A 71,247-nucleotide genomic window follows, 5' to 3' on the forward strand; every position below is an offset into this window, starting at 1 on the left:
TAGGAAAGATTACCAAATTCCTGATGACGTCCATCTGACGTTGGCCAAAAAAGATGTTATTCCTTGGGATAATGAAGGCTTCGTCCCTTTTACCCTTCAATCCATAATAGAAACCGGACTACGGTTTCCTGTCCAACCGTTGATCTGCGAATTTCTTAGGCAGACTAGGTTATGCCCCACCCAACTGTCCACCAATACATACCGCATTATTATGGGAATAGCCGCACTAAACCATCAAACCGGACTAAACCTTGGTCTGGCCGAAATTTTCCACCAATACTCCATCGGCTCAAAAGATGCTGGGTGGGTTTATTACCTTAGGATTCGCCGCCGCCGAGAGAAGATAGTTAAACACACACCGGACAAAGACCTTAATGATGATGATTTTTTCTGGGTCTCTGGGAACTTTGAGGATTTTCAAGCCCAAATTCCTGGTCGGCCTATAAATTGGAAAAAGGGAGAGCCCGGTAATACGACTTCGGTCCTCTTCCTTGTATTTTATTTCGGTTTGTTTGTCAATTAACCGAACTAACAGTTCTCTTTTTGCAGATTTCGCCCACCTCCGTTCCCTATATAGCTATCCCAACCTTGCAATTTTGCGAGCCGCACTACGGTGTCAAGAAAGGAGTTGGGCTAAGCTTCTAAACTTTGAGCCGACCTATCGGTATAGCGGTCGCCGAAAAGCAAGAGTAATCGATTTCCTTCTTGAGGAAGCACCAGAACCGGACCCAACCTTGCCCGAAATACGACTTGTCCCATTAACTGCTGAAGAGGAGATGGCAAAGAAAAGCAGAGTTAGGGCCCTTCTGACCGCAACAACCAGAGCCGAAGTACCACCAACTATTGAGGCGCAGCCTGCCGTTGTGGCCCTCCCCTCTCAACGGCCTTCTTCATCTCGCCCTTCCAAGCGCGCCCGATCTACATCGACCGAACAGCAACTTGTCGATGAGGTTGAATTCATCCCCCAAAGTCCTCAACCTTCCCCCCAACCGGAGCAAACTGACCGAGCCGAATCTCCGAAGTGGGCTCCGCCGCTGACCTTTAACGACCGAGACATCAAAGCTACTGACTCGGTCGTGGCTGAAAAAGATCACCAATTGGCCTTTAACCTGGCCAAAAGTGTGTGCCTCCCCAAGGACATGGAGCACCATTTAAAGCAATTGAACACCGAAATGAAGTCAATTCGGTCTGCATCCAAGTCCATGATTTTGGTAAGTAGCCCTGTCCGTTTCCTTTGTCTAATTTCCAACTTTTACTTCGGCTTAAGAGAAGTTTTTGTTTTGTCAGGCCTTACAAAAGAACAACATCACATACAAGAAAGTCCAAGAGCTTAGAAAAACCACAAGGCAGGCCATGGCGGAAGCCGAAGCAAGGGCGGCCGAGCTAGAAGAAGCGGAAAAGAAAATGGCCGAGATGCAAGCTGAGAACGGCCGGCTTGCCGATCTGGTTAATTCGGCTGAAGCGGAGAAGCAGAAAGCAGCCATCGTTATGAAGGACAAGTATCTGCGGGAGTTGTTGAAGCTTGAGAAGAGAAAAGACACCGAAATAAGCGAACTAAAAAAGAGCGTGGAGGCGGCCGAAAAGGAGGGGTACAAGCGAGGTTACAAGGAGGCAGGAGACGCCTATGTCAAACAATGCGACGCCGCCAAGGAGCTTTTCTTCAAGTGCGGCTGGAGGGCGGCTGTGGAGAAGCTCGGTTATGATCAACAGACCGAGGTCTTCGACCCTCCAGCTTACTTTATACCGAAGTCCCTTGCGGCGTATGCAGACGCCTTGCAACAAGAGTTTCTAGAGGACTCAGACACTGATGACTCCTCTGCTCCTGAAGACATTCCGGTTGTTGGTGCAGACCCATCACTTCGGTTAGAACCCATGGTGGAGGACCTTCCTATCGAACAGCCAAATGAAAACGTGGTTCCAACCGAAGGAATCCTGGCAGCCGAGAGTGAGCTTCCTCTTGAAACCGGTCTTCAAGTTGGTGGTGATGCGGCTTTTGATGCTGAAATTGATGAACTTTTTTCCTGATTTTTTCTCTTTTTTTTTTTGTTTTTTTGTTACCTTGTCTTTGTAACCAGGCTGTGCCCTTCTGTAATGACTTTGTAATGAATGAAAAATTTGCTTCAACTCTTATTCCGGTTCTGATATGTATGCCTGTACTTTGTAATGCCTTTTATTACACCAACTTCTATTTCGGTTTTGGATGGTTAAACTATACTTGCCAGCCAACCACTCCTTAGCCGATATGCTTACTTCGGCTGAGGAGTACAAAGTGTTGGTTTATTCCAGCCAACCACTCTTCAGCCATGCACCTACTTCGGCTGAAGAGTAACAAGAGTTGGTTTATTCCAGCCAACCACTCTTCAGCCATGCACTTACTTCGGCTGAAGAGTATCAAGTTTTGGTTTATTCCAGCCAACCACTCTTCAGCCTTGCACTTACTTCGGCTGAAGAGTAACAAGTGTTGGTGTATTCCAGCCAACCACTCTTCAGCCTTGCACTTACTTCGGCTGAAGAGTAACAAGTGTTGGTTTATTCCAGCCAACCACTCTTCAGCCTTGCACTTACTTCGGCTGAAGAGTAACAAGTGTTGGTTTATTCCAGCCAACCACTCTTCAGCCTTGCACTTACTTCGGCTGAAGAGTAACAAGTGTTGGTTTATTCCAGCCAACCACTCTCCAGCCTTGTACTTATTTCGGCTGAAGAGTAACAAGTGTTGGTTTATTCCAGCCAACCTCTATGTTAGTTTTTCCAGCTAACTTATAGTATTTGGTTATTCCGACCAAATGTCCTGCAGCCTGGTTCCTTATCCTGGGCTTAGGAAGGGTGTTGGTTTATTCCAGCCAACAACTCTTCAGCCATACCCTTACTTCGGCTGAAGAGTAACAAGTGTTGGTTTATTCCAGCCAACCACTCTTCAGCCTTGCACTTACTTCGGCTGAAGAGTAACAAGTGTTGGTTTATTCCGGCCAACCTCTAAGTTAGTTTTTCCGGCTAACTTATAGTATTTGGTTATTCCGACCAAATGTCCTGCAGCCTGGATCCTTATCCTGGGCTTAGGAAGGGTGTTGGTTTAATCCAGCCAACCTCTAAGTTAGTTTTCCCAGCTAACTTAAAATAGAATGCTTGCAATATACATAATCTTTACTAAAGCTAACTTTTACAAGGAATAATTTCTGCTAAAAAGAATTCTTCATTTTATTGAAGGAAGAAAGAATTACATATGTTTGAAGAAAGAAAAGCTAAAAGTAAAATAACTTGAGACTGGCCGTATTCCATGGCCTAGGGATTGCCTTGCCATCCTTGTCTTCTAGGTGGTATGCCCCTTTGCCTGCTAACCCAACCACCTTATAAGGACCTTCCCAATTTGGGCCTAACTTGCCGTCTCCTGGGATCAAGGTGTTTCCCATTACTTTGCGCAGTACCCAATCTCCAATCTTGAATTGTCTTGGATGGACCTTTTTGCTATATTTTCTGATTAACTCTCGTTGGTATGAGGCGATGTGGACTAGTGCTCTTTCTCTTCTTTCTTCTGCAAGGTCGAGTTCTAAGGCTATGGCTTCTCCATTTAAGTCTGGATCAAAATTTTCGCTTCGAATTGTGGGGAAGCCAACTTCCAGTGGGATCACTGCCTCCATTCCATAGGCTAAGGAGAATGGCGTTTCTCCAGTTGATCGCCGAGGTGTGGTGCGGTAAGCCCATAAGACGTGAGGAAGTTCATCTGCCCACTTGCCTTTTGCTTTCTCTAGCCTTTTCTTTAGTCCATCCAAGACGACTTTATTTGATGCTTCAGCTTGCCCATTTGCTTGAGGATATGCTGGTGTAGAATTGTAGAACTCTATCTTGTACTCTTCACAAAAGCTTCTGAAGATTCTGCCGTCGAATTGAGTACCATTGTCTGAGATCAGTGCTTTTGGTATGCCAAACCGAGTGATGATATTCTGCCAAACAAACTTCTTCACGTCTTTCTCTTTGATTGATGCCAACGCTTCTGCTTCCACCCACTTTGTGAAGTAGTCTGTTGCTGCGAGAAAGAACTTCCTGCCGCCAGGCGCTGTTGGAAGTGGTCCTACTATGTCCAAGCCCCACATTGCGAAAGGCCACGGGCTTGTCAGTGGTAGGAGTTCTCTTGCTGGTTGATGTATTTGGTGCGCGAATTTTTGGCATTTCTCACACTTCTTCACATATTTTTTTGAGTCTGCTTGCATATATGGCCACCAATATCCTTGCGAAATAGCCCTGTAAGCGAGCGACCTTCCCCCTTGATGACTTCCACACACCCCTTCGTGTATTTCGAACAGGAATGCTTCTACTTTGCTGGGATGAACGCACTTGAGGTAAGGCCCAGAAAATGACTTCTTGTATAATGCCAAAGATGGAGATAGCCAAAATCGCTGCGACTTTGCCCTTATTCTGTTGGCTTCTTTTTTCTCTTCCGGTAGGATGCCGTCCTTTAGGAATAGGATGATGGGATCCATCCAAGAAGGGCCTAATTCTGTGCAACATACTTCTTCTACGTCGGGGTCTTCTATGCTTGGTCTTGGTAAGAAGTCGACGAGTAATGGATGAGGGATTGATGTATCTGCCATTGAGGCAAGGCCTGCTAGTTCGTCCGCTCGGCTGTTTTCCTCCCTGCCAATTTGTTCTATCCTTACTACATCAAATTTCTTGATCTCTGTTCTGACTAACTCTTGGTACTTGGCCATTCTGTCGTCCTTTGCTTCGTATTCGCCAGAAATTTGGTTTACCACTAGCAAAGAGTCACTGTATACCATTAGTTCGGTGGCCTTCATGTAGTATGCCGACTTGAGTCCTGCGAGAAGCGCCTCATACTCCGCTTCATTGTTGGATGCTGGGAAGCCAAGGTTGATTGCTTGCTCTACAACCAGGCCGTCTGGAGAGATGAGGACTATGCCAAGCCCTGCACCATGTCGGTTGGATGCTCCATCGACAAAGAGCTTCCACATCTCTCCAACGAATAACTTCCAGCAAGTGGAAGGATCAGATGATGTCCTGGGGTCTAGAATGGTGTTTTCTTCAAGGTCCATGTTGGCTGTCTGCCCTTCGTCCTCTGTTTGAACTGTTGGTGAGCCTTTGTTTGTCTCTTCCTTGTTGTCCTTAGTATGGTCTACCCTGGTGCTTGATTGACTACCTTCTACTAGGGGTTGCGCTATTCCGGCGTCAACTTCTGTCCTTAGTTCGGTTGTGTTAGTTAAGTCGACTGGGCAGATATGATGACTTCCAGGAGTAAACTCTGCGACGAAGTCTGCCAAAGATTGGGCTTTTATTGCGGTCTTGGGTTGGAACTTGATGTCGAATTGTCCCAACTCTACTGCCCACTTCAAAATTCGCCCACTAAAGTTCGCCCTTTCAAACAGAGCTTTTAATGGAAAGGCTGTGAGGACGACTATGGTGTGGGCGTGAAAGTAGTGCGCCAATTTTCTGGATGCCATCATTAATGCTAGTGCTAGTTTCTCCAAGGGCAAGTACCTTGTTTCGGCTCCCAACAATGTCTTGCTGACATAAAAGATGGGCAAGTGTTGTATTCCTTCTACGCGAACCAACACTGCGCTGACTGCGTGTTGAGAGACTGCCAGGTACAAAAAGAGTTCTTCACCAGGTACTGGAGTAACAAGTAGTGGTGGGGAAGACATGTACTCCTTCAAGCTTTCCAGAGCTCGGTCGCATTCTTCATCCCACTCAAATTTGGCCTTTAAAGCTTGGAAGAATGGTCGTAGTCTGTCTGATGACCTGCTTATGAACCGGTTGAGCGCAGCTGCCATACCGGTGAGATGCTGTACTTCTTTGACTGAGTTTGGTCTCTCCAACTCCTGGATTGCTTTAATCTGAGAGGGGTCTGCTTCTATACCTCGGTTGGTCACCAGGAAGCCCAAGAATTTGCCAGATCCAACTCCAAATGCGCATTTGGACGCATTGAGGCGCAACTTGTGTTTCTTCAGGATCTGGAACATCTCGCCTAGATCTTTAAGATGGTCATTCTCATCCTTGCTTTTGACCACCATGTCGTCGATGTAGGCCTCCATTGTTCTGCCTAACAATGGTTCAAACATCTTGGTGACCATCCGTTGGAATGTCGCCCCTGCGTTCTTTAGGCCAAAGGGCATGACCCTGTAGCAATATAATCCCCTTGGTGTCGTGAAGGATGTGACCTCCTGGTCTGGTTCATGCATGGCGATCTGGTGGTAGCCTCTGTATGCATCCAGGAAGCTAAGTCGGTTATGCCCTGCCGTTAGGTCCACCAGTTGATCTATCCTTGGTAGAGGAAAGCTATCTTTTGGGCACGCCTTGTTGACTGTTTTGTAGTCGACGCAGACACGCCATTTACCATTCTTTTTTGGCACTACGACTGTGTTGGAGATCCATCTTGGGTAGTGCACTTCTCTTATTGCTCCTGCCTCCAGCAGGTTGCCTACCTCTTCTGCCACTATTTCGGCGTGGTGGAGTGCCGATCTGCGTGTGCGTTGGATGACTGGTCTGGCGGATGGGTGGACATTGAGTTGGTGACTGATGAAGTTTGGATCAATGCCTGGCATGTCGTAGGGCGTCCAGGCAAACACTTCGATGTTAGAGGTCAAGAAATCCAAGACCTCTAATCTCTCAGCGCTGGATAACGATGAGCCAAGCAAGAAGAACTTATCCGGGTTCTTCTCATCTATTTTTACCTCCACCAATTCCTCCACCGCTTTCTGATCAGCCTCTTTACCGACGTCCGCGAATAGTTCATTACTTTCTGGTTCTTCCACCGAATGAACATATCCTTTGGTAGCGCGGCTGCCATTCACCGTGGCGAAACATTGTTTTGACATGATCTGATCTCCATAGACTTCTTCGATTATACCGGTGTCGTTGGGGAACCTCATTACCTAATGGTAGGATGACGCTACCGAACGCATGGCATGCAGCCATGTTCTGCCCAAGATGATGTTGTAAATGGAGGGGACCTTCAATACCCAGAACTCCACTTGTTTTGTTACGCTTCCCGCTCTGACCGGAAGAATTATTTTGCCGACGGGCCATTCTGGCATGGAGTTGAATCCAATTAGGGGAGAAACTGCAGGCGCTAAGTCTTTGTCTTGTAGCTTCAACTGTTTGAATGTTTCGTAGTACATGATCTCACATGAACTACCCTGGTCAATCAGAATCCGCTTGACGTCAAAATCTTTGACTCGAAGAGTGACAACCAGAGCATCATTGTGAGGACAGTATATTCGATCCAGGTCTTTATCCGAAAAAGACATAACGTTTGTTGCCTCTGTCTTCCCTTTCTTGGTGGCTGGTTGGGCACCTAGCACTTCTCTAAAGTGCTCAGCCTTTTTAATTGATCCTCTGAGCTCGCATACGTGCTCAGGTTCAAAAACTCCATGTATGACATTGATAATACCTTGAGGCGGTGCGTCGATTGGCATTCTGTTGGGATGGTTATTATGGTCTTGGGGGGGTGGTTGCGTCCCTCCTTCAATGTACTTGTCCAAGTGGCCTGCTGCCACTAATTCTTCCAAGTGCTGTCTCAGTGGCGTGCAATTCTCAGTTCGGTGCCCCTTTTCTTTGTGGAAGGTGCACCGTGATCTGTCGTCGTAATTTTTCTGAGCTTCCCCTAGCTTGGCTGGCCACTTGACAAAAGGCTCGTCTTTTATTTCGCTCAGAATCCGATATATTGGTTTTTTGAACACCGTTGTTATGGCAGTGCGGATTCTCAACCATCTTTTGTCTGGGTCTTCTCTGTTATCTTGTCTGCCACGCCCGTTTTTATTCTGCCGATCTACTGTATTGACCTTTGCTGAGGTCCTTTTTTCTGGTACCGCGGTTGCGCTAGATTTTACTTTGGCACGTGCGCCATCCTCTTCTACCCTGATGTGCTGATGCACTCTCTCCATCAGGGCTTCCATGGTAAGGGGTGGCGTCATAGTGATCGAGTCCCTTAGTCTGTTTCCGACTGGAAGGCCTCTTTTATACTGCGCAATGGCTAGATTGGTGGGGCAGTCTCCAATCTGGTTGAATGTCTCCCAGTAGCGACTGTTGTAAGATCTGAGGGTCTCTTTTCACCCATGTCGATGGAGAGTAACTGGTCTATCTCCACCGGTGTTTTAGTGTTTGTTCGAAACCTTGTTACGAACGCTTCTGCCAATTGGGCCCAGGAGGCTATGCTGCCCTCTGGGAGCTTTTCGAACCAAGTCAAGCCTAGGTCGCCAAGGCTTGACGGGAAGAGTATACACATTAAGGCCTCGTTTCGCCTGTACACAGCCATGACTTGGCGAAAATGGCTCAAGTGTGAATACGGGTCCGTCTTCCCTTCATATGTAGTGAATTTCGGCTGAAGGAAGCCTGATGGTAGGGTTGCGTTTTCAATTGCGGGAACAAACGGCGAAGTCTGTAGTCTTGCTAAGGCTTTGTTCGTTGGTTCATATGCTGGGTGCGGTATTGGCATTCCAACCTCGATCGCTTCTCTAGCCAAGGATTTTGTTTCATTAAATCAAGAACTCCAAGATTTTTATCTGCGCATGAGCTGTCACGCACAGTTTACTTAACCGTTTTCTCTGCGCGTTGTTTTTTCATTGGTTCGTACCTGACATGCGCTATTAGGTCGTGTCGTTTCTGCGCACACCGTCTGACAGACACGTAGTCCAAGGCAAAGCATTATGGTTTGCCGCCTTTTCACAAATTTGACAAAACTTCTTCATCTCTCTCCGTCTCTTCACTTTTGAGTATTTCAATTTGTAACTAATTTTCTCTCTCTAATGCTTCTCTCCCAAATCCTCCATTTTCGTGCCTCGAAGCCCCTGCAATTGCTTCAATCATCTCCTCCGGCAAGCATTTCATCATCTGGTTCTGATTATTCATGCCGTTTGACTCCAGTGATCTTTATTTCGGCGTCATTTTCTTTGGCTCTAATCGGTAAGTCCCCGATTTCTTTTCGTACCTCTGTTCATTCTTTCGAATAACTTGTGCTGTTCTTAGCCATATGGTTTTTAATTATGTCTGTTCAACTGCCTCACATGTTGCCATTGAATCTATTTTCAGTTTTTTGTCTTATGAGTTATTTCTGGCTTCTTGAATCTTCGCTTGTGCTCTGAATTTCAACATTTAAGGTATCAAACATGCTTGTTTGTGACTTTCTGTTTATTCAATCTGTCTCTGTGTCTATATACACACATATGCACTGTTCATATACTTGATGCTTTAGCAGTTTGTTACTGCTCTTGACTTTTACACATCTGCACACACTTACTCAGTGTTCTTGAAAAATGTTACTTTCTTGACTCTGCATCATGTTTTTTTTCTTTTCTATTTTGACTTGTTTCTAGATTCTTGCCCTTGATTCTTGTTTCCGTATAGTTTTAGGTTTGGGGTTTGATAGAAATCACATTCCTTAGGAAAATTGAAACAAATTCCTCTTAGATCTCCAAAAACCCTTGCCCCGGTTCCAACTTGGGTTTTAGCCGAGGTTTTTGAACTCATATCAACCACTATTTTCTAAAATTTTGCCCCAATCTTCACTAGCCGACATCATGGGTATGTTCAGGTGGAGAGTAAATACCCCAGAAAAAATAGAGTATTTCCGTCGAGAGTTCTCCATTCCAGCCAATGTTCAACTTAGGTCGGCTGGGGAGGAAGACTCTATTATACCTGATGGGGATTCCATGCCTTTTCCAGTAGTGGCCTTTATAGAGTGTGGACTTCGGTTCCCCTTAGACATTCTCTTTAGGGAGGTCCTTCATTACTATAAGCTCAACCTTATGCAGCTAGCCATAAACTCGTATAGGGTTATCAACGGCATAATCGAACTAGCACACCGAGAAAAAGCTAGGATCACTTTAGCCGATATCCAATTCTGCTATACCATGTGTGGTCTTAAGTCTGAAAAAGGCTACATATACTACCTTAAGCTCAGATCCACCGCCTTTAAACTAATAGCTGACCTCCCAGACTTCAAGAAGGGTGCTGGAGATGGTTACTTAATCATCTCGGCAACTGGGAGTTTTCATTTAATGACGACCTCCATCTCTATGCTCTGAGCCGGACAGTTTTTAAAAAGGGTAATGGTAAGACTTAGTCATTCGTACTGAAATTCCATTTTGGTTAAGGCTTGCTAGTTTGTTCATCTCTTCTAATGTTTGCTCTTTGTTTTTTGCAGTTCTTCCTCAGTCGGCGAAGGGATTTCGACAATCATTCATTCCTAGGCGAGATCTAAAGAAGCTCTTAGATCTCCCTGTGCAGAAGCGCAAGGCGCCTCTTCTACTAAACTACCTACCAACATACAAGTCAGCCTTGCCCGACATTCCACACCGAAGTAAGATCCCTCATTCTGCCACAACTCCACCAACAACTTCATCTCCAAGGCTTGATCAGGCCTCCACCTCTAACCCAGCTGAGCAACCATCTACTTCTGCCCCTCAACTTATTCCTCCATCCTAATGACAACGCCGACGCCGAGCTCCAATCTCTGCGCCTGCCGGTAGAACTCGTAACCGTAAACGCCAATATTCTGAGGCATCGACTTACGACCTAGCCAATCCCCCAACCGCCCTTCCAGCAATACACTTCGGCACCAAAGTAACAGTTGCTTCCACTGCCGACGAAATAGGCCGTAAACCAGCCATCATTAAGGATCGCCTTGCCAATATCCTCGGGGTTGTGACAGTGCAATCCTCGTATTCTCCATCTCGATCAAAGCCAAAGCTGAAAAGAGTAAAGAAGGCCAAGGCTAAGGCCACAGTGACTCAGATTGACTCTGAGGACACTGTGCCAATTTCAAAACTAGTCGAGGTCGAGAAAAACCAAACTACCATCGAGAAAAGGCCAGCCGAAGCCGATGCATCAGATTCCCAACCATCTAAAAAGCCGAGGTCTTACCAACCTGAGGGTCGCAGCTTTCCGCGCAATATGACCTGGGCTCTCGAAGTCATGGTGGGGGACAGACCCTTGACAGCGGGCGACAGTGCAATTAATGACGTCGATGTCAGTGTCGCCCTGTCAACGGTCATGCTCTTACTCGAGGATATGAATCACATGACCGACCTCCATGTATATGAAAACTTTGGCCTCATGATGCAACACTCAGTCTTGGTAATCCTCTTTACTTACTCTTTTACAGTCTTTCTTATACTTAGTCAAATTTCACTAATTTGTTTTACTTTTTGCAGGCTATCCAGCATGCTCATTCATACGCAGTCAAGACTAAGATGACAAGGAAGGAGTTGGCAAAGAAAACTAAGGAAGCTGCCAAACTCCTCACCTTATTCAATCAAGCTGAAGCCAATAATCGAGCCCTGTTGGATCAAGCCAAGGCTTCCAAAGATGCTCAGGACTTGGCTGAGGAAAAAACCAAAATAGCCGATGCTAAAGTTGAGGTCGCCAGAGTCGATCTTGAGGTTGCCAAGGCCAAGACAACTGACTTAGAGGTTAAGCTTCAAGAGGCCCTTGACTCCAAGGACGCCGAGGTCAAGGCGGCCAATGAAAAGGCTTACGAAGATAGGTAGGCCGCCGTCCGTGACCAGTACAAACAACAAGTCAACCTGGCTTGCAATCGAGGTTATTACCTTGGTTAGATGGCGGCGCTCAACAAGTTATCTGTTCCAATGGACTCCGACCTCTGAGACATCAATCAACTTCAAGTGCTTTTCCCTCCAGAGCCCAAGGACTCTAGCGAAGAAGCCAATGAGGATGATGCCGAGGATGGTGATGCTGATGAAGTGAAAGAGGAGGCTGCCACTGATGCCAAGTCCCCCACCCTAAATGAGCAAGTCTTAGACTTGACTCAAGACAAGGAGGATGACTTGGCTTCCAAGGGTGTCTCTCCCAAACCAACCACTTCTGAGGCCGAGGTCCATGTGCCGAAAAGAGTCTGGATCAAACTTTGCTTGAAATAGATGCCGAGATAGCAGCAGAGAAGAATGCGACGCTACCAGTCGAGGTTGAGCAATCACAGACCAATCCTAGTACTTAGGATATTTCATCTTTACTTTGTACTCTTTCTTTTTTCAGTTGTATTTTGTTTGGACAACTTTTGACTTTTCTAATTTAGCTGATGTGCCCCTTTTGTCTTTGTAGATGAACAAACAATCTCTTATGCAAGGTCGAAGTGCCTTTTTGTATCTAAACAAAAGTTTTTTTTTCTGAATGCAAGTCTGATTTCTTTTTCCATGCGTTATATGCCTTCTTTTCTTCTATGTATGTTTACCACTTCCATACTTAGAATAATTTTGCATTTCTTCAAAATATACCTTAGCTGTATAATGACTCCGGGACATAATACCTCAGATATAAACGTTGGATGTTTTCCTCGGCCAACCATTAGCATACCTTGGCTAACACTTCAAAAATATCAAAAAAAATTTACAAGTGTTATTCAGTATTGCTTTTTTACCTTCATATGTTACCTTCTATCAAGACTTCACCCTTTCCAGGTTTTATCAACCTGGTTGATCACCTCGGGTAATATGTGTCTCAGATACTTTATTTGTAGTTACCTTGGCTAACTCCAATTTATAAATTTCTGAGAAATTTCAACAAGTGTTAAGCCCATTCTAACTTGTAAATTTTTCCAAAAATTTCAAAAAGTCCCAAGCTCTTGCTCTCAAGTTTATTTTATCACTCCTACCTCCTGCCCTTTAATGTGAACCTAAGTTTCACTTAAGTTCACATTAAGCATGTATAGCCTTTTGCCGAAGTCAGATTCGAACAAAAACTAGCCGAGGTGTTCAACCTGGGTTTCTATGTTAATCCAACTAAAATGCACTTAGTTCCATTCTGAGTTTGACTCTGCCGACATGGCAAGTCCAGGTTATTTCAACTTAGTTCAACTCTATTATATGCAAGTATAATTCAACTCTGCTATATAACGAGTCTAAGTTATTCGTTATGTTTTATTCAGAAACATCGCCAACTTAGTTCAAATCTATTATATGCAAGTATAATTCAACTCTGCCATATAATAAGTCTAAGTTATTTGTCATGTTTCATTCAGAAACATCGCCAACTTAGTTCAACTCTATTATATGCAAGTACAATTAAACTCTGCCATATAATAAGTCTAAGTTACTCGTCATGTTTTATTTAGAAACATCGCCATGGGACTGGTCAGTCTTATCACACAAATTTCAAACCAAACTAAAATTTTATTATTACTTCAGTTAATAAAATTATGACATAAACTTTTAAAAATTCAAAAAATTTAATGAAAGAAAAACTTCAAGTTACAAGTGTTCCAGGGTCTTGGCAACTCTTTTCCATTATTGTCCTTAAGCCAATATGCCTCATTGCCGGCGACCGAGATGATTTTATAAGGTCTCTTCCAATTTGGGCCTAGTTTTCCCTTCTTAGGATTTTTTTGTTGTCGACCACTTTTCTCAGCACAAGGTCCCCCATTTTGAACTCTCTTGGGTTGACCTTTTTGTTGGAAGCCCTAGCAAGTTGTTGCTGGTATGCCCCCAGTCGAATTGCTGCTCTATCTTTTTTCTCCTCTAGTAGGTCTAGATCTCGGGCTAGGAATGCCTCATTGGTTCCATTTTCTACTCCTTGGGTTCTGATCCCTGGAATGCCGACTTCTAGTGGGATAACTGCTTCGGTGCCATAAGCCATGACAAATGAAGACTCCCCAGTTGATCTTCTTGGCGTAGTCCAATATGCCCATAATACATTGGGCAACTCCTCCACCCATTTTCATTTTGTTGCTTCCAGCCTTTTTTTGGTCCCATCCAAAATAGTCTTATTAGATGTTTCTGCCTCTCCATTACTCTGAGGGAAACTTGGAATAGAGTAATAGTTCTTGATTTTGTACTTTGCACAGAAACTTTTGATTAGCTTACTGTTAAACTGTGTACCATTATCTGCTATTATTGCCTTTGAGATCCCAAACTTGGTGATGATGTTCTTTCATATGAAATTCTTCACATTAATATCCCGAATCTTCGCAAGGGGTTCAGCTTCTACCCATTTTGTGAAATAATCAGTTGTTACCAGCAGGAACTTCCTTTGCCCAGTTACTTGGGGTAGTTGTCCAACAAGATTCATGCCCCATTGGGCAAATGGCCAAGGGCTGGACATTGGGTTCAAATCTGTTGTTGGTTAATGTATCAAATGTGCGAACCTTTGACACTTTTCGTACTTTCTGACGTAGGCTTCAGCATCCTTCTGCATGTAGGGCCACCAGGACCCCTGAGTAATGGATCTGGCCTCAATATGGCTTCCACATACTCCTTCATGTATTTCATACAAGAAGTCTTCAACTTAGGAGGGATGCATACATCTCAAAAGGGGACCAGTAAAAAACCTTCTATAGAAATGTCCTTTTGCTGTTAGGCTAAACCGCGCCAATTTCAGTCTGGTTTTGTGTGCCCCTTTGTGATCATTTGGTAACTTGCCGTCCCTAAGAAACATCACTATTGCATCTATCCAACTTGGACCCATCTTCACATATATTGCTTCATACTCTGTGATTAGTGGTTCTACACTTGGGCCTGACAAATAACTAACCATTATTGTCCTTGCCTCCCCTGATTTCATTGCACTAGCCAGGTTAGCTAAGGCATCGGTATGGTTGTTGTCATCTCGGCTAACCTGCTGTAGTCGACAATCCTGAAACAAGGCTAGCAGCTAACAACCTCTTTGACATAGGCTATCATTCTCTCATCTCGGGCTGCATACTCGCCTGTTGCCTGATTCACAATAAGTTGGGAGTCACAGAAGACTACGACCTTGTCGGCTTTTATTGCTGCTGCTAACTTTAACCCTGCGATTAGCGCCTTATATTCTGCTTCATTGTTTGAGGCTATAAACCCCAAACGAATAGACTGCTCTAACATTCGCCCATCTAGTGATACCAACACCACTCATGCCCTCACTCCGTGACGGTTTGAACTCCCATCAACAAACGGGCGGAAAGAGTCACCGATGCAAATATCGCATGACTTGAGTTTCTCTTCTTTCTTCTACTCTGTTGTAGGGTTTTTATTCCCAACTGGGTCTCTTCTTGTTCCCCTGGACACCCTAAGCCGTGGCTCACCAGAGCCCGACGTGGGATGGCACCAAGTGTGAACTCTGCCACAAAGTCGGCCAAAACCTGGCCTTTAATTGTTGTTCTGGGCCTAAATTCCAAGTCATATTGGCCCAATACTATTGCCCATCTGACTACCCTGCCTGTCAAATCTCCTTGCTGTAAAAGGGATTTCAAGGGATGCTCAGTCAATACCACAATCTTGTGGGCTTAGAAGTAATGATTCAGTTTTTTAGAAGCCATCACTAAGGCCAGTGTTAATTTCTCTAGGGGCAAGTACCTGGTCTCTACGCCTGCTAGGGTTTTACTTACATAGTATACTGCTCTTTGTTCTCCCTTCTCTTCTCTGATTACCACTGCACTCACTGCATGCTTTGAAACCGCCAAGTATAAAACAGTTCCTCTCCAGGTACTAGATTTGAGAGAACTGGAGCTGTGGTTAGGTATTTTTTCAAGTCAGCCAAGGCGACTTCGCACTCCTCTATCCACAAAAAATCTGTGGCCTTTTTTAATAAGCTGAAAAATGGTTTACACTTATCTGAACTTCTGCTTATAGACTTATTCAGGGCTGCGGCCCTTCATGTCAGCATATGTACTTGTTTTGCCAATGTTGGGCTCTTTAAGTCAAGAACGGCCCTGATTTGATCTGGGCTTGCCTCAATGCCTTTTTTGGTAACCAAGTATCCCAGGAACTTGCCAGACCCGACTCCAAATGCGCATTTCGAAGCATTAAGTCGGAGCCGATATGTCTTAAGGATGTCGAAAATCGCCTTTAAATTGGTCTAGTGATTCTCAGGCTCTTTGGTCTTTACGACCATGTCATCAATGAATACTTCCACTGTTTTGCCAATAAGATGTCTGAACATCTTGGTCACCAACCTCTGGTAGGTTGTTCTTGCATTTTTCAACCCGAAAGGCATCACTCTGTAGCAATACAGTCCTTTTGGGGTGATAAATGCAGTCTTCTCCTCATTAGGGGGGTACATTACTATCTGATAGTACCCCCTATAAGCATCTAGGAAGCTCATCCTTCCCTACCTTGAAGTGGCATCTACTAATTGATCGATCTTGGGGAGTGGGAAACTATCTTTGGGACAAGCCATATTCAGGTTGGTGAAGTCTATGCAGACCCTCCATTTCCCATTCTTCTTTTTCACAACAACTGTGTTTGACAACCAAGTTGGGTAGTTTACCTCTCGAATGGCTTTGGCCTCCAACAATTTGTCCACTGCCTCCTCTACTACCTCTATATGAACCACCGTCAACCTCCTTGCTAGTTGAATGACAGGTTTAGCTGACCTGTCTACATTGAGCATATGGCATGTGACCTCAGAATTAATGCCAGGAATCTCGTAAGGCGTCCAGGTAAACACCTTTATGTTTGCTCGCAAGAATGTTTCTAACTCCCTTTCTTCTTCCTCGGCTAAACCTGAGCTGAGAAGGAAGAAACGCTCTTCATCACCTTGTTGGATTAGAACTTTCTTCAAGGCTTCCTCGTTTTTATCGGCCAGCTCTGTGCCGACGTCATCCAGGACCTCCATGTCCTCGTTCTCAATTTTGACTATCTCTGCCTCTCGCACGTTGTTGGTGGATTTCATTGCTGCCATGGAATAATTCTTTGCCTGCACCTGATCCCCTCTGACCTCCTTAATTCCATGCTCTGTTGGGAACCGCAACAGCTGGTGTAGTGTTTAAGGAACATCCCTCATTGCGTGCAACCATGACCTCCCCAAGATAACATTGTAAGGGGAGGGGATGTCAATTACTGTGAACTCTGTACTTACCTTCTTGGTGCCTGCTTGCACCTCCAAATTCATTGCTCCCAAAGGCCATGTCGGTGTTCCGTTGAACCCAACCATTGGGTTGTTGGCCTGCTCTAGATCATCTCGGTGAAGGCCAAGCTCCTTGTAACATCTGACATACATAATGTCACAAGAGCTGCCTTGGTCAATCAAAATGCGTCTTACCTGGCATTCTCCAATCTTGAAGGTTAGTACTAGAGTATCGTTGTGTGGATGTTGCATCATGATTCATGTCTAGGTCGGCTTCAGTAAAAGACACTATTAGTCCCTTGTACTTGTTTATCCTAGGCCTCTTTTGCTGGACTTGATACACATGTTGTAAGTGTTTCACCCTCTGAGTCTCCCCACGTATCTCGTTCTCATTGACTCTCGAGTGAATCACATTGATCACTTGAGGTCCGTCTGCCTGTGGTTGTGGTGCTGGTGGAGGTGGTGCTGCCAGTGCTTGGGGCAACCTTGTCTGTTCTTCCCTCGTTCAGGCCTTATTTACTAGGTCCTTTAAGTGACCCTGTCTGACCAGATCTTCCAAATACGCCTTTAGGGCTTTACAACCCTGCGTCAGGTATCCGTCTTCATTGTGGTAGGCACAGTGCTTCCCCAGACTTCTCCCTATAAATTCGTCAGGGATCCTTTCTGGTGCTCTGTAATACGACTGGTTCCTGATCCTTTCCAAGACTTTATAAATCGGGATCCGGAACACGGTAGTGACTGTCTGCGCAGCCCTTAGTCTTGTTTCTTGTCTATTAAAATTTGTATTACCTCGGTCTCGTTTCAGTGAGCCGTTTCTCTTCTCCTGCTTTGATGCTTTCGTTCCTGGCATGTCTTCTTTGGTTCTCGCATATTTCTCAATCCTGGCCATTAGCTCCTCCATACTTTTCATAAAAGTCTTTGCTAGTGAATTTTGAAGCATGTAGTCATCGTTCAGGCCATTCTTAAAAGATACGACCACCAACTCTTGGTTGCATCTTGGTATTCGATTAAACACCTCATAATACCTTTTGGCATAAGCCATGAGGCTTTCATCCTCGCCAATTCTCAGAGCCATTAGGAAGTTTACCCTCAACAGCTGCAGTTTGTTTGTAACAAACCTGGCCACAAACATCTTGACTAGGCCTTCTCAACTTTTTACATTTCCTTTCGACAACTTGTGAAACCAATCTGATGCGATTTCCCCAAAGGATGAGGGGAACACCTTGCAGAGCAACGGTTCGTTCCTGGTATACAGTGCCATTGAGTTCAAATATAAGTCGACGTGAAAGTTTGGATTGGACTTACCATCATATATCTGGAATCTCGGCATATGGAACCTTTTGGGGCCTCAAACCTATCTAGTTCTACAGAGAATGGCATCCTCGGCTTGACGAAGGATGTGACCTCGGCATTCTGCCTCTTCCTCTAGAGGTAGTCCTTTAGATCCTCCTTAGTCCGACCAGGAGCTCGGCTGTTAATGGATTTCAGCTTTTTTGGTGCACTGCTCCCAGTGTCATTATGAGTCCTCTTGGACTTCTCTTTATTCATTGTGTCAAAACAAAGTTCATTCCCCTGAACATGCCGATGTTCCTTAACGTAAGTTCCCTTGGTTTGAGGCGTCCTCTAAGACTCTTCTCTTGCTGATTCTGCTCGCCCGGCGTCCCGTGAAGGCCGATGTGAGCGTTCTTTTACTTTGTCATGCTGAGGAACTGCTGGGATTGCTTTTTGTCCCTCTTTCTGGGCATCATTCTTGGCCATTGGAATCGGCGTGTCCTCCAATGGAAACGGTGGCTGCATGATGTTGTTCTACATCATGAAGTTGACAACCGATTGTAGGTCTACCAACTTGTTTGCCATTCCCTTCATCTCACCATCCCTCTTCAGACATCTATCTTTCCATACCTAGAGGTCGCTTTCGTTGTAATACCCGCCTTGACATGTTTTCTTCGGTACGTCTCCCTCTTGGCCGACGTCCTTTTCCCTAGAATTCTGATCTCGAGGTCCTTTATTACAGTTCTCCTCCTCCATATTAGGATCAGCGTTCTTGCCATTACCACCAGGGATGTCGTCCCTGACTTTCTCTTTCTGCCCGTCGTTGGCCATCTATTCTCCTTACGTTCCCACAGACGGCGCCAAATTGTGGACGTTGATTTTTGACCACACAACCAAGCAGGAAAACTCAGCAGGAGAGCACCGGCAGAATAGATTAAGCTCGAACAACCTGGCATAGAAAGATTAGAATCCGGCAGTGATTCACCCACCCGGGGGCACTCCGACGATCAAGTCAGTAATTATCTCTCAAAGATAGCCAATAATGCTTAACTCACTAGACAAAGCATAAAAAACATACCTTAGACCCGCGAGAGTGCCTTACCTTTATAGCCAGCACTAACCTGATCCTTGTAGAAGCCTAGTTTTAATGGACTTTGGCTCAATGCTCATCTTAGACTCCCAGTTAGACAGAGATAAACTCTCTAAGAATTTTATTTTTATCCAGACTAAGGTCCTCCCCCATTCTAGGACTCTTGTCCTTTATCCGCTCATCTCAGATTCTGATATCTCCAAAGATAACTTCGACTTAGCCGAGATCATCTCGGTACGTGACCAAGCCACGGGGCACCTCGACTGACACGTCGGCGTCACCTTGGCCACGTGTTGTCATTCACAAAATATGTCCCCACAATAAATAAATTAAAACTTTCAACTTCAATTATCGTACAACATTTGTGTTTATATAATAATAGAAATACGGATAAATAATAGATAGATTAAAATTAATTATAAATATAGCTATATTTAAAAGGACATGGTTTTGAAAAATTATATTTTAAATTCCAAAATTTATTTTTTAATTTTCCATATAAAAAGATTTTAAATTTTAAATTACATATTTAAAAAAAAAAAAAAACAAACATATGAACTCATAGTGGAATAAGGAGAGAAGTACCATAAAGGAAGAGAGGAGCTGCACATAACAAACATAAATAAATAAAATAATTAACTAAAACCTTTAATAATTTTGAAAAAATAAATTAAAAATAATATTTTCTTTTTTTAGTTTTGAAAAATTATTAGTATATGCTTTTGAAGTAAATCTCATAATCTAGATTTGTTACGTTGGGCTTGTAACATAAATTTAATTATTTAGTCATTATGGTAACCCACATGATATGGTAATATGAATCATAGATTTAATAAGATTATAGTTTCATATCTTGAACCACAAGTTATTATCTGATTGGTCAATAGATTGAGTAGTTTCCAAATCTCCTACTTTGATGGGCAAGTGGAGTTATAGTTATATTAGGACCTCAAATCTCCTACTTTGATGGGCAAGTAGAGTTATAGTTATATTAGGAAACTGGTCCTCTCTCTACCTATAAAAGTATATTTCGATCACCCATCAATAATTCTGAATATAACGTATTCTAAAGAGGGTCAAGAGAGAAATTTTCTTCCACTAATATTGATATTAGTTTTACGTTCAATCAATTATGGATCACTTGAAGGTTTCACATAACTGATTCGGATATGTTATTTACTTTCCGCATTATGTTATTATTTGTGAAAATCATGATAGTTTACGATTTTGGTTTATGAAGGTTGTTATATCTTAACGCCATAAAATTATTTACATGTGGTATCAGAACTCATGTTTCAGAACATTATGATTTTTCGATAAGTACATATCAATTAATTTTGATTACAATTATGATTGTCTCAATCCAAAATTTTCAATTTGCTAAACATGATATGAAATTTAATATGTAACTCTTATGTTCCTACTTCAGATTGGATTGCTTATGGTATAAATTATATTTATATAATGAGTGATAACTCTTTGATGATGATAAACCGAATGTTTTAATATTTTGATAATTAAACACTATGAATGATTTAATTATCTTTATTTTGAGGAAAGGTTTAGTGGATAATGATCATTGTATTGTTTGATTTAGTAATGCCTACAGATATTCGTATTACATAATGAATCATTATTATTCATGTTTTGTTGAATTTTATATTATTAAATTTTTGTATGAGAAAATATATTAAAATTTTATTGTGATCTTTATAGTACCAAGCATATTGCTATTTAAAGATCTAATTGTAAACTTTAAAAAAATATTTTAGTATGATGTTATTACCACCATTATGCATAAGTTTGATTTTTGTGGGTGGTTTGATGAGGTTCAAAAGTATATATTCTTATGTGACATAGAATATGAATTGTATTAATATTTGTTTTCATATTATTCTTATGATTTAGTAATATGCATTATGATTGTAAGGATGAATAGTTGTGAATAAATTATTATTTATTCCATAATGTCCATGCAAAGTTTTTATTTTGATTTGAAATCTAAATTATGATACGATTGGTAGTTGCCAAAGTGACCTAATTAGAATGACACATAAATTTCAAATCAAATAATTGAAATTTAATACTCTTCTCAAGAATTAAAAAATAATGACTTTGCAAATCGCAATTCTTTAATTATAAAGATATTAGGTTGGCCAAAAGGTACACCACTTCTAAGTAATTATTGAATTGGAATATGATAGTTGATGGATATTCATAATTGATATTGGAATGATACCCAAAGATAACAGACGTACTTAATTATGAACATTTTATCAACTAATTCTATTGGTGAAATGGAATCACCATAATTGTTAAATAGTATGCCATTAAATTATCCCAAAGATAGATCACGGTGATACTATTTGTGATTGTTTAAGCATGTGTTTATCTTGACTAATTGTCAATTATTGATTACTTTTAGCATTTATGTAGTGAACATAAATTATTGATTAAAGTTTTATTTTGTTATATTTGTATACTTTGTTTGTTTCGATTTTAAATGAAAAAGATTTTTCAAAATGAATAGAATAAATTCAGTTTCATCTTCTTTTTTGTTTTTGATCAGTAGAATATTTCATTAATGAAAGCCAAAGCAGCATTTACAGGGATCCATCAAACCAAAACTTACACTAAACAAAGTAAAAATTTTGCAAGAAACACAAATGAGAGAAACTAAGAAAGTATTCAGACGCAGATCTTGTGCATGTGCTCCTACTGCAAAGCAGAACCGATCATAAGAGTTGGCAATAGAGCATGTTTGGAATAAAGCATAGATCTCAACCACAAAGTGGGTAAGTTTAATAAGCACTCACTGATGGACTCCCAAGAAACCAAACAAACAAACAAAGCACAAAGGAAATCAAAAACACAATACAAAAAAAACATAAATCCACACGCCAACTAACTTCCAACAGTGGCGGTTGCAGCAGATCTTGCGAGGATGAAGGCGGCAGATCTGGTAAGTCTATGACCAGAGTTGAAGCGAAGAGAAGAAACACCCCATAAAGGAAGGAGAGGATGGGAGTACAAAGCTTCCAAGTTATGGTTGCTAAACAAGAAAAGGAAAGAGAAAATGGGGGTAGGAAGAGGGGAGAGGAGGTCGAAGGCCGCCGGAATCCCCTCCTCCACCCCGAGAAAGCTGTTTGAAATTCAAGTTCAGTTTTATCGTTATGTTCTGAATTTTGACTTTGTATTATTGTTTGAGAAATTTACTGCTATTATGATTCAAGTAGTATAAAAGAAAGAAAAGACTTTTCATAAAGTATAAAAGGATCGAACAAATAAAGTTTATGTTTTTATGTGAATGAGTATAGCAAACATTAAGTTTTAACTTCCTTAAATTCATAATGCTAAATAACGTGAAAGAACGTTTTCAAACTGTTAATAAGTTTTTTTTTTGTTTTTTGTTGGGACACTTATGGTTAAGCTTACCAACATAAAGTTTGATTGTATGCATGAGATATATGAGCATGTCATTGAATTGTCTAACTTGACTGCTTAATTAAAGAATATTTGTGAATGAGTTTTTTTTCGTGCAATTTATTTTCAATTTAGATTTTATTGCTTTTAGTGAGAGTGTGGGTTGCATTAAGAAAAAGCAATTCAATCACATTAAGAAAAGTGCCACAAGATATACATGGCTTCGTTATACTACCCAAATAGACATTAATGTGCCCTTTTGACACTTCATGTTTGGTAAATAAAGTTATTTTATCACTTTTACAAATGAATTTTCATTTATAATTTTGTTTATTTATTGCATAAAAGATTTATAGTAAATGAACACCATTGAGGTGTACATTATTAAGGAAGAAAGGCAATTAAACAAAAATGTGAAAATCATAAAGATAGTGCAAAATACAAGTTTATTTGCTAAACTCTACGTAAGATATAATACTTGTGAATGCTTCAACAGAATGATGTAGCTGAAAAGTATTATTGTACTCTAATGAATATGGCTAAGAGTATGTTAAATAATTTCTAAATACCCATAACGTCGTGGATGTATATCGTTATGATCTATTGTTTTCATATAGAATCTGGTTCCTAGTAAGGTAGTTTCAAACACTCACTTTGAACTGTAAATAGAAAGAAAATCGAACTTAAGACACCTGCATGTTTGGAGTTGTCTACAAAATTAAAATTATTGATCCACATGAAAAGAAATTGGATTTTAGAATAATCAGTGGTTATTTTGTTGATTATCTTGAAAATTCAAAGGGTATTAGTTTTACTATCTTGGCCATAGTACAAGAATTGCAGAAACCGATAATATCAAATTCAATAAGAATGTTGAAATCAATGGGAGTGATAAATCATGAAATATGATTATTCAATAAGTTTGGGTACAAGTATTATTACTCATAATTTTGAAGGAAATTGTCGTTCTTATAGTTGTTAAACAACTTAATGTCTTAGAACAACAAATGAATAATCAATTACTCCATAATGTAATTATCACCAATGAAAAGTTGTAGAAAAACCACAAGAAATAATATTAAGAAGATCTCATAAAGTAAAGAGATATGTCACTTCGAATGATTATGTCGTATATCTATAACAATCTTATTATAATATTGGGATAAGTGAAGACTCGGTTTTAAGCCATAGAAAGTATTGATTCTACTAAATGAATTGATGTCATGAATGATGAGTTGAAATCAATGGACCAAAATGAAATTTGGGATTTCATTGAATTGCTTAAGGATACAAAAATATTTATTGTTCTAAGGGTAATATTAAATGATATAATGCTAGATATGTAGCCAAAGATTTTACTCAGAAAGTAGACATTGATTATAATGAGATATTCCATTTTCACTTGTATTTTAAAGGGCTGATTTAATAATCATTATGACATTAATAACTTATCATGATATTGAGTTGCATTAAATGTATGTGAAAATTAATTTTCTAAAAAAAAGTTTAGATGAAGAATTTTGTATAGATCAACTCAAAGTTTTTCTACGAAAATGAAAATGTGACTTGCAAACTTAAGAAATCAATTTGTGGACTTAAACCAGCTTTTTTAAAATTGTATCTTAAGTTTTATGATACTATTTTTCATTTGAATCTAAAGAAAACATTTTTTTATTAGTGTACACATCCAAAGATCAGTAGGAGCAAGTTTATATTTATGATTTTGTATGTTGATAATATTTTGCTTGTCAATAATGTACATGATTTATTGCATGAGTTAAGAAATTCCTCTTTAAGAACTTTGAAATGAAATATATTAATAAGACAACCTATGTGATAAAAATTGAAATATTTCTAGATGAATCACATGAATTGTTGAGATTGTTTCAGAAGATATATATTAAATGAAATATATTAATAAGACAACCTATGTGATAAAAATTGAAATATTTCTAGATGAATCACATGAATTGTTGAGACTGTTTCAGAAGATATATATATTAAAAGTTCTATAGAGATTCAGAATGAGAGAATATTCACATAAAGTTATCCATGTTTCGAAAGGAAATAAGTCCAGTATTATGCAAAAAAAAAAAAAAAATTATAAAATCAATTGGAATGGAAACTGAGAGGGAGATTTGCGCCGAACGACTGGCCAATCTATACCAACACTGAACATGGTGTTGGGCCTCAAAGGGAGAGCTTGGGGCGCTGAGACCAAATTGGATCCGTGTTGAGTGCGGCGAAACATCGAGTTAGGATTGATTGAGATACCCTTGGCCGAGCTGAGGTAGAACATGTTGTCAAACTGACCTTGGCCCACGTAGATTACAGTGTTGGGCCAAGCTTGGACGAGTAGGCCCACAGACCGGACTGAGGTTGTAGTTGACCGAGTTATAGGTGGACTTGAGGGTGTGGTGTGAGGCCGAGATGCCGAGCGATGTGTTTTGCGACTTGTCAACTTTGATGGATCAATTTGATTTTGCTCGGCTATGGCTGTCCATGCTGGAAATTTGTGTTAATGCATATAATAAGATAGTGGCATATGATAGTGGTGTTGGTGGTAGATAGTGGCATGTATAGAATATGATAGTGGTGTTGGTGGTAGATAGTGGCATGTATATAATATGATAGTGGTAGATAGTGGTAATATATAATATGTAAGTGGCATATAATGGGTTATAATGATGTTTGTAATATCTCCTATATAAGGAGTGTCATTTGGTCTTGTAAAATAAGAAGTTTTGAATATAACAGAAATATATTCCTTCTTCCTCATATTTTCGGAGTTCTTCTTCCTCATATTTTCTAAGTTGGTATCAGAGCTACAAAAAACACAGCAGCCCTAAAACCGTCATAGCCATGTCGGAAGTCACGTCCGAAACCACTTCAACCCCTACCGCTGCCATTCCGTTGAAAACATCAAACTCTCACTCTGTCCAAATCACCACCATCCGCCTAAATGGTGATAATTTTCTCCGCTGGTCACAATCTGTCCGGATGTATATCCGTGGGCAAGGAAAGATCGGTTACATCACTGGTGACAAGAAGGCTCCTGCTGTTAATGATCCGCTGTTCGACAGTTGGGACGCTGAAAACTCCATGGTTATGACATGGTTGGTCAATTCCATGGAGGAGGATATAAGCTCTAATTACATGTGCTATCCTACTGCACAAGAATTGTGGGATAATGTTAGTCAGATGTATTCTGACCTAGGAAATCAATCTCAAGTTTTCGAATTAACTTTGAAGTTGGGAGAGATTCGTCAAGGAGATGATTCCGTCACCAAATATTTCAATTCGTTGAAAAGGTTGTGGCAGGATCTTGACATCTTCAACACATACGAATGGAAATCGGTTGACGACTGCAACCACCACAAGAAAACTGTGGAAGACAGCCGTATTTACAAGTTTCTTGCCGGCCTCAACATTGAGTTCGATGAAGTGCGAGGAAGAATTATTGGCAGACCTCCTCTCCCATCCATTGGCGAAGTATTTGCCGAAGTCAGAAGGGAAGAGAGCCGAAGGAGCGTCATGCTTAAGAAAAAAGGTACTGGTGAATCAATTGAAATTTCTGCTTTAATTAGCGATGCTGCGGCCAACAAGGCTGCAAATTACCAGCGCAGGTTTGATGATAAGCCACGGGTCTGGTGTGATTTTTGCAACAAGCCTCGCCATACACGTGAAACGTGTTGGAAGATCCATGGCAAACCTGTCAACTGGAAAAGCAGCAAACAAGGAGAGAAGAATCGTGGCTTTCCTACCACTAATGAAGCCGATTCAGGTCCCTTCAACAAAGAGCAGATTGATCAACTCTTAAAGCTGATAAAATCCAACTCCTCATCCGGTACTCCTAGTGTTTTGTTGGCACAAACAGGTAGAAATCCTAAAGCCTTCTCTTGCCTAAACTTCTCTCCGTGGATCATAGATTCCGGTGCTTCCGATCACATGACTAGTTTTTCCCATTTATTTAGTACCTATTTCCCTTGTTCCGGTCATGACAAAATCAGAATAGCCGATGGTAGTTTTTCACCTATTGCAGGAAAAGGATTTATTAAACTAACTGAGAAAATTAATCTCAATGCTGTTCTTCACGTCCCCAACTTAGCCTGTAACCTTTTGTCTGTCAGTAAACTATCTAAGGATTCTAATTGTCGTGTTACATTTTTTGAATCCCATTGTGAATTTCAGGACCAGAACTCGGGGATGATGATTGGGCGTGCTAGGATGCTTGAAGGTCTTTACTACTTTGATGAAGTACCTGTTAGTAATAAAAAAGCTCAGAGCTTTAATAGTACTAGTTCAATCTCTGTTCGAGAAAAAATAATGCTATGGCACTACAGGCTAGGACATCCTAGTTTTCTTTATCTGAAACATTTATTTCCAGAATTATTTAAAGGGATTGATTGTTCTTCTTTTCATTGTGAAAGTTGCATTTTTGCAAAATTTCATCGCTCTACTTATTTGCCAAAACCTTACCAGGCTTCCAAACCTTTTTATTTGATTCATAGTGATGTTTGGGGCCCTTCTAAAATCACTACTCTTTCTGGTAAAAGATGGTTTGTTACATTTATTGATGACCATACCCGCTTATGTTGGATTTATTTGATGAATAAAAAATCTGACGTGAAAAATTTATTCACAAATTTTTACAATATGATTGAAAACCAATTTCAAACCAAAATTGGTATTTTACATTCTGATAATGGAACAGAATATTTCAATGAGCAGTTGGGTGAGTTTTTGGAAAAAAAGGGAATTTTTCATCAATCTACATGTCGGGATACCCCTCAACAAAATGGCATTGCAGAACGAAAAAATAAACATCTACTTGAAGTAGCACGTGCTATAATGTTTTACATGCATGTTCCTAAATATTTATGGGGTGAAGCAATTTTAACAGCCTCTTATTTGATAAACAGGATGCCTACAAAGGTGTTAACATACAAAACGCCTTTCGATTGTCTCAAAACTTTTTTTCCTGACACGAGGTTGTTTTCTGATTTACCCGCCAAAGTTTTTGGATGTACTGCCTATGTTCATGTTCCTAGTCAATTTCGTTCAAAACTTGACCCCCGTGCTATACAATGTGTTTTTTTGGGTTATTCCTCAAACAAAAAGGGGTATAAGTGTTTCGACCCTCAAACCAAGAAATTTCATGTGAGTATGGATGTGTCATTTGTGGAAACAAAATCCTATTTCCCCAACACTTCTCTTCAGGGGGAGACAAGTGGAGTAGAAGACCGTTTTTGGGATATTTCTATCCCGCTCCCCAATGTCATTTATCCTACACAAAAACCACATCTGTCTGATAATGATCACTTAGGAGAACCAAGTTCTATGGTGCCTAGTCAAGAAGATTCTTGTTTAGGGGGAGAAGTACTACAAAATGATCTAAATCCTGAGCTTCAGGTTTATACTAGGAAGCGATTTCATCTGAGGAATAATGACCCGAATGTCCATCCTAATGACCCGAATGTCCACCCGAGTTCTGGCATCGAAATTTTAGGTAATCCTATTCCTTCTATTTCCGACCTTGATGTTCCTATAGCAATTAGGAAAGGTGTCCGAAATTGCATTAAACATCGTATTGCAAATTACCTCTCCTATCAAAGACTGTCTAAAAACCATAGAGCTTTCACATCTAGGATTTCACACTTGTTTGTTCCAAGGAATATACAGGAAGCATTGGATGATCCGAATTGGAAATTAGCAGTCATGGAGGAGATGAATGCTTTAAGGAGAAGTGGTACTTGGGAGATAGTTGATCTACCCAAAGACAAGAAAACAGTTGGGTGTAAATGGGTGTTTACGATAAAATGTAACGCAGATGGAAGCGTTGAGAGATACAAGGCGAGACTGGTGGCTAAAGGCTTCACTCAAACTTATGGGATCGACTATCAGGAGACGTTTGCTCCTGTTGCTAAAATAAATTCCATCAGAGTACTGTTATCTCTTGCAGTAAATTCAGATTGGCCTCTACATCAACTTGACATTAAAAATGCATTTCTCAATGGTGATCTTGAAGAGGAGGTGTTCATGAGCCTACCGCCGGGATTTGAGCAGAGACTTGGAAGCGACAGAGTATGCAGATTGAACAAGTCATTATACGGACTCAAACAATCACCAAGAGCATGGTTTGAACGCTTTGGGAAGGCAGTTATCAGTTGTGGCTTCTCGCAGAGTCAAGCAGATCACACAATATTTTATAAACATTCAAAAAACAGTAAAATTGCAATTTTGATTGTTTATGTTGATGACATCATTTTAACTGGTAATGATGAAGCAGAGTTAGCAGCCCTCAAAGAGAAACTCGCAAAAGAATTTCACATTAAGGATCTGGGAGCCCTCAAGTATTTCCTCGGAATGGAATTTGCAAGATCCAAGGAAGGTATATTCGTTAATCAGAGAAAATATGTTCTTGATCTCCTTGGAGAAACAGGTATGCTTGGTTGTAAGATGGTGGAGACTCCGATCGAGCCTAACTTGAAGTTACAAGCTGCTAAGGCTGAAGAAGTCAAAGAGAGGGAACAATATCAGCGACTTGTCGGGAAATTGATTTACTTGTCTCATACGCGGCCTGATATTGCCTTTGCAGTCAGCATGGTAAGTCAGTTCATGCACTCACCAGGGGCAGAGCACTTTGAGGCCGTTTATAAGATCTTAAGATATTTGAAAGGAACTCCAGGGAGAGGCTTACTGTTCAAGAAACATGGACATCTTCAAGTTGAAGTATACACAGATGCAGACTGGGCAGGAAGTGTTACAGACAGGAGATCAACATCCGGATACTGCTCCTTTATAGGTGGGAACCTAGTTACATGGCGGAGTAAAAAACAGAATGTGGTAGCTAGAAGTAGTGCAGAAGCAGAGTTCAGAGCTGTTGCCCATGGAATCTGTGAAGTAATGTGGATTAAAAGAATTCTTGAAGAATTAAAGCTTTCTCACCCGACACCTATGAAGGTCTATTGTGACAACAAAGCAGCTATATCTATAGCTCATAATCCAGTTCTACATGATCGCACAAAACATATAGAAGTGGATAAACATTTCATCAAGGAGAAAATCAATGCTGGCATAATCTGTATGACCTACCTTCCAACAGGTGAACAATTAGCTGATGTGCTAACGAAGGGACTACACAAGAAGCAATTTGATAAGCTGACTAGCAAGCTGGCTATGGAAGATATCTTCAAACCAGCTTGAGGGGGAGTGCTGGAAATTTGTGTTAATGCATATAATAAGATAGTGGCATATGATAGTGGTGTTGGTGGTAGATAGTGGCATGTATAGAATATGATAGTGGTGTTGGTGGTAGATAGTGGCATGTATAGAATATGATAGTGGTGTTGGTGGTAGATAGTGGCATGTATATAATATGATAGTGGTAGATAGTGGTAATATATAATATGTAAGTGGCATATAATGGGTTATAATGATGTTTGTAATATCTCCTATATAAGGAGTGTCATTTGGTCTTGTAAAATAAGAAGTTTTGAATATAACAGAAATATATTCCTTCTTCCTCATATTTTCGGAGTTCTTCTTCCTCATATTTTCTAAGTCCATTATAATGTCTGTCTCTCAAGCAATAGCTCAGTTATGTAAGCTACCTAGACCAATGGTAAGAAGAGGGAAATCCACTTCTGGTATGTGTCAATACCATTTGGCGGTTCGACAAATACTGTTTGGAGGTTTTGGTCTCTACACGTATAAGAAAGGTAGAGGGGAGCACAGCCACCTGCCTAGAGAAGGACAACAGAGGTAGTGCGCCCATAATCTCTGAGGATGCATGGCCAGCCTTGAAAAGGAGGAGCAGGCAAACGTTAGTGGTAAGCAACTTGAAAGAATTTCCAACTCTATCACTCTTTCTCTACATTACTCTTAATATTCTTCTTCTCTCCCAAGTGTGTTGACTTGATTGTCGGAGGGTTTATCCAGCAGCACACCACCGGACAGCTCACCATTTCTCTATTCTCAGGTTAAGCAATGCTACGTGAAGCTTAGATTCAAGGAGTACAGAGAACGGAAGATATTTCTTTCCCGTACAATTGGCGCCGTCTGTGGGAACATTTTGACAGACAAACCTTGCTCTCCAAGCTATTTCAGTCGTTTCCCATGGTAAACAACGACGAAACACCGTTGTCCGTTGTCGACGGTATTACACCAGAGTCTGTCTAAAGGAGAGATGGCCCTTCCGCTATTCCGACCATGGCGGGCCTAGAGACCTCTTCCAGACGCGCACAAGACAAACGCGCAAGGAGCACTGAACATTCAAAAAGTCTCGAGGGTCACCGACGGCAAGGAGAATCACATGCTCAGCGCCTGGAGCACAAACTCAGAGACCAAGACGCCCTTATTCAGAAGATGGCGACTGAAATGAAGACGTTAAAGTGCCAAATCAAGGGGAAAGGTGTTGCTGGAGTGGGCGACCACGGTGAGCGCACCCCACCCCATCACTCTGGCAATCGTCACCAACATGGGACACCCTTTCTTTCTATCACCAAAAGCTATGGAGTTGGCAACTCTAACCCACCGGTGAAGAGATCTTACACGTGCGACAGCAGTTACCGTCTCTCGTGTCCGTCGACGACGTCGAGATACTCTTTCTTCGCCCGTTCGGGGGACCTGAGGGATGTGCTGGAGAAACGAGCTCGCCATAGAAAGACACAAAGATTGCCAACGCTGCAAAGGCTGAGTCCCTAAATCGATTGTAGTGAGGAAGTGGCCATACTAGTGCCTAGAATGGTGGCCCCAGCACCAATAGACAGAGAGCTAGCAAGACTTACCGCTACCCCACTATCCCTAGAGATCGAGAGCACACCACTCCCTACCAGATTCCACCAACCTAAGTTCACGTTGTACAACAGCAAGACGGATCCGTACATGCACGTTAGTCATTATCGGCAAATTATGGCTGGCCACCGGTGCAACGACGCCTTGATGTGTCTCATATTCCTTGTAAGTTTGGGAGAACTGGGCCTAAAGTGGTTCGAAAGGCTCCCGAGGGGGAGTATCGAGGGCTGGCAACAACTAGCGGAGGCCTTTGTCACCAAGTTCAAGACCAATACTCGAACACCGAAGGAGGTCGACCACCTCCTGAGCGTCAAGTTGGAGTCGAGTGGTTCTTTGAAGGCATATAATACCAAATATTGGGAAACCAATAATGAGATCCTCGATTGCCCCACCAATTTGGCGATCGCCCAATACAAGCGAGGTATACCAGTTAGGAATAGGCTACGAGGCTCGCTCACGATGCATCAGCCCCCAACCATGGAGTCCTTAACGCAGTGGATCAATGAGCACATCCGAGTTAAGGATGATGCTGCCACTACCGCCACAATCGAGAAGGCAAATTCAGTTATAGCGGACAGATGGGTGGCTGGAAAGGTTCACTCGGTGGGGCAGGAGGATAACCGCCCTAATAACTGAGCTAAAGACCAACATCGCGGTTCAAACCGCAATGACAGAAACAAAAGCTGCGGAAATGACCCAGCTAACGCTCCTCGCAGCGAAGAGGAAGATACCAAGAGGAAGTTAAAGGTACGAACTGGCATCACCACTATCTTAAAGATCCCAATTTATCGCATCCTCAGTGAAATCCAAGGTGAGCCATACGTGTATTGGCCAGCCAAATTGGGAGACACGCAGAGAGACTTCAAGTCGAGATACCGCTGCACCTTCCATGAAAAAATGGGGCACCGAATGAAGGGCTTCGTGCCGCTCAAACAACACTTGGATGAGCTAGTTGCGGCTGGGCACTTGGATCAATACATTGACAGGAGTATGAGGGCCGCTCCACAAGGGCAGGCCGAGCCAAATGGCTTTGTCATCCTAGATGCAGCACCCCAAGGAGTAAACAATGTTATTCACAGAATCATCAAACCAGCGCGGGTTTGCGAGCTGAGGGAGATGATCAAGAAGACCAAGCACATAAGGGAAATGTTCTCTGTTCAGCCTGCCATGAAGAAATGGAAGATTGAGATAAAAGACGTCTTAACTTTTTCAAGCAAGGACTTGGAAAGAATTCAAACGCCTCATAATGACGCCTTAGTTATGACTTTTCGCATCAAAGACTTCGACATCAAAATGATATTGATTGACCAGGGGAGTTCGGTCGAGATCATAAACTACGATGCATTCAAGCAAATGAAGTTGGAGGACAAAGACCTGGCTCCAGCAACGTCTCCTTTGGTCGGCTTTAACTCGCAACCGGAATGGTCGATCGGAAAGATCATATTGCCAGTCAAGGCTGGGTCAATCACAAAACAAGTTGAGTTTTGGGTGCTGAAAGTCCTATCAACCTGCAACTTGATCTTGGGAAGGGGCTGGTTGCACGCCATGCAAGCAGTAGCATCGACTTATCACCAGGTCATGCGCTTTCCTGCACTAGCCGGGCCAGTAGAAGAGGTTTGGGGGGACCAAGTAATGGCAAAGCAATGCTTCGTAGCGATAAATGGCAGTCGGGCTGCCAAAAGCGCCATCCAAATAATAGAAGGGCCAGAAGGAAAAGAGGTCCTGGAAGGTGTGGGAAGAAAAGCCGAAGACAAATCGGTTAAAGACATGGTGGAAGTGCGCATTGATGAGAATGACCCGAACAAATTCTTCCTTTCGGGATCATTTTTGTCCAGTGCCGAGCGGCTGGATTACGCGAATTTTTTGTTTCCAACATCGAAGCCTTTGCGTAGACGCCTTACGATATGCCTAGTGTCGATCCTAGCTTCATCTGCCACCAATTAAATGTCTTTCCCAACACATGACCGGTCATTCAAAGAACTCGGCGCTCGGTCTTGCACCATGCCGAGGTAGTAGCAGAGGAGGTCAAAAACTTATTGGAAGCTAGGGCAATAGAAGAAGTGTAATACCCTAGATGGATCTCTAATACGGTGGTAATACCAAAGAAAAATGGGAAATGGCAAGTATGCATTGATTACAAGATGGTCAACCGTGCCTGCCCAAAGGATAGTTTTCCATTACCAAGAATCGACCAGCTGGTGGACCTTACTGCTAGACACCAAAGGTTCAGTTTTTTAGATGCATATTGCGACAACCACCAAATAGCCATGTACGAACCAGACAGAGAGATCACATTGTTACCACACCCAGGGGCCTGTACTGCTACAAGGTCATGCCCTTTGGCCTCAAGAACGCCGGGGCGACTTTTCAAAAAATGGTGACCAAAATGTTTGTCCCTCTGTTAGGCCGTACTATGGAGGCTTACATTGACGACATGGTGGTGAAGAGCAAAGACAAGTCTCAGCATCTCATCGACCTAGCTAAAATTTTCACTATCCTCAAATACCACAAGTTGCTATTGAATGCATCCAAGTGTGCTTTTGGGGTGAGAATTGGAAATTTTTGGGGCTTTTTAGTTACCAACTGGGGAATTGAGGCCGACCCTTCACAGATTAGGGAAATTCAAGAGCTAGAATGACCAAATTCAATAAAGGACGTGCAACATGATGCTAGAATGGCAGCCGCACTGAACATATTTATCAGTCGGTCATCAGATCATTGTAGACCCTTTTTCAAGACTTTGAAAGCCAAGTTTTTCCGGGATGAAGAGTGCAACCACGCATTGGCAGATCTAAAGGATTATCTCACCTCGGCCCCAATCCTGGTCACCCCAAGGCCAGACGAAGAGTTATATCTCTATTTGGCTGTTTTTCAGCACGCGGTTCTCGTCCATGCTGAGGGAATTCAGCACCTACATTGCTCCCGACTGAATCGAGATATCTTCCGCTTGAAAAATTGGCTCTAGCTCTCATGATGGCCTCCAGGAAGTTGGCGCATTATTTTCATGCCCACACAATAGTAGTGTTGATCGAATTTTCACTCAAGGTGCTCTTTGAGAAGGCAGACTTCACTAGCAGATTTTTGAATTGCGTCGTAGAGCTGGAACAATACGACATCAAGTTCCACCTGCGCACAACTATCAAAGCTCAAGCCCTTACTAACTTCGTGGTGGAATTTGCCCCTGGCACACACCCTGTTTGCCCTGTTGATTTGGCTAGCGCGAACTTGGCGTAACCTATGGCTTCAATAGCAGAAAAAGATGGTGAGAAACAAGTAATAGAGCAGCAAAAAGATACCGGTCTAGCGATGGAAGAGCAGGTCGGCTTACTAACCAACCTAACAATTGGGCTAGCGAAGCAAGAGAAAGCCGACTTGCCGTTTGGCCCAATGAATACCCATACGGGTAAACTGCGCACGGAACCAGCCAGTGCCTAGGATTTGAGAAACTCCCAAAAGCCCTCTGATTGCTGGAAGTTGTTCATTAATGAGATGTGGAAGCTTTTCATTGATGGGGGCCTCTAACAGACACGGCGCCGGGCTGGGGGTCGTGTTGACATCGCTAGATGGGTTGACCATTGAACATGCTATCACACTTGGTTTCCCGGCATCCAACAATGAGGCGGAGTATGAAAACCTCCTCACTAGACTAAAGAATCCTTTAAGAATGAAGGCATCAAAGCTTATGGTATTCAGCGACTCCAAGCTGGTGGTCAATCAAGTCTTTAGAGAGTATGAGACCAATGATGAAAGGATGACCAAGTATCAAGCGCTGGTTTATGCAGAAGTCAAAAAGTTTGCCGTGATAAGAGCGGAGCATATTAACCGCAAAGAAAACAACCAAACCGACAAATTGGTTGGCCTAGCATCTATGCAGACGACTTTTTTCAATCCGTTGATAATAGAATTCTTGCCCCGACCAAACATTGAGGAACCAGAGGCGTTCGAGGTACTCTGCACGGACTTGGGACCGTCCTGGATGAATCCAATCTTCACCTTTCTAAAAGATCAAATTCTGCCCACTAAAAAGAAGGAAGCCAACAAGATCAGGGCCAAGTCAGAACGATTCTAGCTGTCTCCTTCTGGCGCCTTATACAAGAAGTCTTTTACTGAGCCATACCTGAAATGTGTCCACCCCAACAAGGTTGAAGCTTTCCTCTTTGAGATTCATGAGGGCATCTGTGGAAGCCATATCGGGGGCAGATCTTTGGCATACCGAGCTATCTCCCAGGGTTATTGGTGGTCATGCATGCAGGCTGACGTGCAGAAATATGTTTGCAAATGCGAAAAATGTCAAAAATTTGCTCACCAAATCCACCAGCCGGCCAGAGAGTTACTCCCTCTAACAAGTCCTTGGCCATTTGCATTTTAGGGGCTGGACATTGTTGGACCGCCTCCAATCGCTCTAGGCAACCGCAAATTTTTCATCGCTAATACTGACCATTTCACTATGTGGGTAGAAGTCGAGCCATTGGCCACCATCAAGGAGAAAGATGTAAAGAAGTTTGTCTGGCAGAACGTCATCACTCGCTTCGGTATCCCGAAAGCCCTCATTTCGAATAATGGCACACAGTTCGACGAAAAACTCTTTCACAGATTTTACGAGGAGTTAAAGATTAAGTTTTACAACTTTACACCGGCCTACCCTCAATCAAATGGTCAAGCCGAAGCCTTAAACAAAACTATCTTGGACAGGCTGAAGAAGCGATTAGAAAGGGCCAAAAGGTGGTGGGCTAAAGAACTCCCCAACGTGCTTTGGACATACCGCACTACGCCAAGACGCTCGACTGGAGAAACTCCGTTTGCCTTGGCTTATGGCATGAAGGCGGTCATACTATTGGAAATTGACATGCCAACCATCCAATCTGAAAGTTTTGAACCAGACTCAAATAATGAGGCTGTAGCCCTAGAGCTGGACCTAATTGAAGAAAGAAGGGAACAGACACTAATTCACATTGCGGCCTACCAACAAGAGCTCTCCAAGAAAAATAACAAGATCGTGCATCCTAAGCTATTCAAGATAGGAGATTGGGTCTTAAGGAAGGTGATGGGAAAAACAGTAGTCCCTGGAGAGGGCAAGTTAGGAGCAAATTGGGAAAGGCCGTACAAGATAACCGGCCTTGCTGGCAAAAAGGCATACCACCTGGAAGACTTAGACGGTAAAGCTGTCCAAAGACCTTGGAATGCGGCCAACCTCAAGCTATTTTACTTTTGAAATGTAACATTTTCTCCTTTATTTTTTGAAACCTGGCCTTTTGCCAATGGATGTAATATGTGATGTGGAATAGAAAATGGCCACTTCTTTCTCTTATGCTATGCGTTTCTGTACAAAAAGTATTAAGCTTCGGTGAGTACGAGGGGCAATGCCCAAATCGGGCTAACTTTACTTGCTCACCATTTCCGAGCTGATTTTGTCCACCTGAGGAAAAAGTTGGTGTTTTGCCCAACTTGTATTGAAACTAAGCTGACCTTGCTTGCCTGGTCAAATAGTTGGTGTTGTGCTCAACGAATGTCTTAAACCGAGCTGAGTTTTGCTCGTTAAAAATGTTTGATTCCCCGAGCTAATTTTGCTCGTTAAACCGAGCTGATTTCGATCGCCTTAAATTGAGTTTGCGATTTGTCCAACTCCTAGGTTGTTTTTACTCTCGAACCGATTTTTACCCTTGAACCGAGCTAATTTCGTTCGTTAAAAATGTTTGCGTTCCCGAGCTGATATTGCTAGTTTGCCTGAGCTGATTCACTCGCCTTGAAACAAGTTTGCAATTTGTCCAGCTCATGGGTTGTTTTTACCTCCACCAAGCTGAATTTACTCACCTGTAAGGCAGCTATGCTTCCCCAATTTTGAAATGAAACTTTACATTTGTGCGCATTTGAAAAGAAATCAGCTAGGCCAAATAGGGATCATCACAATTGGAATACTACGAGAAGATCTTTATCTTGGCTGCATGCAGATTCAATTTGATGTTGTGATACCGAATAATTATCTTGGCCAAATTAAAGAAAATGACAACAACAAGGCAGCCAAAAAGTTCAAATACATGGCAAGCAAAAAGTTCATCATTTTTCATCCATGACAAAGTTCGATTACAAAAGTAAGGTTCGTAGCCCGGTTACAAAAAAAAAAAAGAAAAAAGAAAAAGATCAATCCAGTTCCACGATGTTGGCTTGGTCGGTCACTTCATTTTCAGCATCTCCTTCACCCATGTCGGGCACCGGATTCTTCTCCTGCTCGGGCTCTTCTTTGGCTTGGCAGCCTCTTTCTTTAGAAACCTCAGAAGGGTGGTTTTGATCAGCGTGTTGCATAGTGAAAGCATTTGCCGCAGCTGCCTATTTTGCCTCTTCTATCAGCTTCTATTGCACGGCATTGGCGTACGCTTGCATGTGGACCGGAATGAAGGCGGTTGGAGGATTTTTGAACATATCAGAGTCTTGCCCAAAGCCAAGTTTTTCCACGGCAGCTTTCCAGCCGCATTAGAAAAAGATGTCCTTGGTTCCCTCGACTTGCAGTTCGTAGGCTTTTTCACCCTCCGTATAGCCACAATCTTCAGAGTCGTCAACTTGTTTCTCCAGCTCGGCCTTATGCGCTACCCGCAGCTTGCGCAGCTCGACAATATATCTGGTTTTGATCGCCTACAGCGCATTTTGTTTGTCCTCATCCACCCTTGCCAGCCACTCTACGAGCTAGTTGCACTCGACCACTGCCACCTCTTATGCAGTCTTCAACTTTTCCAGTTCGGCCGTTTTTGTTTTATTATCTGCGATGGCCTCCTGCAGACTCTGCTAGACAAAAATCATGCGTTCATGAGCAAGATAGTTTTTCTGCATGGCTCGCAAAAGGGTAGTAGTTAGTACAGGGAACCGATCAATAACTTGTAAAAAAAAAAACTTGATTGCTTACCAGAATGATTGACTTTGCCGCCGATCGAAGGACTTTTAGATCGTACAGTTCCTTATGCTTCTTCATGTCCGCAGGGAAGAGTAAACCCTTGGTCATGTTGAAGCCAAGCGAATGGTCCTTGTCGGCATATATAGAGTCCGCTACTGTCACAGCTCGGCCCTTGTATTTTAGTTCGGATGACCAGATTTGAGGGGTAGTGGAATGGGTGGATTGCCCAACAAACAATTGTTCAGTCAGTTCTCCCTGTTCAGCCAATGGTAACTTGGCTAAATCTTCAACGACCAGACGCTGCTCAGTTTGTCCCCGCCTTGGCCTTTTCTTTAATCGACTAGGAGCTTGCTCGCTAGCAAGGGCTAGCACTGGCCCTTTGTCTAACACGGTTGGCATGGAGGATTAACCTCCAGCAGCTTTTGCCAGCTGGGAATCGCTTGTCTCTCCCATAATCATTGATTTTATGGCTCGAATTTTACCCATTTCTTCATCTGCTATTAGAGGTACGAGTCTAATCGGTGGGAGAGTTGGATCTGGCTCAGGAGAAGGAGCGTGAAGAAAATCGGTGACCCGGGTCTTGCGCGGTGCAGTGCATCTGTAACTCGATTGGTATTCGAGCAGTTTTTGTGCTTCTCTTTCTTTGACCGGGTGCCGAAGAGCAACCCATATAGCCTCTCGATTAACATTGGAATAATCTTCCGTCAAGAGTTTGTAATCTGCGAAAATAAAACCCATATAGCCTTTCGATTAACATTGGAATAATCTTCCACCAAGAGTTTGTAATCTGCGAAAATAAAACAAGGGTTAGATTGGCAAAGTCAAATCAAATCTGAACAATTAAACCGTGCTACGATGCTCACCAGCGCTCCCAAAATTTTTTCTTATATACCAGCCCGGTATAGGTGCTTCAGTATCTTCGTAATTTCTAATTACCCACAAAAAGTCATCATCGTTCACCTCTTTATCAAGGTTACCCTCTACGAGCTTTGCTCGGCTCTTTCTAACCTTCAGGTACCAGCAGAAGCCGCATTTATTCTTACTAAGTGAATATTTGTGGAATATCTCGGCAATACCGAGATTCAGGTCGAGTATTCGATTCAGTGCAGCCATGCCGTTTATTATTTTGTATGTATTATTGGAGACTTGGATGGGACACAGCCTAGTCTGCCTAAAAAATTCGCAGACTAGGGGTTGGACCAGGAAGCGCAAACCGCCTTCCACAATAGACACGACTGTGAAGGGGCATTTGTCCAGTTTGCCACAGGGAGTGTCTCTCTTCTTGGCCAACTCCAGGTGGACATCATCTAGAATGTTGTACTCTCTATGGAACTCTGCCATTACCCTAGGAGAGCTGACCATAAAAATGGTATTTCCCCATCTATCCTGGTTTTATTTGGTAGAATGAATTGACTATAGCTCGATCAAAATTGAGCTGCTCAGGTTATTATTTGCTCAACCTTTAAGCCTTACCGATGTGATGTTGATGTGTGCCTGGTCGGTCCTAGTTCTACATTATTAAAAATAAGTTCAAGTGTTAGCACAGCAATTAGTGCACGGCTCTCAAAAGCTTTTACATGCTAAACGTTGACACGGTTTGGGTTTTAGATAGGTCGTGAAACCTAACATGTTAGGCCAGTTTTTGGCCAAGTCCTAATTGCTTGGCATTTATCTCGGCTAGATGATCCACTAAGTTTCCAACGCAGATGCCATCGCTTGGAAGGTCCACAAACCACTTTCAGTTCAGCTCAATCCTATTTGAGGATCTAGATTGGGACCTAGCTCGGTTTTGTCAGAAATCAATTTGTTCATCTTAAATTCGAGCCTACACACAGAAGCTAAAAAAGACAAGGGGCACGATGGCGCCATGTGTGTTCTGGGTTTCAGTTTTGCTTAACTTCTACAGATGCCTATGATTTTGCCCCATAAGAGGAGCATTGGCAGCATATCAACGGTCCCAAACGAAGAAGGAAAATAAAGAACATGAAGAACACAAAAATGGTGATGAAAATAAGAGGGACTTACAGATTTGAGTACTAAATCAAGCTCCAATCTACCTCGACCTTCGCTGTGATGCTCGTTAAGATGGAAAATGCTGGAAATGGTACAAGCGAGAGCGACAATAGTGACGACAAAGCAGAGAGGGCAGAGACTCAAAGGGTTTAGGGTTTTGTTCGAGGAAGATGATTAGTGATAAGAGGGGAGGGGCAGACCTTTCATATATATGAATAATGCGAAAGGGCGCCAACTTTTTGAATTTTGGAGATAATGGCACAACTGTAGGATTGCACGGAACCAGTCAGGGAAGGCCACGTGGCATTGAAAAGATGATTTGTCAATACGGCTGATTGATCAATGACAAAACAACTGACGCAAGCCTCAATGACCGACCAAATCAGATAGCTCGGTCAGAATAGTAATCCTAATCACGCTCGGCTCGGATGAGATTAAGGGGTAATTGAGAGGGAGATTTGCGTCGAACGACTGGCCGATCTATACCAACATTGAACATGGTGTTAGGCCTCAAAAGGAGAGTTTGGGGCGTTAAGACCAAATTGGATCCGTGCTGAGTGCAGCAGAACATCGAGTTAGGATTAACCGAGATAAACTTGGCCGAGCTGAGGCAGAGCACGTTGTCAAACTGACCTTGGCTCATGTATATTACGGTGTTGGGCCGGGCTTGGACGAGCAGGCCCACAGACCGGACTGAGGTTGTATTTGACCGAGTTATAGATGTCTCGGACTGCGAATGTAGAGATAGATGACCCTTGAGGGCGTGGTGTGAGGCCGAGATGCCGAGCGGCGCGTTCCGCGACTTGTTGGCTTTGATGGATCGGTTTGATTTTTCTCGGCTATGGCTGTCCATTATAATGTCTATCTCTCAAGCAAGCTCGGTTATGTAAGCTACCTAGACCAATGGTAAGAAGAGGGAAATCCACTCCTGGTATGCATCAATACTGTTTGGCGGCTCGACAAATACTGTTTGGAGGTTTTGGTCTCTATATGTATAAGAAAGGTAGAGGGAAGCACAACCACTTGCCTAGAGAAGGACAACAGAGGTAATGTATCCACAATCTCTAAGGCTGCATGGCTAGCCTTGAAAAGGAGGAGCTCATAGACGTTAGTGGTAAGCAACTTGAAAGAATTTCTAACTCTCTCTCTCTCTCTCTCTCTCTCTCTCTCTACAATGCTCTCTACATTCTTCTTCTCTCCCAAGTGTGCTGACTTGATCGTCGGAGGGTTTATCCAGCAGCACACAGCTGGGCAGCTCACCGTTTCTCTGTTCTCAGGTTAAGCAATGCTACGTGAAGCTTGGATTCAAGGAGTACGGAGAACGGAAGATATTTCCTTCCCACATAGAAACGATTCTTTATACATTTATTGTAAGAAGCTTAATGCTCAAATAAGGAAGTGATCAGGTAATCATAAGAAATAAAAAATTACTTGCTCACATTTATGATATCTGATAATCTTGAATTGATTGGTTACTTAGATTCAGACTTTAAAGGATGCATTGATAGTAAAAAGTTCACTTTTGATTATTTGTTCTTAGTATGTGAACTATAATAAATATCTCCTATAAAAATGGAATTTGTGGTGTGCTTTGAGACCACAATTCATGAATTGTTATTGCGGAACTTTATCTCAAGACTTAGAATTGTCGACTTTTGTTGCCCAGTTGTTGAGAATTTATTGTGATAATTTCGCAATTATTTTATTTTCTTAGAATGACAAGTATTCTAATGATGTTAAACACATAGAATTAAAATACTTTGTCGTTAAAGAAGAATTTTAGAAACATAAAGTACCAATAAAACACTTAAGTACATAACTTTAAGTGCAGATCTATTGATGAAGGGAATACTCTTAAAGACAATTAAAAAACTTGCCAATTGAATGGGTCTTGAATGTAATCCATAACAATTGTTTATGATTGATTGTGTTAGTTGACACATTGAGATCTCATTAACTATGTTTCTGATATATTTCCTGTTATGAATGGCGTACGTACATATATGAGAATGAAATAATTATAACAGAAATAGTCTTTGATAAAAAGACATTATTGGACCTTTTAAATACACTCCTCTCTTAAGGACTATATTAAACTAGTTGCTAGTGTTGTAATACATGGAAGGGACTATATCGCACTATTGGTGTAGAACCACTATGACTCACATTAGTGAACTATTTAATTATAGTATTATGATGATAACCAAATTAAAGTAAGGCTGGATGTGATTTATTGCGCGCCTAATGTTTACCTTATTAAATCTTGATGTATGTTATCATATGAGCCAAGTGGGAGAATGTAAGACTAAATTTAATTACTTAGTCATTATGATAACCCACATGATATAGCAATATGAATTATAGATTTAATAAGATTATAGTGTCATATCTTGAACCACAGGTTATTATCTGATTGGTCAATAGATAGAGTAGTTTCCAAATCTCTTACTTTGATGAGCAAGTGGAGTTATAGTTATATTAGGAAACTGGTCCTCTCTTTCTACCTATAAAAGTATATTTAGACCACTCATCAATAATTCTGAATTTAATGTATTCTAAATAGGGTCAAGAGAGAAATCTTTTTCCACTAATATTGATATTAGGTTTACTTTCAATCAATTATGGATCACTCGAAGGTTTCGCATAACTAATCCAAATATGTTATTTATTTTTCGCATTATGTTATTATTTGTGAAAATCATGATAATTCACTATTTTACATTATAAAAATTGTTATATACGTAACACCATAAAATTATTATATACGTAACACCATAAAATTATTTATAGGGCTTTCTTAGTTTACTAGTTGAGCCTTGTCCATCAAATTTTCATGGACCCAAAACCTTGTTGTATTTTTTTCTCCCCACCACCACCAGATATTTATATGATACTTTTTGTAATATTTTTTTTTTGTTTCTTATTTATTTGATATTCACTTTCTATAGAACCTTGGAAAATACTTTCATTCTAAATAACAAGTAAATAAAATTTCAAATATTTTTAAGGAACGCTTTTTTTTTGTTGGTTCACCACCCCATCTAACACTAGACCACTATGTATAGTCTTATGTGTCAATTTAATCATTGTAATGTTAATTATATCAATTTTATTCGTAAATTTTTTTCATGTGGTATTAATTTAGTTTAACTGATAACATCCATCAAAAAATTAGATAAAAATCAATGGCAATGTCCAATAAAAAAGAATGAACCATTTTTTATTAAAAAAAAGTGAATGGACTTTTTTATCTCTTAATTTCCTCTTTTGACAACATCTAAAAAGGTCAGCTTATTAGTTTATTTGGATTACGTTATCTCTCAACTTTTATGCAAGCCTTTACGTAATAAGCAAAAAATACATCTTATAAGCCATATCCAAAACAACCCATCTAATTTATAAAAAGGCATTATCAAATTGTGCTAAATTGACACAATGTGAAAAAATTGAAAGATAAAATTGATACAATTAAAAATATAAGAACCAAATTGATACAAAAAGCAAACATCGACAACTATAAATATGATTTGCCATATATAATTTCTATTGACAACTCACCCTTGGGTAGATTGCAATTGGAATTATAAAACTATAATTTGCCATATATAGGCTCTGTTTGGTTAGCCTCTCTAAATATATTTCCACCCCATATTTCGTGCTTCACGTTTGGACACGATTTTGAAAATACAATTCCACCATATCATTCAAAATACATTTGGACTTCTAGTTTGGCAACTTTCTTCTTCATTTCTCCACTATCAAAAGCTTCCAACATTCATTTATGAAAAGCCTTCCATGTTCTTCATTTCTGAAAAAGATTCACGTGCAAAAAGAAATTTAAAGCTGAACTGATCTACTCTTCTTCCTCTGTTTGAAAGATCACTGTTGATGATTCGTCACGGTCGCGTTCGTTCCTGTGAACTGAGACCATTTTATAAACTATGTTTATGAACCCCTTTCCTACCCATTCCATCTCCCACAAATCAAGTGAGTTACAGTTTGTGTGTTGTGGAAGATTCATTCTCCGAGCAACCAAACAACGACAACACCGAGGTCAAATAAATCATAAATTTCTCCCAAATTTTTTTTTACAACTCACTGATTTTTTGAAACATCCCCAATTTTATTCCAAATTTTTTTGTCACAGGTCAAATTTATCAAACCTATTCTCGAATCAGACGACTACCAAAGAAGCGCACATTCACTCACTGTACCTACTCCATCACATGTGACAACTATTCAACTCCCACTGATCTAGTACGTATATCCTTCAATCCATCTGGTATGTAGAAATGGATTCTGAAATGGTATGTAGAAATGGGTTCTGAAATGGTTTCTGAGAAGTTAAATGGGTATAGAAATGGTTTATGATCTGTCTGGATTGTTTGAACTGTTTAAGTTGAGCCAGTCAACCGCCAGGACAACTGGCCGATCGTTCCCCGGGTCATCTGATCGATCGACCGCCGTGCTTTCCCAGCCGACCACCCTCTTTCATGCTTCTCTTCTTCTGCTCTTCTTCTTCTTCTTCTTCTTCTGCTTATTTCAAGTTATTTTTTTACTGCGTACACTTGTTTCACAAACTTTTTACAAACAATATTATCTTATTTTTATTTTGTTTCTGTTTTGCCCTTCAATTAATCTGCTTTTCCTAACACTTTTTAACAAGTTCAAATAAACATTAATTTTGATTGGTACTTAAACATAAATAATTGTAGTTGATTTTTGCGTTGTTATTTTTTTATATCCACTACAGATTAGTTTAAATATAGATTGTGTGTTTTTAGATGGATGAAAACAATTCAGATGACAATCACGATACAAGAATGTGAACTCCCAGAATTGAAATGAAGTTAATAAAGATGTTGAGAGAAGAGGTTAAAAAAAATCAAATAACAGGCCGTAGTACTGTGTGGACAATTAGGCATTGGAATCATTTTACGAATCAATTGCAAAATCTATATGGATTTCGATATACATCAAAACAGGTGCGACAAAAATATCAGCGATTGAAAGCTGATTACCAAACGTTTAAGCAACTGCAGGCATAGACTGGTCTGGGATAGGATCCCATTGTAGGAACTGTTGTTGCACCCGATGAATTTTGGGATAAGGTTTTTCATTAACCTGTACCATTTTCTTTTTCTTTTTTTTTTTGTAACATTTCATCACACGTGAAGTATGCTTATTTTCAATATTTTCAATTGTTGTAGACTACAAAAAATGTAAAGAAGTTTTGGACAAAAGGATTTGAGTATTTCCAATAAATGACGGAAATTGTTGAAAATTGTTGTGCCACAGGGGCCTTGTCTCGTGCATCCACACAAGGCGCCCTTGACTCAGATGAAGAAGATAAAATGCTTAATAAATTTTGGAGCCCTGAAGCTGGTGGGAGTAATGCTGCTGAAGCCATTCCGGTTGACTTATTCGGCGATAAATACATGGATCCAACGAAGGGCAAAAGTCACAAGAGGGGCCCTACAAATAGCTAGACCGACAGTGGTCGATCTAAAAAGTCATGGTCAAGTGGGTTCGACGATGTGTGCGTAGCTTTCACTACCTACGTACAGGCGAAAATAGAACATTCACGTGCATGATCAACTGACACAGAGGCTGTAAGTGCAGGTGGTAATGAGTATTCCCTTGATGCATGTCAAGATGCATTGCTAGAGCTTGGGGACATACCACTGGTCTAGTGCGTTAGGGCACTGACACTATTTAAAGATAAGGAATGACGAAGGTTTTTTATGCGTACTCCTACCCATATGCGCCTAGCTATGATCCTAGCTTTGCAGTGAAGTGAGAAGTTGTGTTTTGATTGAGTTAGCGATTCTTTTTGTTGTTGTGCAAGATGATTTGATGATTCCTGATTTGTTTTTTATCATTTTTTTTCATCCCATGATATGCTCTTTTGTATCCATCTTCGTATGTTTATTTTTATTGAATTCTTAAGTAGTTTCTGTTTTACATCAATATGTTGTGTTATTGTTCTGCGTTTTTTTATGTCCGTATTCTTATGACAAGATACCTACATACTAAACAAATTTTGTTCGCGTGTTTATGTTAGTGGATGCTGGTAAATGACTAAGGCTGACTAAATGTAGCCACTTGTTAATTCAGTTTCACCAACTAATTCAGTTCTATTTTATAATTATGCTTTTACTGTGATGTAGACGAAACAATATGTCATCCGACACAGAAAACAATGCAATGGAGATCTCATCAGAGGAGGATGGGGTTATTGAAGATTTTATAGATTTTTTGATGATTGCTTTTATGCATGACCATATGAATGTGTCAAGTAGCAGACGACTACAGCAAACTTGTCCATTCAAAGGTGATGATTACATCTTCAGTTTATTAAATGGCCATCTAGAAACAATGATGGACATTACACAAATGGATGCACAAACATTCATTTTATTGAAAGATACCTTACTTCAAAATGGCTTTATCGATATTGAACATATGCATATTAGTGTTGAGGAATCGTAGTGATTAATGGTTCAAAATGTTGGCCATGGCTAGATTTGTGATATGAACAAGGCAAGTGAATTTCGTAGTGATTAATGGTTCAAAATGTATAATTATTTTACTAGTTTCAATCATTATGACACCTTTATTACATAATGAAGAATACGAAGGTGGGGTTTTAAATGTCCTACTTGTAAATTAGTACCGATAAATCGATTCTCACAAATTGTGGTATAAACCTCAGTTATATCACCAACGATGTTAGCTAACTCAGACTCAATCTAAAAATGGCATTGCAAAGCCCCTGTTTGAACTCCAATAATTTGTGCCAAAGTGTGGGGTTTCAGTGTGATTAGTTTACCTTTCACATAAGAGGTCAGACTATACAGTTCCACTTCTCCCTCAGTAGGTCTCAAGTGAAGGTAAAATAAATATACAAGACGGGGATATACCTTTTGTGGTAAATTAGTTAAAGATAACCATCCCATCATATCTAGTCTGCGAAGCAACAATAGATCATATTGAGAAGGTAGATTTACCTTTCTCCCCGTACAATTGGTCGATTGGCAAAATTTGAATAAATTTGTTCGTGATTGTATATTAGAAAATCAATAGTTGAATAGTTATGATATTGTTGCTGTTGTTGACGTTGAGAAGAGTTAGAGGTTTCGCCATGTTCAGGTCTCGCTCTTTTTGTTCTCGGCATGATGACTACAAAAGTTCAGAAAAATGTATGAAAGATGTATAGCAAAATGTATGAAAATGGTGTGAAAAAAAAAAAGAAGCAACAGATAGCCAAACTCAGCCTCTGCTGCTGGTGCAAAAGGCAAGCAACATATAGCCAAACTGAGCGCAAAAGGCAAGCAAACTGGTGACAGCTCGGACTGAAACCAATTGACCTGTCGGATGACCGGCCGGTTGTCCCGTTTGCTGAAATATTCGGCAGCTCTGAAATTGTGAAGCTATGAAGAATATGAAGCTCTGGTTCAAACTAACCTCTTATGAAAGCTCTTTGTCTCTTCTTTTACACGGATATCTATACTGAATTTATGATATTGAATGGTGAAGAAGTTGCTAAAGTTGTTGGAATGAAGATGGTGTAGTTAAACACATGAAGATGCTGATTTATATACAACCTCAGTTCCAGAAGTACCTTTTCTTTTTTTTTTTTGGTCTTCTTTCATCGAAAACTGACTTATAGCACTTTTTATTTATTTTTCTTTTCTTTCGTATGCTGATCGCTGACACTCTATGGCTCAATTTTGGCTTTTTCTTTTCTTTTCCTTTATCGAACAATGACCAACTGACAACTAGCAGAGGAGAAATGAGGGTCTATTGCATGAGTGAAATGACAATATTGCCCTTTTCATTTTATACTTACATAACAATTTGACATTCTATAAAAGAGGGGCAAGTTAGTCATTTTAAATTCAAATACATCAATCAATAACCCCCAATAATATGAGCTTCACGGGTGAGAGGCAGGAGTGAGGGACAATAATGAAACTAAAAAAAGGGTACACGATAAAGAATTTTTTATTAAATTGATAAAATTTAACAAATGAAAAAATGTTGATAATGTTTGATAAAATGTTTGGTAACGTTTACGTTTTGGTTTGTATTTAAAAAAATTTAATAAATTAGTTTTTGTTAATTTTTATAAATATGTAGTCTCCAAACATGTTAGTTTGAACTAAATATTTGAAAAATATTAGAAACATATTGAACAAAATATTTACATAGGCCTAAAAAAATTAATGGACAGAAAAATTAATTGACATAAAAGTTATTTGGAAAAAAAATTATTTTAAAAACAATTATTTAAAAACAATTAATTGAAAATAAAAAATTCATTTTTTTATTTGAGTATTTTAAAAATAGTTTGGTTATGACTGTTGATCAAAAACACGGATATCGAGTTGTGAGTTGTGTCTCTGATTATCAATTATAGGTTGACTTAAGTTTTGAAAATTATTTTGAAAATTCATCACCAAACAAATTTTCTTATTTCATATGTCACATCAAACTTTTAAAACTCAATTCCACATACAATTCAAAACTTAATTCAACACTCTATTCAAAAATCATAGCCAAACAAATTTTTTACACTCAAATCATAATTCTAAAACTCAAAAACTCAAAATACAACTCATATTCTCAAATCATAATTAAAAAATTCTACCAAACGCAACCATAATTTCTCTAGACAACTTACCCTTTTGTAGATTGTAAATTTATGGAGGGTAGTCAATGTTGTTTGATCATTTCTTTCTTTTTTCATCAATATAACATTAAGGTAAGATACATACAATTATGTATCGTGAATCACATGCTTTGAGGAGTCACAAAAAGTGGCACTCTAGATATAAAGATTTAAGAAAATAAATAAATAAATAAATAAATTGGAGTCATGAACCATTTTTTTTTTTTTCATTTCTCCTCTCTCACACGCACACCAAAAAAACAAAAAAATTGTGACTCATTCATGAATTTTCTGTGTTATCATGTCCCAATGCGAACATGTGCAGAGAATTTCCCTAATGGTTATGAGAGGCTCCAAATATTGGAATCCTAACTAATAACCCACAATTTCAAAGTATTATAACAATACCATTCAAAAATATTATTTAGAAAAATACATTAAGTGTACCTCATATTCTAACCATTTTAAAATCTACACCATACACTTTATATTCAAGGTAATCTTAGGAATAAAAATTCATAATAAATAGCATTTTCCAAGGTAATGTCCTCCCACACTGGCTTGAATTTGTATCTGCATATGGTAAAAAGGCAATGGCATAGATATCCAAGTAAAAAATGTGTTTCTCCATTGCAGTATTACATTGGAAAGGCTTATCATTGAAGGGTTTATGGATCAGATCATAAAATTGGATTAAAGATAATAAACATTTTTCAAAAAATATACACAAAATAAAAGGCAAAAGTATGTTGTCCTAGAGCACGAGACTTATGTCAGTGCAGTATCTAACAAGGGGCACATGCAGACTGGCTCTTTTCCGTGAGGCTTGCACAAAAACACAAAAATTAAAATTCTTAAATTGACCTTTTCTTGAGTAGTCTCTTCATACACTACTCGCTATACTTTTGGCCATGGTTTTCTCACAATGTTCTCACCTACACCAAGTTCTAGACCAAGATAACTATAGTACCAGGATTGAAAAGGAAAGAATATTAATTAAGATGCAAAAAAAGTAAAAAATGTTTATTGATAAGGGTTGTGCTTAACGAGCAATGATCCTCTAGAGTTTTTTTTTTCGTAAAATTTTCTAGAGTGGTACATTGTGTGGTTGAAATTTAATGACAAGTCACATCAATTTTTCAGCATTAAATCTCAACCACACAATACACCACTTTAAGAAAAAAACACTCTAGAGGATCCTTGGTGGTGCTTAACAAGGTAGCGGCATGCTTCATAGAATACAATGTGCTAGTAGCTTCTCTACCACTACCAGTACAGGAAAGCCACACACACCCAAAAAAAGAAAAAATAACAAGCTTAAAATACATGGAAAACTAATAATGCAACCGCATAAGTACATAACAAATATCTGGTATAAAACGAAAACTAGTTAGCAACATCATTTGCAAAATGCATGGAGCGTTTCATCAAGAGCCTTTCGATCATAATCCCCAGTAAAAACACAATTGCCTAATGGACCTTTCAAGAGGATGAGCCTTAGTAGGCCATCGGCCACTTTCTTATCAACCTATCATCCAAAATAATAAAAAGCATTGGGCATGAGAGAAACAATTAAAATTTGATTAAAAAAAAATTATACCAATAATTTAATCTCTTACCGCCATGACAGACTTGAACATCTCGACTGTCATTGTTTCAGGAGGAGTAATGGGTAGCTTAGCTGCTTGCAGGATGTCAAGAGTTCGCTTCACAATTGAATCATCAATCCAACCAAGGCGGTATGACATGTCAACAGCCATAACCTGAACAATGACACATAACCCACCTTCAGCATAAACAAGTTGCTGGTTAATTTTTCATCTTTGCTAATTGAAAATAATGAACACAATACCATGCCGGCTGCAACAGCTTCTCCATGAAGCCACTGCCCATAGCCAAAACCAGTTTCTATAGCCTGCAAAATATATGCTATATGATGAGAAAAAAAACTGCTAAAAAAAATATTCAATGAAAAAGTAGAATGGGATAGTGACTAAATAATACACAATTAAATATTGTTGTAACCAAAAATAAGAAAATGTGTGCATATGAAGTTGGAAGAAAAAAAAGAGGCGAAGATACAATGAAAGACTTTAGACATGACGAGTCAAGAGTACTATTGTAGCAAACAAGGTAAAACGTAGGTTGTGTTTGGTAAAGTTTTCTAAATATGATTTGAGAATAGAGTTGTATTTTGAGTTTGTGAGTTTTGGAATTATGATTTGAGTGTGAAAAATTTGTTTGGTGAATGAGTTTTGAAAAGAGTGAGGAATTTTTTATGTGACATATGATATTTGATACAAAAATTTACAACTCATAACCAAATACACAACTCAAAGTTCTATTCAAAACTCATAAAAAATTATAAAAATTCGGAAAATATTTTTTATTGAATATATAAAAATTAACATGTGTCAATTGCAAAAAGTAAATAAATAAATAAAAATAAAAATAATGCACTGTTCTGATCAACCGGTGGGACGATCGGTTAGTCCAAATTTTCCCGCCTTGGACAAAGTTTTCAAAAGTGAGTGTGAAATTAATTTTTGAAAACTGTAAACAAACATGGTATGCAAATCAAAGTCTGGAACTAACGTTCCAAAGCTCTACTAAACAGAGCCATAATATTTACAAGCATATCTTAGATGTGACCTCACTGATAGTGAGCACACAAGAGAACAAATGCTCAAAGATTAATAACATGAATAATAACCTATTTGCTGTGGATATATTTATTTAATTTTATATTGCAATTTTCATCAAGTTTCGATAATATAGAAAGAAAAGTCATGTCAAGCAGCAGAAATATTTTCTAGAAAAATATAAAGAGAACAAAAATCATCAACCAATATCATTAAGCAAAAACCAAACTGAAGCACCTCAAATTATGACAATCTGATAATGAAAATTGGAATCAAGTTCAAGGTCTTACCAAAAAAAAAAAAGAAAAAAAAAAGGGATAACTGTGATAAGTATTACAAAATTCAAATAAGCCTCCTGTGTACATTGTAGTGGCACCAAGAATAAAGTAAACAAGCAAGATTCACAAGCCACCAAAAAAAAAAAAAATGAAGACAGGAATATACTCTATTGAACAAATTGACTTACATGGCCGAAAGTGTGACCCAAGTTCAATGTTGCCCTCAGTCCACTTTCCTTCTCATCTAAGGATACAACCTCAGCCTTGTTTTCACATGATCGCTTGATAGCATAAGCTAGTGCATTGGGGTCCCTGCAAAAGAGCAAACCGTTATAGTTTTGCATAACATTCACCTACAAAGCCATAGTAAAAAAGCACCCGAGCACTATTTTTTCCTTTTGGGATACATTCAATGCACACACTTTTGCAATAAAAAATCATGTACATTATTCATCTCTACTATGCGCCAAAGCATGTTATAAAGGCAAACTAGGTTGAAAAGGAATTATTTTCGAATAATCCTAATAGCATACAATTGAAATGAATCATTTTCAACTCCATTCCTCACAAGTAGTCCCAATGGTTTAATGTCTCACATGATATCTAATCTCATCTAAAATACGCACGATAAAATTTGCATCCATATATCAATTCATCACATAACGAAACTTCCTAATTTTTTTTTTCTACTTTTTGAATCCATTTAAGATATCCACTCAACAAAGCCAAATGACTACCAAGACACAGAATCATGCAACTACACCACTATGATACTATCAATTATTTTCCAAACATAACTAATTTGATGTAAGGAGAAGATGATGACAATAACAAAGATATATTTTACCTCGCCATCAATGCCGGCATATTCTTCTCTTGCCACTCAAAAAATTCAGCATCCCTAATAAGCCCATACTTTATAACCTCAGCAAGCCCTGATGCTAATTCTCTTTCTGGCAATGTGTTCAATGTATCAGTATCTATAAGCACACATTCAGGTTGATAGAATGCACCAATCAAATTTTTCCCAAGACGATGGTTTATTCCAGTTTTTCCCCCTACAGAAGAATCCACCTGAAAAGGGAAAAGCAATCAACAATCAGATGCCATATGGAAAACAAATATAAGTGTATGGTTCGAGAGAGATAGAAGATGAAACAATTTGAGGGTTGAAACAAACTTGTGCCATGACAGTCGTAGGAATCTGAATGAAATTAACTCCACGAAGGAAGGCGGCAGCAGCAAATCCACACATGTCACCAATGACACCACCACCAAGGGCAACAAATGTACAACGTCGATCCAACCGTGACTCAATTGCCTTGTCAAAGACTTTCATGAGAGTGTCCTATCAAAGCATAATCACAGTACAACATTCATGTTAACCACCATTCCTCCAAAAGTTTTAAAACAAAATGTCATAAAACAAAACCTCATGAGACGCACCATGTTCTTGTACTTTTCACCATCTGGTAAAATAACACTCTCAACAGAAACATTTGGGTTCCCATGTGTTAAAGCACTAACAACTTTATCCAAGTAGATTGGTGCAACTGTGGTGTTAGTGACCACAAGGACTCTCTTGCCATGAACATGCCTACAGAATAAATGAAGTATATGAACAAGAAAATCAAAAAAAAAAAAACCCGAAACATGGAGTTTACAAGGTTGTTGAACCACAAAATCAATCAAAAACCACAACATTGAGTTCACAAAGTTGTTCAATTCCATTTATCTCTATGTTGAATTGTTAAAAAATAAAGACCACACACGCATACACACACACAGAAAACCATGCAAAGGAATATGGAAAATTGATTAAGCAAATACATAAAGAATTAAGTTGAATTCTTAAACCCTTTTATTTCAGTTGTCTAGTTCCAAAAGGGACATAAGGCAAAACATTGGGTTGAATAATTATAGAACTATATATTTTTTTTTCTTATCTTTTTTGACCCTTGAACAAGGACAAATAAAGCAGCACACAGACAAACAACCAACAAGGAGGAAAAAATAATATTAAACAGCTGAGGCATGGGAAGACCGCCCCACATGTCAAGCTAGCTATATCCAGGAGCAATGCTTCTCTAAGCAGAAAAGGAAGGCATCTACCATCAAAAGGACCCAAGAAACCATAATTCACAACTCATTTTGCAAGTAAACATGCTTCATTATTAGCAGCTCTATGGAAAAACCCAGCTCAAGAAGACTGCTAAAGACAATTGGTATCCTATACAACTGCCAGTGCCTACATAGGGTGGAGGATTTGGGACAACATAGCTACAACTGCAAAAATGACTGTGCAACCCAACCCCTTTAAAAGCCAGCCTGCACAAATCAGACTCCTTATCCATTTCAATGTTGTTGAGCCACGGATTGTGAACAGAATGTTATCACCACACATCACTAACACCTTCCCTTCTACGTTTTATTGCATGATTTGCGTCTTGGCCCAATTAGCAAAGGGGGAAAAACAGCTCTAAGTAGCAGCTCGGTAATCCTGTAACCTAGAATACTGGAGACAACTAGTACACTTTTTTTTTTAAAACCCAAAATGAACTAAGTAGACCGTCTAACAATTTTGGAATCAAACAACGAAAAGCATAGTGATGCTGCAGTTGGTTGCCAAGACAAATGGGTGAAAGGGATGGTATAATATGTCGGCACTCGGGACATTTAAAGTTTCAATTTGCTCATCTTTTCTCACCCAACTGAAAGTCAGCAAAGGTCGCAGTTTTGTCGAGGTTTCAGTTTAATTTTTGTTTCATTTATTCTTCTACTTTTTTAACTTCCGTTCCTTTTCAACCAGATGGAATGGAATTGATTGAGCACAATGATACCAAATAAACAAGCTTCAATTGCATTAACCAGTTCGTCCCTAACACATCATATACAAGGAATAACCAAACCATTCAACATAGGTCCACATTATATAGGTAATTAGATATACATACACATAGAGAGAATGAAGATCAAATAGGAATTGGAGAGAGATAATAATACTTTTGAAGAAGATGAGGCTGATCAAGTAGTCCAGATCCGATGTAGATCGGGTAGCTCCGGTCGCCCAAATCGACATCGACGATGGTAGGAACGGCGGAAGTGGTATTACTAGGCGGCTGGGCCACAACCTGAGCTGCTGAAGTCGCCGACACCTTCATTCGACAAGCAGGAGCACCGTTCCGGTTCAATTGCGAGGACAGAGAAGAGCATCGAAGAGATACAGAATCGGAGTTTCGGAACCGGAGGAAGAAATCGGCGGCGGTGGAGGGGGGTTTGGAGAGAGAGGTGGTGCGCTGAGTAGAGAGAGAAACAAGGTGTTTAGGAGAGAGAGAGGAGGAAGCCATTGGAGGAGGGGTTTGGGTTTGGGTTTGATTGGGTGGAGGGGAGAGAGAGAGAGGGAATGGTGTGTTGTTGGGAAATAGATGGAGGTGTGTTTTGTTTGCTTTTGAACATTATTGAGAGAGAGGGGTTGAACAGATGCACATCTTGGACTTGATTGTTTGTACTGGAAGAACGAGGAGATGAGTTTCGGTGGGGGTAGGTGAATGAAGACATACAGTTCCGGGTCGGGCAATACCTGTAGGTCCGGGCATAGACTTTCCGGTAAATCTACTACCTACTTCTAGGCTTCTTCTCACTCTCTCTCCACGTTTTTTATTTCTTTTTTAGAATTAAAAAATCCATTTTCATTGGTGCATATATATTTTGTTGTAAAGAATAATGAAAATAAAAAACTTTTATTAAGGTCTTGATTGTCATAATCTAAAAAAATTAAAAAGTCACTATCTTATTTAAGTCACATCATCTTATTTAAGTTATATCACATCTCTATCACATATTCAACTCATATTTTATAAAAAGTCAAAAAATATACTTATTTAAATCATCCTAAACCATTCTTAAAAATAATAAATTATTATTTTAAAGAACCGCTCTATTTTCATTACAACACAATGTTAGTGACACTAATTTTTTTACTAAAAAATCTATCAAACACTCGTATCGGTGTTGGTCTTATATGAGTGTGACTGTGTGAGAGATTTTGTAGATTTTTTGATAATTTTGCTAGTATTTCTAACATTTTTCTTTTTATTATATTGTTTTTCTTTTAGAACATGAAAAATAATTATATTAAAATAAAACAAAACAACATACAATAAAAAAAAAAAAAAAAAAAACAAGATCTAAAAGGTCAAACAAACAACCAAATAAAAAAAATTCCAAATTCATAAAAATAAAAATAAAAACAAAAACTACGATCTAAGAAAAATTACCGATCTTTTCAAAGATGTTTGGAAAGTTTGATTTACATCAAATCAAACAAAATTTGCATCAACACTCGTCGTCACCATTGACATCGTCCCCATCGTTGTGGCCGTACTTCAGACACTGCTAGAAGTAAGAGTTGAAAAGAAAGAACATTTACAATAATATAGAATGCGGCTTGAGAGAAGAGGAAACCATAGTAGACGTCGAAAATTCAAAATTTTATGTCAAAATCGGAGGAGAAATATTCAAACTCCTATTTCAGACAATAAAAATAAATAAATAAATAAATAAATAAATAAAACCTCATATATGTACTCTAGAAGTGTAGATCTATACTCTAAGAGTGTAAATATACACTTTAGAAGTGTAAGCGAGATCATCGGAGCACCGCCAAAAATCTCGTAAAGAGAGAAGCTCTCGTTGCTCTCTCTCTTTCTGGACTCACATATTACCATTATCAAACTATCGCTAGACAATTGTTGAACTAGGGTCGAAAAATTTTTTATGTCAAAAAAAGTTACTGACAGTGATCGGTGATAGTGGTAATGATTTAGAAGTGAAACTCTTTTTATTTATTTATTTATGTTATGAGAAACTTACTATGGTTGCAAATGAATCGAATTATTCACGAACAGATTCGGCTTGGGTCATTAAGGGTTTGATAGTAAATGAGCAGACTTCAAACTCGAATATTAAGCTCGTTTAGTAAATGAGTCAAATTCGAGCTCAAATAAGTTTGGCTCGTCAAACTCGACTCGTTTTATTTTTATTTAAATTATATAATAAATATATTATTTATATATTAAATAAAATAAATAATATTAAAAAAAATTATTGAGCCGAGCCGAGTCAAGTTCGAACCCAGTTACTCATCGAACCCACATCGAGCTTAATAAACAAACTCAATAAATAAACAAATCGAATTCAAACTCAGTAAAATTTTACTTAACTCGACTTATTTATAGCCCTAGTTAACACCATGTGAATGGTACACAAATTACAATTATTGACATCAACTAGATCATGACATGACACAATAATTAAATAGCTTTTGTCGATGTCAACTGTCACGATCCAAACCTGCCCCTATAGGTTTTGCGTCGTAACCAGCCAATAATCATCGGATTACCAAAAGCCTCTTAACATAATGACCTATAATTAGGGGCTACGAAAGTAAATATACAAAATAATGTAGTCCATAAAGCTGTGTTGATGTGTATGAGACAAAAATTTAAAACTTTAATAACATACATGTGACATCATTTATATTTACGTTAGTTGAGCATCACTCTCATATACAGATAAAACAAAAGTAGGGCTTAGCCCAGCATATAGATAAGTAGAACTTGTTCTATACTCAAAAGAAGACAAAGCCTTAAACATAAGCCATTCAAACTTGACTCGCTCACAAAAGGGAACCACCTCGGAGGCACAACGGCTGGCTGACAAAACTGAGACGCCAGGTCCTCAACTCTGAGCCTGGTCACGCGTCTGGCTGCCTACATACATAATATAAATAGTGAGCGAGAGCCTAGTGAATAATAACAGAGTAAAGAGTTTAAATGAATGATATCCGTCACAAATATAACTTTCAAATCTCTTATTGAACAGAAACATAAACATATTCGTATCATGAGTGATGTATCCGTTAGCATTAAACATATCTCTTTGGTCAAGCATATTAAGTTCCACGTTAGAACCATCGGTACCGGGTAACATATCTTATATGTGGGCCACGGTATTGTTTTCCCCGGGCGAGGGCCTCATGACCATAAGCCACAGTATTATGTCCCCTGGGCGAGGGCTTCTGCTAAGGATACCACAATTACATTTCACAGGAGTGGATCATCATTCATGTAATCACATCATATTCTTTTCTATCATTCGAAACAAAACCGTTTATATCATATCATAATTTTTAGAAAGTATTTCATATCGAACGTAGCTTTACTAAGTTATTACTCACAGATAGCTTGATACCAAACCAATGGATAAATAGCTCACGGCGCATGACCTGCACCAACATAATAGATAAATATATTGAAACACACGCTTGGATTGTACATAACGCATTTCATTTCATTCTTAGTGTGTTTCTAACCTTTACTCTTATTATTGTGTCTTAATCTTGGCCTAGGAATGCCTAGGATGCAATAAGGATGCCAAAATGCACTTAGAAACACTTAACAAAACTTGTTGAAAACAAGGGTCATGCTCGAGTGCAATTTCCCTCACTTGAGCGAACATGCAAACATGTGAGGGGCTGCTCGAGCGTAACTTCCCTCGCTCGAGCGGTCTGTAAACTCTGAAAAAGTACTGGTTGCTTGATTTTTTCGCTCGATGCTCACTTAAGCGTGAGACGCATTATCTCGCTCAAGTGCAACTCTTGTTGCTCAAGTGGACTGCAAAACATGTAAACTTCTAGGAGCAAGATCACAAAGTGGTCGCTTGAGCGGAGGGATCGAATTCTAGAATTTCCATATTCAACTCCAAGCTGCAAATCTCGAATTCAACACATCAAAACTCATCCTTTTAGGCCAAAAACTTAAGAAAACACTTGTAAACTTGTCAATCATGAAGAATTGAGGATCGTTTTATAAAATCAAGGCCCAAGAGCAAGTGAATTATTCAAAACTCATCTTGAAAACACATGCATGTAAGAACTTGAACATTAGCTTCCAAAACATGGACAATTAAGGTGTTTGAGTGTAAAACCATGTTGAACTCTCGAAATGTAGTACAAATAACTCCATGCATGTGAGGTATGAGATAGAATTCAAACTCAACTTCATGAATTATGCATGTATGCATGTGTTGATCCTTAATTCTACTTCTAAGGTCTAATTAATGTAAGTAACCATTAAATTCCTTTGAATACCCATGTAAGTTAGCTTGATGCCTCAAAATGAGGGTTGAATTTCTTACCTAGACTCTTCAATCTCTTGTATCCTAGCAAGTTCTTGGGCAATTCCTCTAATTTCCTTCAATTGTTAAGCAATTTCTCTCCTCCTAGTTTTGGATTCAAGCTCCTTCACTCTCTCTCTCTCTCCCTCTCTCTCACGATTTTGAGCTCAATAGTGCAAATTAAGTGACGAAGAAGTGAGTTTAAAAGGTGTATTGGCCTTATATAGGCTTGCTTAGTGGTTTTTAATTAATTTAGCTTAAGCTAATCAAAATGGCCTTAATTATTCTAATTTAATCGTTCCGAACCAAATTTTATTTAAACCTACCATAAAATTCTAAAAATTCTAATTAACACAAAAACCAAGTCAACTTCATGATCAGATGCCGATAGGGCCTTCAATTTACAGAATAGAACAAAATTAGAGACATATATTCCTACACAAAACAGATAGAAAACTCATATAACACATAACACACGTAGTGAATGCAAAATTTCACTTTAATTACTTATTAAGCATTCTTAATCATGGATTGCATGTTAATCAGAGTTCGAGGTTGTTACAGTCTTCCCTCTTTAAAGAGTTTGGTCCTTCAAACTCGAAGTACCTTCATTTTGGAAGAACGTTGGGTTCAACGAAAACAAATCTAGATATCTTTTTATCATATCTTCTTCTGTTTCCCATGTAGCATAAGTTTCACCATGATTTTGGCAATCAACTTTCACCAATGGAATTTCTTTGTTCCTTAGTCTCTTGATTCTTCGGTTAATGATTTGAATTGGTCGTTCTTTATACATATAATCATCTTTCAAAAATACATGTGTCGACTCAATAACATGAAATGGGTCCCTCAAATAGTCCCGAAGCATTGAAACATGAAAGACATTATACATATTTTCCATGACTGGAAGTAAGGCTATCCGATACGTCACCGGGTTAATTTTCTCAAGGATTTCATAAGGCCCAACATATCTCGGTGCTAACTTACCCTTCACTCCAAACCGTGTCTGACCTTTCATTGGAGTCACTTTGATAAACACATGATCTCCGACTTCATATTCTCTATCACGCCTTCGGACATCGGCATAACCCTTTTGACAGCTCTGTGCAGTTTTCAGACGTTGATGAATCAATTTCACTTTTTTGGTTGTTTCTTGCACAAGTTCCGGTCCCAACAACGGTCTATTGCCTACCTCAGCCCAGCAAATTAGAGATCGACACTTCCTACCATACAAAGCTTCATAAGGAGCCATGCCGATACTCGAATGGTAGCTATTGTTATACACAAATTTGGCCAATGGTAAGTAGGTTTCCCAACTGCCTTGAAAGTCTAGGGCACACATCCATAACAAGTCTTCCAACGTCTGAATGGTCCATTCAGATTGGCCATCTGTGTGATGACCCTGTCTCGTGTTATGTTAATTAATCTTAATTATGATTATGATTATGATTCTGTAATTAATATGATTTTAAGTGTCACTTATATGATTATGTGTGTGTTTGAATTCTTATATGTTCGCCGTAGGAAAATCTGTTTGATTTTCTTCTACAGAATTTAAATAGAAGGCCGTAGGGATTTCAGAAAGTAAAATTGACTGTATTTTTGTGCTTAGCATGATTTTTACAACCTGCGGTGAAATTAATTAAAAATTGATTTGGGTCAAAATAATTAGATTCAATATGATTAAATTAGAGCATCATTATTTAGCCTTAATCAATTTGATTAGCCAAGCTTATAAATAGGCCTATATGCACTCAAATTTCTTCTTTTGAACTCATCTTGGCTGAAAACATATTCTAGAGAGAGAAAGAGAGCCGGTTTAGAGAAAGAGAGAGAGAAGAGAAGCTATCCTTGTAGATTTTTGCAAGAGAATTCAAGATTTGAAAGGCTAGACTTAAGAACTAGCTAGAAATTGGAAGATTGGAGCCTCTGGGTGAGTAATTAGACATGAATTTATGAATTTGAGTTATAATTATCAGAACTCAAAGATAAATTGTAGTCAAGAATATGAATTGAGTTGAATTTGATGAATTTGAAGTTGGTATGTACATGCATGTAAAGAATTGTCATGAGTTTGCATATTTGAATACAAACATGCATTTTATGATGAATTGAAGGCTATTTGGCACATGCAAGCACGAAAATGTTGAGTTTCATGAAGATGATCATCATTTGTATTATTTAAGTTGAAAATAAAGCCTAAATTTCACATGCATGTAAAATTCAAAATGATGTGGAAATTAATTTGCATGAGCTTTGAAGTTATGAAGTGAGTTTGATATGATTCGAGTTTATGAGATGATTTATGTGAATTTGAGGCTCAAATCTTGTGAAATTGGCCTTTATATTCATGTTAAAAGTTATATGGTAGAAATATGATCCATATGATATAAGTTACATCAATTGGAATGCAAGTTTGAAGCTTAAACAGAATTCTGGAAAATCCAGAATTCGACCTGTCCACTCGAGCGAGGAAAGTCTCGCTCGAGTTTGAAAACTTAGCTCCCAGAAGTTTTGCAAAGATTACACGGTGGCTCGAGTAGTTGAATCTATGCTCGAGCGTACCCAGCTTTACATGACTTCTCGCTCGAGCGTCAATAGTTTCGCTCGAGCGTAAATTGCAAGCAACCAGAACTTTTGCAGACCAAAGGGGTCCGCTCAAGTGACCAAAACTGCGCTCGAACGGAGAGCCTTGTTTTAGAAAATTTGAAAAGTTGCTTTATGTTTTATTTTCTGTTCTCTTTCACTTCTAAGCACTTTTAGACATGCATAGAGCATTATAAATGGACTAAGAAGATAAGAAAGAGGTCTAAAGGAATAAATAAATTAAAGAACGGATTGAATCGCTTGTGACCCGATGTGTTATGAAATGTGAAAAGTCAAGCGCAAGGGCAAATCATCTAGCAGATCGTTGTGAGTAATATCTTAATAAAGATATGTTCAAGTACATTATTTTCCACAATGTTACTTTTGTATGAGCCTTATGGATCTGTATTTTGAATTATGGATGAATAGTCTAAATGTCAGTCTTTTGCATAAGACTAATTGAATACAAATGTGATTATGATCATGGGTATGACACACATATGAATACAAATATGGAAATGAATGCTGGGCCAAAGGCCATTTGACAAGAATGATTGGGTTAAAGGCCGTTTGACAAGAATGGTTGGGCCAAAGGCCGTTTGACATGAATGATTGGGCCAAAGCCCATTTGACATAAATGATTCGGCCGAAGGCCGTTTGGCACGAACAAATTGGGCCCGAGGCCGTTTGATAAAAATGAATTGGACTCGAGGCCATTTGATATATTTGGGCCTTAGGCCGTTTGATGTATTAGATGGAAATTTGAATGGGCCTATGACCGTTTGATATGTTTGCTACAAATTTCATTCATGTAACTCCTTTATTTTAATATTATTCACTGGGCTATCGCTCACTCTCATTTATATGTGTGTAGGAGCAAAGAGATGTTCAATCCCAGCCTCAGTAAAAGACATGAGAGAATTTAAGTTTTTGTAGAGTCAGCCTGAATGTCTCATGTGTGAGACTTGTTTTGTTTTCCTTTGTTTTCTCTTTGTTACCTTGGTGAATATGTTAGATCACCATGTACATAAGCTTTTTGTTTGGTTGACTGTATGTTTGAAAGTTCTTGGACATATAAGATGATAATTTTGTCTATATGTGTGAATTATTATGGAATGTTTGTTTTACTATGTAAGCACAGCTCATCGGACAAAATTTTTGAGTCAGCTTCCGTTCGGCCCCATTATTGTTATAAAGTATGTTTGATTTCTATTTGAGGCTGTAGGCAATCCTATGATTATTGGCCAGTTATGATCATAATTTATAAGGGCGGGTTCGGGTCATGACAATCTATTTGTGGGTGATAAGCACTGCTTAGTCTCAATTTAGTTCCCAGAGCTTGCTGTAGACTCTACCAAAATCTTGAAGTGAACTTAGGATCTCTGTTAGATACAATAGATACTGGCACACCTTGTAATCTCACAATTTCATTAACATGCAAGTTAGCCAACTTGTCCGCATTATACAAGGATTTGACAGGTAAGAAATGTGCGGATTTAGTTAAACGATCAATAATTACCTAGATAGAGTCCATACCTCAAGGAGAGCGAGGTAATCCCACAATGAAGTCCATCGTGATGTGTTCCCATTTCCATTCCGGTATTAGAAGCGGCTGTAGCAATCCGGCAGGTCGATGATGTTCAACTTTAACTTGTTGGCAATGTAAGCATCGAGCCACAAAATCTACAATGCTTTTCTTCATTCCCAGCCACCAGAAATTTTGTTTAAATCATGGTACATCTTTGTATTACTCGGATACATAGCAAATTTTGAATTGTGAGCCTCGGTCATAACACGTTCCTTAAATCAAAATGGTCCGGTACACAAAGTCTATTCTGGAATTTCAGCACACCATTCTCAGTCACAAATCTCGACTTCGGTTTTGAGCCAATCCCTTCAATGATTCTCTTCAAAAACTCATATTCACATTGTTTCTCTTTAATTTCTTCAATGATAGCAGGTTGAGCAGAAATGGCAGTCAAGATCCCACCTTGTTTATGCAACACAATTTCAATCTCATTCTTCTCCAAGTTACATAACATCTCTCTTTGACCAGTGAGCAAGCATGACAAATTCCTGATAGATATCTAGCTTAATGCATCTGCAATGGCATTTGCCTTCCCTAGATGATACAAAATTTACAAATCATAGTCCTTGATCAATTCCAATCATCTTCTCTGTCTCATGTTTAGCTCTTTTTGGGTAAAGAAATATTTTAAACTTTTATAATCTGTATATACTTCACAAGTTACTCCATATAGATAGTGGCGCCAAATTTTTAATGTAAAAACCACAGCTGCAAGTTCAAGGTCATGGGTTAGGTAGTTCTTTTCATGTGGACGGAGTTAACGAGAGGCATAAGCAATTACCTTCCCATTCTGCATTAACACACCCCAAGCTTTTGTAGGAGGCATCATTGTAAATCTAAAACCTATCGGTTCCGTTAGGTAGTGTCAAGATAGATACAGTTACCAATCTAGTCTTCAAAGACTGACTCCTGCTGATTAGTTCAATCAAATGGCATGTTTTTTCTGTGTTAATTGTGTCAATGGCATAGCAAGTTTCGAGAAATCTTTCACAAATCTTCTGTAGTAACCAGCCAGTCCCAAAAAACTTCTGACTTCGGACATATTGGTTGGTCTTAGTCAATCAACCATAGCCTCAATTTTTTGTGGATCCACTAATATGCCATCTTTGTTGATTACATGACCCAAAAATGCCACGTTGTCAAGCCAAAATTCACATTTGGACAATTTTTCATATAATTTTCTTTCTCTCAAAGTCTGTAGCGCAGTTCTCAAGTGATTCTCATGTTCTTCCCTACTTTTAGAATAAATCAAGATATCATCGATAAACACAACGATAAATTCATCAAGATACTGTTTGAAAACCCTGTTCATTAGGTCTATAAAAGTTGCTGGTGCATTCGTTACCCCAAATGGCATGACCAAAAATTCATAGTGCCTGTATCCAGTTCTGAATGTTGTTTTCTCTATATCTTTTGCTTTAAGTTTAATTGATGATAGCCCAATCGAAGATCAATTTTAGAAAACACTTGGGCTCCCTAAAGTTGGTCGAACAAATCATCTATCCGGGGCAATGGATATTTATTCTTGATAGTTAATCTATTTAGTTCCCGATAATCTATACATAATCTCAAGGACCCATCTTTCTTCTTAACAAAGAAAACTGGAGCACCCCAAGGTGAAGTGCTCGGGCAGGTGAATTTCTTGTCTAATAGTTCTTGAAGTTGGGTTTTCAATTCTTTTAGTTCTAAGGTTGACATTCTATAAGGGGTCTTAGAAATAGATTGTGTTCCCAGTGCAACTTCAATAGTGAACTCAATTTTCCTATCAACTAAGTCTCCAGGTAAGTTATTCGGAAACACATTGGGAAATTCACAAGCAACAGGAATAGTTTCCACATTAGAATTATCAGAAATCTCAGTCAAAACACAACGCATGTAACCCCTACACCCCTTCCTAAGCAGTTTAACAGCTTTCATAGCAAAAATCAAGTATGGGGGAGGAACTACCCCATTCCCAGTAAACACAAACTCAGGTAAACTAGGTGGACGAAATACAATAGATTTATTCACACAGTCAATAGTTGCACAATACTTCGTTAACTAGTCCATACCCAGTATGCAATTAAAATGATCAATTCCTAACAGCAGTAAGTCAACATACAACGTCACATTACTAATCACACTATCATATGTTAGATACATATATGTACATACCATAGAACCCCCAGATAGCGTAGATACAGACAATAAATAATTCATGGATTCTAAGGGTCTAGTTAATTTTTGAGAAAAGGCATGCGACGTAAATGAGTGTGTAGAACTAGAATCTATCAAAACATATGCATTTTGGAAACAAACGGAAATTATACCTGACACCACAGACTCGGTATTCTGTACATCTTTGGGCACTAGTGCGAACACTCTCCCATGCCTCTACGTTTCATTCTCAGTGTTACCCCTGACATTAGTTCTAGCATTTGACCTGGCCACCGAGGTAGACCCAGTTGAGCTTGCTGCGGGGCGATTGACATTCTCAAGCCCAAGTGGACAATCTTTCATCATATGGCTAACTTTGCCACATCGGTAACAGGCACCAGATGCATGGTAACACACTCCCCTATGCTTTCTTCTATAATTAGGACAGTTTGGAATATAGCCACTACTCTGGCTAGAGTTGCTAGAGGATCTCATATTCTGTTTTTTTTTAAAATGACCGGCTCTTCTTGAAATTGAATCCGGATATTTTACTTCTTCATTCTGTGGTTGGTGCCTTAGCTTGTTTCATTGCTGCCAGGGTGGTGTAGACGTCCCCGAACGCCCCGGGAGGATGGGTCCCGTTCTGTTCATTTGGGCTCACTACATGTTCGGACTCTCAAATTGTCACGGTTCTCAATCTGAACCAAAGAGTCCAAATCCGGCAAATCGTTTTGAGAAAACAGATTTTTTTGAAAGAAGTGCCAAACATGGACTGCTTTGCCAGATACAGAGTCGCCACCTAAATATTTTATTTTGGGGAATTTAGGAAACCCTGACTCGTGCCTAAGGCCACGTGTCCGTCATCACCAAAGTTGCCTCTGCTCGGGAACTTGGGTACGATTGGGGAAGGTCACTTCGTGAGCACCCCCGCTCGCCCGATCAAAGATCAGCCTCTACTAACCATGATATCTAGTTTTGAAAACGTTATGTGTTCTTATTCCGGTTATTAGCCTAGATTTACTATGTGATGCGCACAGCATACAAGTATAGACTGGGTCGCCTGAATTGGAACAAAACATTTCATGTTTGTTTGTTTGAAAGATGGTTTGATGGTGCTACCTGCAAGTAGGCTAAGACGTGGATTTGCCACCCTCGGGTGGGCTTGAGAAAACATGATTTTGCCACTATCTAATGGGCTTAAAACTCACAGTTGATGAATTGTTCCAATCCAAATAACCCAACCTTCACCTATAGGCATTCAGGCAGATATATCACATAAGCATATAGCCTCATGGTAAGCATGCTATCATGGCAGTCACTCACACGCATGCAAGGATGCTAAAGCATAAAACTTACCGAGTACTCCAAGCCAAAACAGAAGCTAATTAGAAATCCATGCATGATCTTAACTATACAGAAATGCCTAATGCAACACATGCAAAAATACAACTATAGAAGGCTCGGCTATTCTAAAGATGGCATGCGAAATGCTACAACTAACAAGTATTCAACTTGGAATTGAAATATAATGCAGGTAGTATGATGCGCCGAGCCCGGTGCATGCAAAACAGATGAATGAATGCAAACATGCTATCATATTGTATGCTAATTGAAACATGCCATAATCTAACCATCATAAGCGGGTAAATAAAAGAGAGAAAAGCGTGGGGTTGGAAGACATACATCACACACACACACACTTATTACAGTTGTGCCCTCACTCGGAGGGTCCGAGTAAATAATATACAATCCCAAATAAATAGTACAGTCCGAATAAGTACAAAATCCTAATTAATTAGCAAATTAATCTAGGAAAGCAGTAAATTGCATGCAAATCCGTGGACCGCCTCAGCTCTGTTCCGAATGATGGATGATGCATGCTCGAGTTGCCTTGCGCGGAAATCCATTGCGATGCCCCGGTTCGCCTTTATTTGTAATTGTTCTCGGGATGCGTGCCAAGCTCCGGAAGGCTGTCGATTTCTGATTTGCTGCAACAGAGAGCAACACAGGGGTATGGCAAAGTATTTTCACATATGTATACATGACTACTCTTCAGGGAGTGTAGTCCTCGATTCTCGTGCCACCAATCACGCATCTCGATGCATGATGGCCGAGGAGTCGATTTGCACAACTCAATATGAAATGAATGCACATATGGACACAACAAGGCCCAAACTCCATCATGGGTAATCCGGAATGTCGGCGACAGGGAATTGAGACACGTTCCGTCACTCGGAGTACGAAACGTCCCTCGCTTCCCGTGCTTGGGCTAACTCCTATCCCAAGCACTATGCAATATGCATGACATGCATGAATGCAATCCTAACATGCAACCTAGCATACGCAATGCTATGAAATGGCATACATAATGCACGATGTAACGAGACATACACGATACTCTAACATACAACCTAACATACGCAATGCTATGAATTAGAATGGCATACACAATGCACAATGGACTTACACCAACATGAGTGGACCTCAACCACACTCACATCAGTAGCCATTAGGTGAAAATGGGACTATCGAAATGCATGCACACATACACGCAAACCGAGGACTGATCCTAGGCATAACATGCGATTCTAACAAGGCATGGCAAGGGATGCAAGATGGCATACAAACTCACAAATTCCAGTACTGAAATATGATGCTAAACAGCCCCGAAACATGGAAAAATGGCACTCGATGCATGAGATGAACTCCGAAACTCGAAACTAGGCACATGGAATGACTTATAGCTATACAAAGCATGCATTATTTGATCATGAAGTCTAAAGATAGAGCTAAGGCAGTCCCAAAAAATGAACATTTTCAGTTCAAAGCATGGCCAAAAGATGCTAGCAAGATGGACTAAAGTAGCATGCAACTTTGACTAGCAAACATGAGTTATATGGCAAGTATAGGATGCACATGGAATCTTACCAAACCAGCAAAAATCAGTGAATAAAATATGTAAAAATATGCCCAAATAACCATGCAGATGCAACCAATACATGCAAAAATGATGAGCTCCTTTAGAGGGCCATGCAATGGATTATTAAGCACATACCAGGTGGACACTTAGCATGGCATAAACAACTATGAAAATAAAATATGGTAGTCTTAGAACTCACCAAATTGATCTTGGAAAATGACTTCAAAGCATGCAAGATAGGGTCTCTTTGGAAGGCCAAAAATGACCACCAAACAAGTCAATGTGAGAGGGGGTCACCCCCTTCTGATTTGAAGGCTCAAAATAGTGTGCTAGCCACTAAAAATCCACTGGATTTCAGTGGCTAGAGGTCCAAACCAAGCATGCAACAAGAGCTTAGGTGTAAGGCTCAAAAAAAGGGACAATCAAGCATACATGGAAGCATATGACCTCAAACAAGAAAATGTCCTTAATAAAAAATGAAGATGATATTAAAAGGAGACTCTTTTAAGTTTATAAAAAATCTCAAAAGTGAACACAAATAGGGCCAATCTATTATGCGAAAATGGCCCTAAAAGAGAGATTAGAGACAAGGGACAGCAGCTGGCCCCAAACAGAGGAGAGCCCTTCAACAAAGTTGAAGAGGGTCTTAAAACAAGGCACTTTATAGTTTATATAAAGTCTCTAAAATAAACACAAGTGAGGCTAAAATAACATGCAAGAAAAAGGCCTAAGAGAGGGATAAAGAGATAAGTGGTAGAAGCTGGCCTCAAACAGAGGAGAGTCCTTCAACAAAGTTTAAGAGGGGCTCAAAACAAGACATTTTACAGCTTATGACCAAGTCCAAAACAGCTCACAAATAAGACTAAAATACCATGCAAAAATAGGCCTAAAAGAGGAATTAAGCACAAAGGGTGAGGAGAAGACCTCAAACAGAAAAAAGTCCTTGATTAAACATGAAGAGGAGCTCAAAATATGACTCTTTAAAGTTCAGGTAGAAGTCCAAAAATGTAAGCAAAAGGGGCTAAGATATAGAACAAAATAAGGCAAGAAAGAGGGAGAAGAGGACTCACCATTGTAGCACAACTTTCCCGCAGCTTCTGGTCCAAGAAGAGAAGCTCCTAACCTCTGAAAAACAGCCTCAAGTTGCTGGAATGGAGTGTGGAGGTTGTTGGCATGGAGGTGGTGTGTAAAGGTCAAGAACAATGGGTGTTTGGAGCTTGAAAATGGAGAACAATGGAGGAGGGAAGGGTGTATGCTCCAGCTGGTTTTTCTAACCCCTCAAAATGGAGCTGGGGTGCTGGCTTTATAGAGGAGAGGCCAAGGGAAAAGGGGGGGAAAAACAAATTCAAATTTCCCCCCCAAAAGGCAGCCTCTCGGATACAGGATCTGGGGGGAAACAGCTGGCACAGCTGGAATACACTTGGAGAGAGGATCATGGCCGGCCAGGTTCAAAAGGTTCAAGTGGCCGGCCGGCCACCCCCCTTGGCCGGCTGACCAGGGGTCAAGAGGGTCAATCAAAATTGCTGGCCGACCACCTCAAAAAGGTGGCCTTCCAGGTGTGCACAACATAAATATGTGGTCAAAACCCAGAAAATGTGAACCAGGAAAGAGAAAAGCCAACTTTTTAGAGAGGTTCAAAAGGGTCAGAGACAATTACTGGCCGGCCTAATCATATTAGTGGCCTCCCAGGTGTGTACAACACAAATATGGGGTTTAGGACTAAAGAAAGTGGCCCGAGAGTGGTCAACATTAGCTTTCTAGTGAGGAAAACGGGCGACGGAGAGCGATGAAGAAATAAAACTGGCTTTTCAGAAAAATTGCTGGCCTCCCACCCTTCTACAAGCTTTCTAACAATGAAAATAAGGTCCCCACCAAAAATGAACCAAAACGGATGCAAAACGGAGGTTTGGGGACCGAAATGCGCGGCTTGGGGCCCCGAAAATGGGCTGTTAAGCACTGGAGGTGGCATTCGACCACGAAGTTGGTCTCTCGGGCCACAGTGTTCCTCAAAAGGGAGGAAATAAGGTGTATACCAAAAACTGGAGCAAACGGAGGTGGTTAGGCGATCCCGAACCGAGGCACACGGTTGTCGGCTCTGAAAAATCGGAAACCAGGCTCCAAACGGGAAAAATGGCCTACGACCACGAAATGTAGCCTACGACCATTGAGAGATGATCTACGAGACCTCTCCCTCCCTTTGGGAAGAGAAAACAGAGAAAACAGAGCCTGGTTCGCAAACCGAGGCAAGGCACGAAAGAGTCCGGAAGTCCGGAGGCAAGACTTGCAGCTGGGACTCTGAAACTTCTGAACGAGCACAATATGCAATATCACCGAGTGCTCAATTAGTGACGTCTGAGTCTTAAGGTCGGTCAAAAATGGGGTATCTACAGGTGGCTTTCGCCATTATTGCTCTGTCCAAGACTTCCACATAAGTAGGCAACTTCAAGACGTCTACTCGATCAAACACTTCCAAATCCAAGCCGCCTTCAAATTTTTGCATTTTTTTGTAATCAATATCCATCATGTGTGGGGAAAACCGAGCCAACTCAGTGAATTTGGCTTCATACTCGGCCACGGACATCCTGCCCTGCTTAAGTTCTTGAAACTCTAACACTTTCCGATCTCTGAAACATCGGGAAAAGTACTTGTAAAATATCTCATTGAATTGAGCCCATGTCATATCCCTATTGTTATTTTGAACTAACAACCACCATCTCTGAGCCTTATCCTTTAAGGTATAGGTGGCCAAGAGTACTTTCTGCGTTGCGGAGTAAGTAAACACTTCAAATAACTTTTCCATTTTGAGCAACCATGTTTTTGCCTTTAAGGGTTCAATACCACCTAAGAAAGTTGGCGGTTTCATCTTCATAAATTTCTGGGTCAAGTTAATTATATCATTGTTATCTGCCTTATTTTGTGCTGGTGGAGGTGGAGGGTGCAAAGGTTGTTGCCTCTGTTGTTGTGTTATTGCCTTAGTTAAGGTAGCAA

The 71,247-nt window shown here is 39.8% G+C and overlaps 3 protein-coding genes across 3 annotated transcripts; 2 read left to right on the top strand and 1 right to left on the bottom strand.

The window, feature by feature from the left end:
- The first annotated feature begins 31,312 nt into the window (after positions 1-31,312).
- LOC114301741 (uncharacterized) lies at positions 31,313-31,999 on the top strand. Its single transcript, XM_082918690.1, has one exon. It carries the CDS (start codon positions 31,313-31,315, stop codon positions 31,997-31,999), a length of 687 nt encoding a protein of 228 aa, XP_082774816.1.
- A 261-nt stretch (positions 32,000-32,260) lies between these two features.
- Positions 32,261-33,307, top strand: LOC114301740 (uncharacterized). The gene has a single exon (XM_028246708.2). It carries the CDS (start codon positions 32,261-32,263, stop codon positions 33,305-33,307), a length of 1,047 nt encoding a protein of 348 aa, XP_028102509.2.
- Positions 33,308-49,908: 16,601 nt separating this feature from the next.
- Positions 49,909-55,485, bottom strand: LOC114301731 (3-dehydroquinate synthase). The gene is made up of 8 exons (XM_028246690.2): positions 54,857-55,485; positions 53,300-53,450; positions 53,034-53,201; positions 52,701-52,927; positions 52,042-52,165; positions 50,786-50,848; positions 50,553-50,696; positions 49,909-50,461 (listed from the first exon to the last, which is right to left on the bottom strand). The coding sequence occupies exons 1-8, from the start codon at positions 55,198-55,200 to the stop codon at positions 50,333-50,335; spliced, it is 1,350 nt and encodes a 449-aa protein (XP_028102491.2). The 5' UTR covers positions 55,201-55,485; the 3' UTR covers positions 49,909-50,332.
- Positions 55,486-71,247: the final 15,762 nt, after the last annotated feature.

Source organism: Camellia sinensis, chromosome 1, assembly GCF_055761805.1.
Source record: "Camellia sinensis isolate YWXY chromosome 1, ASM5576180v1, whole genome shotgun sequence".
Lineage (NCBI taxonomy): Eukaryota > Viridiplantae > Streptophyta > Magnoliopsida > Ericales > Theaceae > Camellia > Camellia sinensis.

Coding starts and splice junctions, on each gene's coding strand:
- LOC114301741 (XM_082918690.1), top strand. CDS start 31,313: ATGGTGGCCCCAGCACCAATAGACAGAGAGCTAGCAAGACTTACCGCT.
- LOC114301740 (XM_028246708.2), top strand. CDS start 32,261: ATGGGGCACCGAATGAAGGGCTTCGTGCCGCTCAAACAACACTTGGAT.
- LOC114301731 (XM_028246690.2), bottom strand. CDS start 55,200: ATGGCTTCCTCCTCTCTCTCTCCTAAACACCTTGTTTCTCTCTCTACT. Junction 52,928..53,033: donor CTACGACTGTCATGGCACAA/GTTTGTTTCAAC, acceptor TTCCCTTTTCAG/GTGGATTCTTCTGTAGGGGG. Junction 50,697..50,785: donor AAGCTGTTGCAGCCGGCATG/GTATTGTGTTCA, acceptor GTCATTGTTCAG/GTTATGGCTGTTGACATGTC.